This window comes from Ranitomeya variabilis, chromosome 2 (assembly GCF_051348905.1).
Source record: "Ranitomeya variabilis isolate aRanVar5 chromosome 2, aRanVar5.hap1, whole genome shotgun sequence".
Lineage (NCBI taxonomy): Eukaryota > Metazoa > Chordata > Amphibia > Anura > Dendrobatidae > Ranitomeya > Ranitomeya variabilis.
The window spans coordinates 1,064,781,128-1,064,853,216 of NC_135233.1; positions in this window are offsets into that span (position 1 = coordinate 1,064,781,128).

Genomic DNA, 72,089 nt, shown 5'->3' on the forward strand with positions numbered 1-72,089 from the left:
CTCTGCATGGTGGACGCTGGGCTGCGAATGCACCTTGTTTTCTTCCTATACTCTGCGTTCCGCTAGTCCATACAAATATACATATATATTCACCACCAAAAAAAAAAATAACCGTAATACAGACTTAGCTCAGGCTGAGTCCTGGTGTTTGCCTGCAAAGCTACGATTTTTCAAACCCATACTGATCACCTATAATTTAGCTCCAAGTAAATACATTTGTGTTGAGCTTTTGAAAAAGCGCAGTCATCTATTTTAAATAGTCAAGGGACTGGGACATGGACATGATGCTAATGGTGCATGCAGAGGACGAGACCGTGGCCAAGAAGAAAGTGGGCTACAGCAAAGACCCACATCTTGTAGCTCAACCATCCTGTCCCAGTTTCTAGGGGACCACAGCACACCACTATTGAAGCCAGAACAGTGAGAAACGGTTGTTGGTTGGATTGCAGATATTGCTTCAAATCATTTAGCCACCACCACCCCCACCACACCTTCCACATTGTCAAGTCTGAGTAGCTGAGAGTGTGGTCAGGATATTCCTCACCCTGATCCTCCTTCCTCCCACCATGCCGAGTGAAGAGCTGTTCAGTTTTCCAAGTGTGAGATTAGTTGTCTCAGGGCAGAGTGTCCATTTCAAGATTCTGGACTCTCAGCCATTCAACTTTAAGTGGGGACAGATGAGATCGCATTTTGAGATGCCCAAAGCTTTGACAATCCCCGGTTACATTTAGATGATGGTGGGAAAGTGTCACAAGAGGTGACAATTGTCAGAAAGTCAGGAGGAGGAGCAGGCTGCAACTGTGAAAGACGAGGTGGTGGATAACAGTGACAACTAACCTGGCAGGAGGACATGCAGAGCAATGACAGCAGCACATGTGGGGAAGGAGGCATATCCCCCCCAATAGGCAGGAAGAAGCAGTGTGGTGGACACAGACAGAAGGCGTGCATCCATTCCCCGTAACACCAACATGAGAGAAGTTGCCATTCCAACTGTTAGATCTTCCAGAGTCTGGTTATTTTTTTAAATACTTTGCCGATAACTCCAAATAGGCCATTTGCAGCACCTGCCATGCCTGCATCAGCAGGGGTAGCAAAACAACCAGCCTGACCACCACCAGCATGATCAGGCACATGGCAGCAAAGCAACCGACTGTGGGCCAAACCCCAGGCTCCAGGACCATTGCCTGCAGGTCACACCACTGCTTCTTCCACTGTTATGTGGAAAAGGCAAAGCCAATCCCCAGTCAACCGTGCATGTGAAGATGCCTGTCCCTGCACCTGTTGCCCAGTCAAGCAGCACCATCATCAAGCCCAACCACTTTCTTGTCCCAGCACAGCCTTCAGTTGTCTATACCCCAGTCTTTGGAACGCAAGTGGAAATACCCACGCCCCAGAGGCCACAGTCCTAAATTCTAACATTTCACTTCTGCTTGAGCTAGAAATGTTGCTTTTTAGGCTCATTGAGACAGACGCTTTCCGCAACCTGATGGCTGCGGCCATCCCAAGGTACTCGGTCCCCAGTTGCCACTATTTCTCCCAGTGTGCTGTACTGGCATTACACCAGCATGTGTCCTACAACATTACCCGTGACCTCAACAATGCTGTTACAGGGAAAGTCCACCTAACCACGGACACATGGACAAGTGCTTGTGGGCAGGGACGGTACACTGGGTTAACATAGTGGAAGCCGGGACCCAGGACCCAGTCGGATCTTGGGATGGAACACATCCTCCCCACACTGAGGATTGCGGGCCCTACGTCAATCAGGGTTGCCTCCACAGTCTACAACTCCTGCATCACCACCACCTCCTCCTCTTCACCCTCCATCTCTGAAATCAACACATCAGTCAGAAGCTGGAAGCACTGCCTCAGCCAAGCGGCAACAGGCTGTGCTGAAGCTAATCTGCTTAGGTGACAAACCACACAATGCAGAAGCGTTGTGGACAGCACTGAAAGCAGTCAGATATTTGGATTACACACGCTGAACCTACAGCCAGGCATGGTCTGTGTGACAATGGCCATAACCTGGTGGTGGCTCTGAGGCAAGGGGAGTGCTCACACATCTTGCTTGGCCCATGTGCTTAACCTCATGGTTCAATGTTTTCTGAAAAGCTACCCGGAGCTGCTTGTTAAAGTACGCCATCTGTCAGCCCATTTTAGAAAGTCAGCTACAACTTCAGCTGCCCTTGCCATGCTACAGCAGCATTTGCAGCTTCCAGCTTGCAGACTGATGTGTGATGTCCCCACAGGCTGGAGCTCTACGCTGCATCTGTTGGAAAGGATTTGTGAGCAGAAGAGGGCCGTTGTTGACTACCATCATCAAGGCCTTCAATATTCATTTCAGACTCCACACAAGACCTCAGGAGTGAACATGGATGTCAGACATATGCAACATCCTCCAAAACTTTGAGGACTGCACCAAGCTGGTGAGCGGCAATGATGCCATAATTAGCATCACCATCCCACTTCTCAGCATTCTCAAACCTCTCTGCTCACAATGAAAGGATGCATTGTAGGCAGATCACGAGGACATGGAGCAAGGAACCATACAGGGGGATTACACTCAGCCCAACCTCATATCTCCTTAACGTTGATTGGTAGGCAGTGAGGAGGAGGAAGAACAGGAGCTACTTTTATGCACTATAGATGGTACTACAAGCATAGCTGTCCTACCATCTGTTCAAAGGGGATGGCCTGAGGACAGGAAGGAGGAGGATGATTATGAGGAGGATGACCGCATGGTCAATCGTCCTTTTGGTGAGAACACGGAAGTCTTGCCTGTTAAAGTCAGCCATGCATGCCAGACTGCTATGTTGCGCTGCGTTTCACGTGACCCTCGCATTATAAAAATTTTGGGTGACACTCATTACTGGTTGGTGACACTTCTAGACCCACACTACAAGGTGAACTTTCAATCTCTTCTGCCAGCTGCAGAGAGGTGTACTAAAATGTTGCAGTGTCAGAGGGCCCTTGTAGCAGAATTACTTAGTAAATTCCCATGTGAGAACGCTGGCAGAAGACGTCAGTTTGTTGTACAACCAAGGAGTTCAAGCGAGAGAGACAGAAGTACAATCCAGCTCAGCCAGGGGAACAATGGCAAAGTTCTGGGACAGTTTTCTCAGACCCTCCCATCGTGCTGGCATAGAGGCAAGGGGTGCTGTCACAAGAAGTGCAATATTTGTATTATCTGCAAGGTTCTCCCTTAGCATCTTCCCAAATGTCCTCCAGGATTCCTCTGTGCCTTTTTATTATTGGGTATCCATGCTGGACACATGGCATGAACTGGCTCTCAAAACCTTGGAGGTCCTGGCATGCCCTGCTGCTAGCTTTCTGTCAGCGGGCTTTTATAGTGCCACTGGTGGAATTATAACAGATAAGCGTATCCTCCTGCCAACCGAAAATGCTGACAGGCTGACTCAAAAATGAACAAGGGCTGGATTGGGCAAGACTTCTTAACACCACTGAATGAACATCAAAAACCTCAAATACATTCCCTTTTGGGGAGGTATATTCTCATGCACCTCTTCACAACCACACATGGCTATACGCTTCCTGATTTGGTCTGTTTGGTGTTATCCTTCTTATCCTCCTCATCCACAACCACTAGAACACCAGGGTGAACGTATTCTGTGACGCAAAAGTCACTCAATTTTTGTGCAAGGGTGTTTTTATGATGCCCATTACCAATTTGAAACCAAAACAAATGTTATTCCACCAGGGGAAAATGTCAAAATGCGATGTAAGAATAAATGGGAACAATATACGTACATTTTCCATTTCCACCCCCCCCCCCCCATCTCTGGACCATCCTATTTTGAAATAGTGTATACCTCTCCAGTCTAAAAATAGTGAAATACCATTATATTATATTTTTATTTATATCCCCATCTCTGAGCTGTTGCTAGGGACCAACATCTTGTTGGACTCATTCTGATAGATAGATGTCTAGATTGATATATAGATAGATATATAGATAGAGATAGAGATAGATGGGAACCTGTGTTCGCCCCTCTTATTTTCTTTCATAGGTGGATTCACATCCTTTATTCATTTGTTTGATTTCAGTATGATTTATCATTCTAATGTCTCCTCATTCTCCGCCACTAGATCACCAGGGTTAACATGTTCTGTGCTGCTACAGCCAGTCCAATTTGTGGCAAGGGTGTCTATGCCCCTAAAATTTTTAAAAATGTACCCCCCATGGCGAAAGGTTTGTCAGCCCATGCACTTCTTGTATGGGCATTACAAGTCTAGCAGTAAAAACTGAGCAGTAAGGGTTAATGCTCTGAGATCAAGTATCTGGTAGGTTGTTGCAGCCACCTGAAATGAAGCCTGCAAAGTTATTATACTGCTCAGTTTTTCCACGGGTGGTTAGCGCTATATGTTACTATTCTCATAGCATCGTTAATCAAATTTTCTTGGCTTTTTGGGCATATTACAATCGAATCATTCAGGATACTGTTGTCTCCATAGTGTATATTTTATATATTTTACTACCCTCTTATGCATACTATACAACTCTTCAATATATATCCCGAGTAAACATATTTCTTCTATTTAGATTTCATTTAGTGTATTTTTTCGTTATTTAGGGATTTTACACTGTTTATCTGGTTTCCTGTGCGTAAATCTAATAATTTTAGAATTTCTTATTTTTCTGACAACATGTTGGTTATTGTCTAGATTTGCAGCAATAGGACACCTTATATACTAGCGCCGCTGAAAATATACATTTTAAAGAAATTTTGATTCTTGTTACCACTCCCCCAGCAGGCAGCAGTATATTAATTATATTTATCCCACCCAAACTTTTTCATGTTTACCAATGGGAGACTTGTGGCTTGATCGCAAGAATAGAATTGATAATATTCATAAATTCTTTCACCAATCTCACAAACAAGCCCCTATGGAAAATAATAAACACAACCTTACCATTAAAGACTCCCTAACCAAATTGGAACAACTATTAATCAAAGATGAGAGATCTGTGGGAAGTAGCCACATTGGAACAGTACCCAGCATACAACTGTATTCCCAAGGGCCTAACGGTCTATAAAGCCCTATTGGGTGACATAGGGGATCCCACAACATTAACCGAGTGGGAATTAATGTTCAAAGAAACTTCCAAACAGGCTGTAGGATTTATCATTGAAAAAAAAGACGTAAACAACTAATGGAGAGTAAAAGCAAAATAGCAGCATTATTTGACTAAATTAAACCATATAAAAGTCACCCAGATATTCTTAAATTGTCAACTAATATAAGTATAAGAATCAATAACAAAGAACAAGAGATTATAGGCAGAAAAAGGAAAAATTTGGCCGAGATGCTATCTCAGAATGTGCTTTTAGAAACCCATCGCAAAGTGAACAGATCTTTAACATTTTGGATGAGACTGGTAGCAACTTATCCACCTCTTTGGTATCGGATGACAAATTTTGTATTCATCCTACTTCACCCTCTAATACGCCACAGAATTATGATCTTCCCATGGACATCAACAGGTGATCAAGCTGTGTAATTGACCCAAGTACATCTGAACAAGCCCCCACGGTAATACTACCATCTACCCCTATCACCATTAAAAATAGATTTGGAACCTTAGATTCTAACCAAGAAAATGGAGAGAATGACAGATACAAATGAGCCATCTAGTTCAAACTGAAGTAAAAAACTCAAAAATAATCACCAACCACAGATTCGAAAATAGCAATCTATTAAACCTTTTTTTCAATTGGGACAAAAAAGAAATGTAAGAGGGGCTGTAGGGGGGAAACTCGCCCAAAAGTAAAAGAGACGAGGGCAGCCAACCAACACTGACCTAAATATCCTCAATCTGAGTAAACATACTTTGGACAAAAATGAGATAACCCTTCTAAATAAAGGTCTTAAATACTCCCCAGCAAGCAAATTGGATAAGTGTCAAGCCTTTATAGGGGTCAAATTTTTTATGAGCAAGATAGCCATAAAAAAACTTTTTGAAGCCCTCTGTCGCAACGATGGCAACAGAAACTTCTTCAGATCCTTATACCCATACCTCATTAAAGAAAAAAAAAAAATCATTTTTTCACCCCCGACATAAGTATTACGAACCTATGGAAACTTTCCAAAAGAACGTCATTGACGATATAAAAAATCTCAGTGATAATAGATGCTGTAAATTTAAACAATGTAATAACAAAGTCAAGCCATAATATCCCTTCAGAAGAATAATGATATAATTATACATCCAGGAGATAAGGGAGGAGCAATAGTGATCCTTGATCGGGAAGATTACCATATGGAAGCCACACGCCTCTTAAATGACACGCACCTATAGAATATTAGACACTGACCCAACTAACAACTACATTTGTGAAATTTAAAATCTAATTTCCGTTGGACTGAATAACAGGATCTTGAGTAAAAATGAATTTGATTATATAGATATTAGGGTTGAGCGAAACGGATCAGACAAATTCAAAAATCGCCGACTTTCGGCAAAGTCGGGTTTCATGAAACCGGACCCGATCCTAGTGTGGGATCGGCCATGAGGTCGGCGATCTGCATGCAAAAGTCGCGTTTCATATAACGCTTTCAGCGCCATTTTTCAGCCAATGGAGGAGGACGCAGAGTGTGGGCAGCGTGATGACATAGGTCTCGGTCCCCACCATCTTAGAGAAGGGCATGACAGTGATTGGCTTGCTTTCTGCGGCATCACAGGGGCGTGCATGTCGACCGCCATCTTACTTCTGCCGATCTTAGCATAGGGAGAGGTTGCTGAAGCTTCATCAGAAGAAGGGATATAGTTAGGGAGGGAAGATTAACCCCCAAACCACTTGTGCAATAGCTATTTCCACTGTCCACCACCACCTTTTTTTTTTGCAGGGACAGTGGAGGCTATATTTTTGTGCATCAGCTCTGTAGCTTATTAGGCTGCCTTATAAGGCTCCCTGATAGCTGCATTGCTGTTTGCACGCTGCTGTGCAAACCAACTGCTTTTTTAAAAGCAAAAATCCTGTTGCTCCTTTCTGCACAGTTCTTGTTTATTTGTTCACACTTGTGTGCAGCAGTCCTTTTTATTGCTGCTATACTTGTCCTGAGATCATTGTAGGGAGATTGAAATTGTACTACAGTCCTTGTATTTTTTTCATATATCTTCCAGCCACTTTCTGCCACTTACATTGTGTTTTATACACTGGGCCTGAGTTTTGGTTCAATCGTGAAATATAGCGTGGCACAGCTGTCAAAGACTTTTATACCTCAATCCCACACCAGCAAGGGATCTATAGCGTCAAACACCTACTTACTGGTTCACAGCTTAATCCTGAGGTCATTAGTCTTTGTATCGATCTTCTCACCATAGTGCTGACCAGAAATTTTTTTATGTTTGAGGATAAATTTTTCCTCCAAACAAAGGGCACCGCCATGGGGTCCAATGTAGCCCCGCTATACGCTAACAGCTACATGGCACTATTTGAAGAGGAAGTCGTATACCCAGATCCTCTCTTTCAGGCCTACTGCCCCTTCTGGAAGCGTTACATAGACGAAGTTTTTTGTCTATGGACCGGCACACCACAAACTCTTGACCTTTTCTTTAATACTTTAAATACCGCCTGGCCGGGACTTACATTTACCATAACCAGTAACACACAAAAGGTAAGCTTTTTTGACACCATGGTCATCAGAGATGAACTAGGAAAACTTAAGACTGACCTCTATACAAAACCTACAGACAGGAACAGTCTCACACTTCCAAAGTTCACATCCGTTTGCAACTAAGAAATCTATCCCCAGATCACAGTTTAAGAGGATACAGAGGATAGTCACTGAACCCAGCCTCCTCCAAACTAGGACTGACGAGATGTACTCTAAATTTAGAGAAAGGGGTTACCCCCCCAATCTATTAACAGAAGCCATCAACCCCCCTACACCTACACGCCCTTTATCCAACAAAAGGGTTCCATTCGTCCATGTGTATCATCCGTATGTACACATTTTACATCACACTATCAGACGACATTGGAATATACTATGTACTGCTCATCCGTCCATCCCTGAGTTTAAGGAGCATTTTCTTCCATGTTTCAAACGTCCCTCAAACATCCGGGATTCCTTAGTCAAAGCGGACTTTGGGGTGAATAAGGACAAAACACAACGTTTTCTCAGCCAACCAAAAAATGGCACATTCCCGTGCCTGAATTGTAATCAATGTAACAATGTCATCCGGGGTGACTATTTCCATCATCCCCACTCGGGTAAAAGGTATAAAATAAAAGGCTATTCGACATGTGACTCCTCATTTGTAATCTATGCTATAAAATGCCCGTGTGGCCTATTATACATTGGAGAAACAACTCAACCAATTAAATCCCGTATCTCTAAGCACAAATCCACCATTCGATGTCAGAACTTACTACTACCACTCCCGAGCCATTTTATTGCCAAAGGTCACACAATATCACAATTAAGGTTCCAAGTCCTAGAACATGTTCCAGCACCTAGACGGGGGGGCGATAGAATCCACCTCCTCAAAAAGAGGGAGGCCTATTGGATCCATGAGTTACAAACCCTTACTCCAAAGGGCCTAAATAGGGAGTATGACCCCCTAGCCTTCACTTAGGAGTGTATCCCATTGTAACGTTATTATCATATTATTACTGTTTATTTTAAGTTTTGTGGCCATTTGTACTAATTGACTTATCTTTCTCTGCAGAGTCGCCTCTATTGATTATCGACACGCAAGTCACTTCTTGATCCCTCCCCACCCTCGGACCCTCCTACCCTCATGTCCCCTACCCGACTGCATCTTATCCTTTTTGTTCTTGTTATAATCATGTCACTTCATTTACCTATATATTATATTCATGTCTTTATAATACTGTTTTATGGCCCTTTATAACGCCACATATAGACATCATGTGACCGCACTTTGGTTACCATGATCACAGCTCCAGCGTCTCCTAAACAGGAAGTAAGTGTCTCACAGGATGACTCACTTCCGGTCTGCACGCTTTACTAAACTACATCTCCCATAAGCCCTCATGAGAGACACAAACAACCGCACCAGCGGTTAGATCCCCAAGCTGTAGGCGGTCCCACAGAGACTTACACAATTAGCCCCAATGAGTGACGCTCTTCCGGTTAGGCGGTAACATTGTCCCGCCCTACCACTATTTCAGCATAGGTTTTTGGCACATGCACACTCAACTAGCGGCGGACACCGCGTTGATGTGCTCCCTGCATCTGCCTCATCCAGGTTGGTTACCCTTTTTATGTGAGTCTCTTTTCCACAATTCGTATAGACTATAATCTTATACTTCATTGTAACATAGGAGCCACGGATATAGGCTACCCTATTCCAGGATATTTTCCATATGAGCTCCACACTAATGGGTGAGTCATTTTTCTCACCTTACTACTGGGCACAGCAGGTAACCTATGCGCATAACGCCAGACTACTTTATCCTCAGGCCAGAAACACTGACCACTGATTGTCTATTTATGAGATCCTGTCTCCTTCCACTGTGGTATATCCTGTGCCATATTTTTATATATCCAGCACGTCCCAGTTCCTGATAGAACGGACACATATATTCCAGCATCATTGTGCTAGGTAAGAATTCTCGGATTCTTCTGGTGATATTTATACACTCTAGGACACTAATTTCTATAGGATATTCGTATATTGTCTTACAGTTCCCATCCTTACCAAATTCTACTCCACCGGACACTTGGCATGCTAGGTATACTTACCTAGCTCATTTGGTTAGTATATTCCCACTAGAACACTTGTTCACCATTCATTTCATCACTACCATAGGGAAACTATTTCCATTTTTTCCTTTTCCCCGGAAGGTTCTCCACAATCATCACACATGATTCTGTCTATGTCCAGTGATACTCCATTTCATATAAGCAGTCGGGTACGTCAAAATTATTGCCTTGTCCTATTCCTATCTTCCCTCCCTTCCACTTTGTCACATGTCACACTAACATTGTGAGATTTATCTTGTTGTATATTTATTCTCTGTTATTTTGTATACCCATTATTGTTTTGTTATATGTTTGTAATGCAGTTTACTGAGGAAGGTCTTATGATTATGACCGAAACGTTTTCTACTGGACTGCCATTCAAGTAATAAATATTTATCTTTCTTTCATTATCACCACATATAAGTTGAGTGCCAAGTTATTTATCATATATGAGTTTTGGTTCAGTCTCCCAAAAAAAAAAAAAAAAAAAAAAAAAGGAGATTTAAATTCTCAACAAGTTTATATACACCTTCTACCTTGTTTTTACAGTACCATATAACGGTTGTTATTTTGGTTAGATTTTCCAAAAAATGAGGAAGACTGGTGGAAGAGCCCGTGGGCTTTTCTTGCCAGCTGGGACTGATGGTGGTGGTGGTGCATCTGGTGGTAGTGGCAAAAGCACAATAGCACCTAATGCAGGAGGTTTTGAGCCAGCATCATAGTCTGTCTACACAAGGCCTCGAAGGCTCCCTTATCTGGGAGTAGGAAAACCGCTTTTAAAGCCGGAGCAGTAGGAAAAAGTTTTGGCTTTCCTTGCTGACTCAGCCTCTAGCTCTTTCGCCTCCTCTTCAGAAAGTTCCAAATATAAAAGCAGTGAGTCGTCAGTGGATGCTACCGGTCAGGAACTTCCTTGTGTCCTTCACCCAAACCAAAAGTGAAGGATGCGTCAGGCGACACTACAGGTTACTCCATGGAGATCTTTACACATACCGTGCCAGGGTTAGAAAGGGAAATTGCTAACTGCCCATTACAAGATGAATCGGACATGGAGTGCACTGATGCACAGCCACAGCTAGATTATTATGCTGTTCCATTGACTCAGATCACTACATTGCCCTCACAGTGTACTGAGCCAGAATCTGACCCTGATCTGACCCTGACGAGACACTGGTGCCCCATCCCGAACGCTGTAGCACCTTACACGGTGACACAGAGGAAGGTGCACATGACATTGAAGAGGAGGTGATAGATGACCCAGTTGTTGACCCTGATTGGCAGCCATTGAGGGAAGTGGGTGCCGCTGCCAGTAGCTCAGAAGCGAAGGAGGATGATCTGCAACAGCCATCTACATCACACTAGCTGTCATCTAGCAGGCCCGTATCAGGCCAAAAACGTTTGTGAAAAACAAAAACAGTTTTAGGGCAGCGTGGCCATCCGGTGAAAGTAGCACAGCGTGCAATGCCCGAAAAGGTATTCCATAGTAGGAAGAGTGTAGTGTGGCAATTTTTTTTAACCAAGATCCAAATGATCAGTGCAAAGTTATCTGTAAGAAATGCTCAAAGATCTTTAGCAGAGGGAAGAATCTTCAAAATTTAAATACAACGCGCATGCTTAGTCCAGGCTTGCAAGTGCATGCTAGTTAAATGTCTAACTAACAAACGTCCCGTACATTGGTGCACCTGCTCAGAATGAAGGTAGTCAGCAACGCTACAATGCTTCCCTCACTGTAAGCCCACCGGTTAGGACACCACCAGCAGCAAATGTGGAGGTATCGTTGCAAGGCCAAAGCAGTCAGGGAATCACAAGGTTATTGATAGGAAACACTGTATGTAGACCAACATCAAGAATACCATCACCAACCCTCTCTCAATCCGCCATGTCCATCACCACCCCTGCTAGTTCCACCATATGCAGCTCTCCAGTCCAGCTCACCCTACAAGAGACTCGTTAGGAAAAGAAAGTACTCATCCGCGTACACAAGGTTTTAACGGCCTCATTGCTATACTAATCTCGTTAGAGATGATGCCCTACTGGTGGGTTGAAAGCGAAGCTTTCAAAGACCTGATGGCCTACGCAGTACCACGCTATGACCTACCCAGTCGGCACTTTTGTGAGAAAAGCCATCCCAGCCCTCCACCAGCATGTCAAAGACCGCATTGTCCATGCACTGAGGAAATCAGTCAGTGGAAAGGTGCACCTCACAACAGATGCATGGACCAGTAGTCATGGCCAGGACGTTACGTGTCCATCACGGCGCACTGGGTTAATGTGGTGGATGCAGGGTCCACAGGGGACAGCCATAGTGGGACAGTTATGCCTAGCCCACGGTCTAGGAAACAGTTGGCTGTAGGCGTTGGCCACCCCTCCTCCTCCTCCAGAATCAAAAGCTCATCCACAAAGTGCAGTCGCACGACCACTCCATCCGCAGCTGCCAGTGTTGCACACGAGGTGTCCCATTATCGAACAGCTAGTGGTAAGAGTCAGCAGGCTGTGTTACAAATGAAGTGTTTGGGCGACAGACACACCACGGAAGTACTGGCCGAGTACTTGCAGCAACAAACGCAGTCATAGCTGGGCACTGTACATCTTGAGGCAGGCAAGGTAGTCAGTGATAACTGAAGGAATTTTATGGCTGCCAAAGCCCTTTCAGAACTGAAACACATACCTTGCCTGGCTCACACCTTGAACTTGGTGGTGCAGCGCTTCCTCAAAAATTATCTGGAGTTACCAGCCCTGCTCCTGAAGGTGCAAAGACTTTCATTCCGCCGGTCGCCCGTACACTCCAGCCATATGCTGAATCAGCAATTGCTGCTTCTTCCCCAGCACCGCCTAATAGACGTTGAAACAAGGTGGAACTCCACACTGCACATGGTTCAGAGGCTGTGCTAACAGAGGCGTGCTGTAATTAATTTGTGGGAGGATACACATACACGGGCAGGCAGTTGGATGGCAGACATGAAGTTGTCTGGTGTGCAGTGGTCGAAGCTACAAGACCTCTGTTAAGTCCTTCAGTGTTTTGAGGAATGCACACGGCTGGTAAGTGCAGACGGCGCCATCATAAGCATCCCACTAATGCGTCTGCTGATGCAAAGTTTGGTGCATATTAAGGAGCAGGTGTCAGCAGCCGAGGAGGAGGGAAGCCTTGATGACAGTCAGCCATTGTCTGCTCAGGGAACTCTCCTGGACGAGGTGGCGGACTGTTGTGAATTCTGCTCTTGGGCTCCCTCCGGTGGTTGTTAGTGGTAGTGCAGTGGTTTCTGGATTATAGCCAGGGCAGGCGTTTCTGCTTATTGCAGCTCTATTAGGTATTTAGGTTTGTAGGATCCATCAATCCCTGCCAGTTGTCCATTGTATCTTGGAGGGATTGCATCTCTGTCTGGCTCCACTTTCCCTGCTGTCATTTCAGCTAAAGATAAGTGTCTGGTTTTGGTTCTTTGTAGTACGCATGCAGTGTGCTTTTATGTACAATGCAATCTATTGTGTTTTTGTCCAGCTTAGACTTGTTTGAATTTTTCTGTCTTGCTGGTTTCTCTGGAGATGCAGATATACATCCTGTGTCTTTAGTTAGATGTAGTAAATAGTATATTCTGCTGTGGATTTTTCTAGTGTTTTTTATACTGACCGCTTAGAACTCTGTCCTATCCTTTTCTATTTTAGCTAGAAGTGCCTCTTTTGCTAAACTGTTTTTTCTGCCTGTGTACGTATTTCCTCTTAAACTAACAGTCATTATTTGTGGGGGCTGCCTATCCTTTGGGGCTCTGCTCTGAGGCAGGATAGGATTTCCCATTTCCTTCTTTAGGGGTATTTAGTCCTCCGGCTGTGTCGAGGTGTCTAGGCCTGGTTAGTTACATCCCACGGCTACTTCTAGTTGCGGTGTCAGTATTAGGATTGCGGTCAGTACAGGTACCACCTACTCCAGAGATAGTCTCATGCGGCTCCAGGGTCACCGGATCATAACAGTACAACTGGCCAACAATGAATTAAATGCATCTCAGAAGAAGGGAAGAAAAGTGCTGAGCCATTTTTTTTTTCTGCAGTCTGTTTTGTCTTTCCTTCCCTCTTTTCCTCTGGGTGACTGAAGAGCTGTGTGCTAGCATGGATGTTCAGGGATTAGCTTCTCGTGTAGACCAACTAGCTGCTAGGGTACAGGGTATTTCTGATTATATTGTTCAGACTCCAGCTTTAGAGCCGAAGATTCCTACTCCTGATTTATTTTTTGGGGACAGGTCTAAATTTGAGTTTTAAAAATAACTGTAAACTGTTTTTTGCTCTGAAACCTCGTTTTTCTGGTGATCCCATTCAGCAGGTTAAAATTGTCATCTCCCTGCTGCGTGGCGATCCTCAGGATTGGGCATTTTCCCTGGAATCAGGGAATCCTGCCTTGCTTAATGTCGAAGCCTTTTTTTCATGTCGAATGTCGAAGCCTTATGATGAAACAAATTCTGTGGATCATGCTGAGAAGACCTTGTTGACCCTGTTGCAGGGTCAAGAAGCGGCAGAATTATATTGTCAGAAATTTAGAAAATGGTCTTCGCTGACTAAATGGAATGAGGATGCTTTGGCGGCAATTTTCAGAAAGGGTCTTTCTGAATCTGTTAAAGATGTTATGGTGGGGTTTCCCACGCCTGTTGGTCTGAGTGATTCTATGGCTCTGGCCATTCAGATTGATCGGCGCCTGCGTGAGCGCAGAGCTGTGCGCGCTGTGGCGTTGTCCTCAGAGCAGATACCTGAGCCTATTCAGTGCGATAGGATTCTGTCTGGAGCTGAACGACGGGGATTCAGACGTCAGAATGGGTTGGGTTTTTACTGTGGCGATGCTTCTCATGTCATTTTTGTCTGCCCTAAGCGTACTAAGAGAATCGCTAGTTCAGTTACCATTGGTACCGTACAACCTAAATTTCTGTTATCTGTGACATTGATCTGCTCATTGTCATCATTTTCTGTCATGGCGTTTGTAGATTCTGACGCCGCTTTGAATTTAATGGACTTTGAATTCGCTAGACATTGTGGTTTCCCCTTGCAGTCTTTGGAGAACCCTATTACTTTAAGGGGCATTGATGCTACACCTTTGGCTAAAAATAAACCCTAGTTTTGGACACAGGTGACCATGTGCATGGCGCCAGCCCATCGGGAGGATTGTCGCTATTTGGTGTTGCATAATTTGCATGATGCTATTGTGCTGGGTTTTCCATGGTTGCAGGTACATAATCCGGTGTTGGATTGGAAATCTATGTCTGTAACTAGTTGGGGTTGTCAGGGAGTTCATGGTGAGGAGATTGACATCTAAGGAACGTCTTCTCCCCTTCTGAAATTCCAGAGTTCGTCTGATTTTCAGGATGTGTTCAATGAGCCCAAGTCCAGTTCCCTTCCACCGCATAGGGACTGTGATTGTGCTATTGACTTGATTCCAGGTTGTAAGTTTCCTAAGGGCCGACTTTTCAACCTGTCTGTGCCTGAACATACCGCCATGCGGAGTTATATTAAGGAGTCTTTGGAGAAAGGGCATATTCGGCCATCTTCTTCGCCATTGGGAGCAGGATTCTTTTTTGTTGCCAAGAAGGATGGCTCCTTGAGACCTTGTATTGATTATCGCCTCTTGAATAAGATCACGGTCAAATTTCAATACCCTTTGCTTTCTGATTTGTTTGCTAGGATTAAGGGGGCTAGTGGGTTTACCAAGATTGACCTTCGAGGGGCATATAATCTTATTCGTATTAAGCAGGGGGACGAACGGAAAACTGCGTTTAATTTGCCCGAGGGCCATTTTGAATACCTTGTGATACCCTTCGGGCTCTCTAATGCTCCATCTGTTTTTCAGTCCTTCATGCATGATATCTTCTGGAATTATCTTGATAAAGTCATGATTGTATATTTGGATGACATTTTGGTTTTTTCCGATGATTGGGAGTCTCATGGGAAACAGGTCCGGATGGTTTTTCAGATCCTTCGTGACAATGCTTTATTTTTGAAGGGGTCTAAGTGTCTTTTTGGAGTGCAGGTGGTTTCTTTTTTGGGCTTTATTTTTTCTCCCTCATCTATAGAGATGGATCCGGTTAAGGTTCAGGCCATTCATGATTGGATTCAGCCCACGTCCGTGAAGAGCCTTCAGAAATTTTTGGGCTTTGCTAATTTTTATCGCCGTTTCATTGCTAACTTCTCCAGTGTGGTTAAACCCCTGACCGATTTGATGAAAAAGGGCGCTGATGTGACGAATTGGTCCTCTGCGGCTGTCTCTGCCTTTCAGGAGCTTAAACGCCGATTTAGGCTACGTTCACATTTGCGCTGTGCGCCGCTGCGTCGGCGACGCAACGCACAACGCAAACAAAAACGCAACAAAACGCACGCTAAAACGCTGCATTTTGCGATGCATGCGTCCTTTTTCGCCAAAAGTTGGACACAAAAAAAATGCAACTTTCTGCGTTCTCTGCGCCCAACGCTTGCGGCCAAAAAAATGCATGCGTCGCAAAACGCAGCACAACGCATGTCCATGCGCCCCCATGTTAAATATAGGGGCGCATGACGCATGCGGCGACGCTGCGGCGCCCGACGCTGCAGCGCCAAACGCTAATGTGAACATAGACTTCTGTCCCGGTGTTGCGTCAGCCAGATGTTTCTCTTCCATTTCAGGTTGAGGTTGACGATTCTGAGATTGGAGCAGGGGCCGTTTTGTCTCAGGAATTCTGATGGTTCCTTGATGAAACCATGTGCCTTCTTTTCCCGAAAGTTTTCACCTGCTGAACGTAATTATGATGTCGGCAATCGGGAATTGTTGGCTATGAAGTGGGCGTTCGAGGAATGGCGACATTGGCTTGAGGGAGCCAAGCATCGTATTGTGGTCTTGACCGATCATAAAAATCTGATTTACTTCGAGTCTGCCAAGCGGTTGAATCCTAGACAGGCTCGATGGTCCTTGTTTTTCTCCCGTTTTGATTTTGTGGTCTCGTATCTTCCGGGTTCTAAGAATATTAAGGCTGATGCCCTTTCTTGGAGCTTTTTGCACGATTCTCCGGAGATCCTTGAACCGGTCGGCATTCTAAAGGAAGGGGTGGTCCTTTCTGCCATCTCCCCTGATCTGCGACGGGTTCTTCAGGAATTTCAGGCTGACAAACCTGACCGCTGTCCAGTGGGGAAACTGTTCATTCCTGATAAATGGACTAATAGGGAGATTTGAAAGGTTGATTGTTCTGTGTTGGCTGGTCATCCTGGTATTTTTGGTACCAGAGATTTGGTTGGTAGGTCTTTTTGGTGGCCTTCTTTGTCGCGGGATGTGCGTTCTTTTGTGCAGTCCTGTGGGACTTGTGCGCGGGCCAAGCCTTGTTGTTCCCGTGCTAGTGGGTTGCTTTTGCCTTTGCCGGTCCCTGAGAGGCCCTGGACGCATATTTCTATGGATTTTATTTCTGATCTTCCGGTTTCCCAGAGGATGTCGGTTATCTGGGTTGTTTGTGACCGGTTCTCTAAGATGGTTCATTTGGTGCCTTTGCCTAAATTGCCTTTCTCTTCAGATTTAGTTTCGTGTTTTTTCAGCATGTGGTTCGTTTGCATGGTATTCCGGAGAATATTGTGTCCGACACAGGTTCCCAGATTGTTTCTAGGTTTTGGCGGGCCTTTTGTGCTAGGCTGGGCATTGATTTGTCTTTTTCTTCCGCATTCCATCCTCAGACAAATGGCCAGACCGAGCGAACTAATCAGACTTTAGAAACTTATTTGAGATGCTTTGTGTCTGCTGATCAGGATGATTGGGTGGCTTTCTTGCCATTGGCCGAGTTCGCCCTTAATAATCGGGCTAGTTCGGCTACCTTGGTTTCACCCTTCTTTTGTAATTTTGGTTTTTATCCTCATTTTTCTTCGGGGCAGGTTGAGCCTTCTGACTGTCCCAGTGTGGATTCTGTGGTGGACAGGTTGCAGCAGATTTGGGCTCATGTGGTGGACAATTTGGTGATGTCTCAGGAGGAGGCTCAACGTTTTGCTAACCGTCGTCGGTGTGTTGGTTCCCGGCTTCGGGTTGGGGATCTGGTCTGGCTGTCTTCCCCTCATGTTCCTATGAAGGTTTCTTCCCCTAAGTTTAAGCCTCGGTTTATTGGTCCTTATAGGATTTCTGAGATTATCAATCCGGTGTCTTTTCGATTGGCCCTTCCGGCCTCGTTTGCTATCCATAATGTCTTCCATAGATCTTTATTGCAGAAATATGTGGTGCCCGTTGTTCCCTCTGTTGATCCTCCGGCCCCTGTGTTGGTTGATGGGGAGTTGGAGTATGTGGTTGAGAAGATTTTGGATTCTCGCTTTTCGAGGAGGAGGCTTCAGTACCTTGTCAAATGGAAGGGTTATGGCCAGGAGGATAATTCTTGGGTTTTTGCCTCTGATGTCCATGCTGCTGATTTGGTCCATGCCTTTCATCTGGCTCGGCCTGATCGACCTGGGGGCTCTGGTGAGGGTTCGGTGCCCCCTCCTCAAGGGGGGGTACTGTTGTGAATTCTGCTCTTGGGTTCCTTCCGGTGGTTGTTGGTGGTAATGCAGTTGTCCCTGGGTTGCAATCCTGGGCAGGTGTCCCTGATGATTGCAGCTCTGACTGGGCTATTTAGGTGTGCAGGATTCATTAGTCATTGCCAGTTGTCCATTGTTCTTGGAGGTTTTGCATCTCTGTCTGGTTCCTCCTGCCCTGCTGCCAAAATCAGCAAAGATAAGTGTCTGGTTTTGTTTCTGTAGAACACATGCAGTGTGCTTCACAATTCAGTGCTATTCATTGTTTTTCTTAGTCCAGCTTTGACTGTTTGGATTTTTTCAGTCAAGTTGGATTCTCAGGAGCTGCAGATATACATTCTATGTCTTTAGTTAGATGGTGGAATTTTTGTATTATCTGCTGTGGATATTTTTAGGGTTTTAATACTGACCGCTTAGTATTCTGTCCTATCCTTTTCTATTTAGCTAGAGTGGCCTCTTTTGCCAAATCCTGTTTTCTGCCTGTGTGTCTTTCCTCTTATACCTCACAGTCAATATTTGTGGGGGGCTGCCTATCCTTTGGGGTTCTGCTCTGAGGCAAGATAGAATTCCCATTTCCATCTATAGGGGTATTTAGTCCTCCGGCTGTGTCGACGTGTCTAGGATGTGTTAGGTACACCCCACGGCTACTTCTAGTTGCGGTGTCAGTTTAGGGATTGCGGTCAGTACAGGTTCCACCTACTCCAGAGAAAGTCCATGCGGCTCCAAGGTCACCAGATCATAACAGGTATCTCCGTGACACGCCTCATGTATCTTTGGTCTACAAAGAGTGCTTTTCAGGCTTCAATTCACCTTTTTTGCCGTGTGTTACTCTAGCTCTAAACAGTAAATACTATTTTAGGCTGAATTTTTTTTAAAAAAAGTTAACCCCCGTGAATGGGCATTTCAAGTCTAGGAGACCTACTCTTAAATTGGGCCTAGTTTTTAATGAGGCCTTCATCCACATCTTATCATCCACTGCCACTAGATCACCAGGGTTAACGTGTTCCATTCTGCTACAGTAAATTTTTTTGGCAAGGGTGTCAATGATCCCTATAAAAAAAAAAAATTGTTTAAAAAATTTTTTTTACCCCCCATAGGGTAATGTTTGTCAGCCCATACACTTTGTATGGGCATTGCAAGTCTAGGAGACCCGCTCCTTTGTAATGGGACATTTTTTTTTTTAATGAGGCCCTCCATGTTTCTTCCAAAGGGGGATTGGGGTGCGTGCAAATTTTGGTGAACGCAGCCCTTGCATTCAAAGCATAAGGAAACTGTATGGCAGGACCAACTGAAGACTGAAGAGAGTTTTCGTGTGGCCATCCAGTACCTTGGTTCCAAGAATTTTTGGGGTGCATATAACTTGATAGCAAGGCAGGCCTTGCATTCAATTCAACATTTTTTCCAGGAAGCCCTCCTGTACCTCTCGTGAAAGGGGTATTGTGGTGTGTTGCAATTCTTGGCAGCCCAGCCACTCACTGCATAGGCAATAACAGCATAGAAGACCCACTGTTTAATAATGGCTCTTTATGAAAATGAATGCCACCTGATGCCCCTCTAAAAATAGACTGACTTTAAGAATTCCTCCTTCAGAAATGAAACAAGATGGGTCCTTTTATGTGTCACACTCCACATGGCCAGCTAGGATTGTTAAATGTTACAATGACATTTCCCAGGGAATGCATTTGTTTTGGTTGAAAGCAATGTAAAAGTTGAAAGACGCATCAAAAACACTGCGTGTGAACATAGCCCAAGTGGTGGAGAAACATTTTGGTCTAGGGTTAATAATTTTGCCTTGCAAACAAGTCATTACCCTGGAAAGGATGTACTTTAACATATTTCCCAGCAAAATTCATTTTGGTTTTGTATGTTTTTGGTGCACCTGTAAAAATGGCGTGAAACTAACATTGCTTACAGCTGTGACACAGGAGTCAGAAATCCTTCCAGAGGCGATTCCCATGATGTTCCTGTGTCATTTTCAGACAATTTTAGACCTTAAAAAGGATCCCGGGGAAAGGGGGGGGAATCACGGTAAAAATACTCTGGTTTCCCATAGACTTACATTGGTCTTGTTACTCGGGTCGAGTACCCAAGTATTCTTATTTGCTCACCCCGAGCACACAAGCATTTTAGTGCTCGCTCATCACTAGTAGTAATCTATGAACACTTAGCAAATCAAGCTGAGTGACTTTGGTTTGACTCAACCTGTACGATACTATGTGACGTCCATGTCACATATTGTCCAGTACATTTCTCCAGAGTTGTGTGATCTGAGGGATGGAGAATACTTACTCTTGAGCCCTGCTAATGATACCTGGGCTTTTGGTGTTCTTCTCTTCGTTGCCCTAACTGGATATTTCTCCTGATTTGAAGTAATAGAAAATGACTCCATGTACCAAGTCTACATCGACTGGAGACAATGTGCAGACTGTGCTATCCCACCTGCTTGTTGGAAGCCATATGCATGTTTGATAATCTATCAATGTCCCTCTTCTCAGCAGTCCATTCTCTCTGTACTCAATTACTTTAATTTTCCCTGGAAAGTAAAGGTCTTCGAGTATGGCAGTTGAGGAAGAGGTGATTAGTTCTCCAAGACATTTGGGAAAACTTCCCTTCTGAGTTCCTTCAAAAACTGTGTGCAAGTACAAGTCATTAGAAGAGCTGATGAAGGCAAAGGGTGGTGGTCACCAAATATTGATGGGATTTAGATCTTTTTGTTCTTTCATTTTGTATTAGATTAATTGATTAAAAAAACACTGACACTTAAATCATTGGTATATTACAGTATTTCCACCTCTCTAACACTTTTGCACAGTACTGAATTTCTTTAATCTACAATGAGGTGCTCACCAGGAGTGTCCCCTTCCCCCATTATTTGCAATATTGCTGGAACTTTTAGCAACACCAATTATGCAGAATAATGATATCAAGGTTATAAATATGGAGGGGAAACTGTTAAGATCAACAGCTTATAATCCTGTCTTGTGTTACTTTTGGCAAATAGTGATACTATAGTGAGGGTCTGTAAGAGAAAAAGACTATAGGACTCCACATATGGCTAAATTAGCTTGTATCCCCAATACATATATGTGATAGAGAAGTTGTGGCGTAGACAGGTTCTATTAAATATCCAGGGATAAAGGCTTCACCCTGCAATAAGCACTTATAATATATTGACCCTGGTTGAAAAGGTTAGAAGGAAAGTGTGAATTTGGAAAAAACTGATACGGTTCTACTCAATAAGGAAATCATGATCTAATGCATCAACCCTTATTCTATACTCTTCTCTAGTACGGCCCTAGAAAATGCTTTAATATGTTGCATGGATTATTTAGAGTTAGTATGAGGGGGTAGACAGCAGAGAATGAAGATTAGGTTACTACAGCATCCTCGTTGAGGGTCCAGGAGAATGGGTATATCTACACGGATATGTACAGGAAGGAGACCTGTCAATGCATTTTTGCACTCAACCTCATCCCATCCACCCTCCACGATAAGAGCCATCCCCATAGGACAGTTTCTTCGGGCTCGAAGGATCTGTGCCTCTGATTCACTTTTCGAGAGGCAGGCTGTGGACCTTGGGGAGCGTTTTAGACAGCGCGGCTATAGTGGTCGTGCTGTCAAGAAAGGGTATATGAGGGCCAAAAAAACACATAGGAGCGACCTACTGGTTGAGAGGAGAAAAACTTAACAAAAATCGTGGGATGACCAACCCAGGTTTGTGTCCACATTTAATCATAAGTGGGACGAAATGAGACATGTTCTGAGAAAACATTGGCCCGTTCTCACCACCGACCCATTGCTCGGGAGGTGCCTGTCCGACCAACCTCTTATGACCGCACGTAGGAGCAGCAATATGAGAGACACACTTGTGCACAGTCACTACGTAGCTAAAATACCAGACCCATTTAAAGCCGGGAGACAAAAGAATGTTTTTTTTTCCCCATGCGGTGACTGTCTCGCCTGTAAAAATCTTGTGAGATCCATACCATTTGTTTCATCGGATGGTAGGCGTGAATTTAAAATTAAACAATTACATGCAGTACAATGCATGTTGTTTATTACGCCATCTGTACATGTAATTTAGTGTATATTGGACTGACGTCTAGAGAATTACGCGTTCGCATACGTGAACACTTAAGAGACATTGAAGCAGCACGTGACGTGATAGATGAGAATGTTTTAAAACCTATTCCTAAACACTTTCGTCAACACCACAAATGCAATCCTAAAGATCTTAAGGCTTGGGGCATAGACAGGATTCGGCTGGGTATTAGAGGCGGTGATGCGAAAAAGAGGTTGGCACAGAGAGAATGCCGCTGGATTACGACCTTAAACACCATGACTCCTGCAGGCCTTAACGAGCAATTAAGCTTTAGTTCCTTTTTATAGTACCTATTCCGGAATGTTTTTATTATCCTTAGTGTGTTGCTGTATGTTCTTTTTCCTGTTTTTAACTATAATGTTTTATTCATTATTTGTGTTTAGTGTCCTCTATGCATCATTTTTGGAATTATTGATCTGGTCCCCACCTATCGGAGAAGGCAAGCATGATTCGTAACCGGACATATGAACTATTTGCCTCCCAAGCCTTAATCATCGCTTTATTCCCTGTATATCATGGAGTTTTAATATCTGCGGAGTATGGAACGCACGGACGCAACGTTATCTTCTTTCTTGTGATGTTATTATATATGTCACTTATCTTTAATATGGGCACTTTGTAGTCTGTATTTATATACAATTAATGAGGATTTTTTATACTATATGGTAGTCACTATTTTTATTTGGTTTCTGATATAAGTATTTTCTTCTCACTCTTTACATGCCCCTTTCCCATATTTTTATATATTTATACATTTTTATATACCTATGTATTATACATACTATTTTGTGGGAAGGTCTTTAATTGAGATAGTTACAAGAAAGAGTCCCCTTTCTGTGTACATTTTGCACCTATAGCACCAAGTAATCACTATTAGCACCGCTGGTGCCTTATTAGATTAGTTGTGTTTCTTTTTCCTGTTCTTTTTCGGTATATGTGGGATTACCGTTTTTCCCTATAGGACACCATACTTTATCTTCTATTTTGGGGTATTTAATACGTAGCGTACCTGCTCCACAGTGCGCATGTCCTCTGCCACTTGTGTCCCGGGGCATTATGGGCGGCGCCATGTGATGACGTGTGCGGTGCAGTGACGTCATCGCGACGGAGCTGTGGACCGCGCCGCCATCTTGGACGCCATTAGTGATGCATCACCCGGCTGGGTAGGTGGCGGACATGCGCCGCAACAGGTGGAAGGAATGGGCATTAGTGGATGTCCTATAAATGATGCCCCAAGTTATCCAGCAGCACCGCCCCCTGACGAAGCCGACGCGAAATGCGCGTTGGGGCAACGGTGTGGTCCTCTGTCTGACGCCAACATACGGGTAAGAACTTTGGGGGGGTCTTTTTGGTTACGCTTATGACACTCCTTGAGTCTGTGTACAGGGCTCATGTATGGTCCTCCACCTTTTTACTACTCCCCCGGTTATAATACCCCTATATACTTGCACTATGCACTTTATGGTGATATATGGCGTTTTTCGAGACCCACACTAGTTTTTGGTCTGTGCTATCCGGTTCCTCTCAATCTGAATGAGTGACAATTGTCTTGATTGAAATTGTACATATTTGTATTTTGTGATTTTGTGTCCTAATAAAATTGTATTTAAATATTTATGGACATGTACTCCAAGAAAGCTGAATATATACCAAGAAAAAACAATGGAGTGTCCCAAGTACCTTGCATAGGTATATTTCTCCCCTGGAAGTTCTCCCCATTTTGGTGTTGGGCATGGTGGAGAATAGTAGAATTGTACCCTCCTTTTTGGGCTTAATTCTTAGCATCCAGTGGCGGTCTGCATGATGGTGGCACCGGTTATGTTTGATTTGTAGTGCCTGGCTCATTGGGATGGGCAAATATAATATATCAGTCAGAACTGAATAATGTACCAAATATTGGAGATAAACCTTTTGGCAATAAAGTGAAAACTTATTGCCTTATCGTATGCCAGATCCAATCAATCTTAACCAAACTCCTGCCATATTCCCTAAATTTGGTGTTGCCCCAGATAGGAGAAAATTTAATCTTAAGGAACTAATTTTCCCAAAATGTAGAGTTAGAAAGTTTTAAGGGATACTCTACAGGGCAAAATGGTGTTAAAGATTATGGAATATTAAAAATAAAAGAATCCTCGCTTGTCCGGCAGACCATATTTTATCCTTTAAAAAAAAAACACATTAGTAATTTGTGGTATTCTGACAATACTACAATTCTTAAATAATTTAATAAAGGTCAATCCTCAAGAATGTATTAAAGCAATTTACAGCACTTGGGTAACGAGGAACATTGTTATTAAAGGATTACAGAATCTGTCCAGCACAGCTCCCATTATCATATAACAACCCCAAAAAAGGCGGAACTCATTACAAAATGTTTTAACTGCTTATCATTTACATTTCTTACCCAAAAAGCTAGACAAGGTTTACTTTAAAATACAAGTTGTCCCAAAAGGATTATTTATAAAGTGGATTAATGAACCCTCTATTAAAGCCAACTAAGATAAATATGTTCTCGCTGCATATTGCTGGAGGAAATACGCTCATCTATCGCCAATTATTTTTATTCATGATTTACAAGGAATGTTAAAGATATTATTGCAAATCTTTAAGAAGTTTTCTAAAGACATGAAGAACTAACAATCCAGCCAGTTACCTTCACATGACTCCTATGGAACCAGGTAACTGAGGTAAGTCCTAATGGCTACCTGATGCAAGACCCATCAGCTTCAATGATCAGGAAGTTTTATAAAGGCAGACTTACAACAGTAGAGAGGAGCTAGAAGAAAAGGAAATTCTTCTTTGTCCGCTACATAGAAATTCAGAGGGGGAGGCTTTTATGAACTGCATCGATACAAGATCGGGAAGGAATTATCAAAAACTGATAAAATGGAGGACAACCCATGGTTTCACATCAATGGGCAATGGTTGATGTGCTGCCATTATTATGTCCAGATAGAGGAGACATTGCATAGATATTGTCATTTCTGGACAGATCAATGACTTTCCTGTTGGGGACCTTCAGGAGTGGAGATCTACACATTAAGAAACAGATTCAAGACCAAGACACATCATACAGCTCTGAAGTCCAGCGCTGTACTTGTACATGTGTATCTTGTGCCAATAGGAAGCCAATGCCATAAAGATACACTGTGTAGACTTTACCCATGTCTTCACTAGGAGTTCTTCCCTCCATAAATCTGAGCCATCTCCCAGACCAGATGTAGCAAGTCTTTCATTGTTTTTTTATCTTGTGTATTCTATGCAATATTGCTATATCGATATGCAATAAAATAGAAAGTGGCGCAAGTATTGAGGCCCTTTCCTGCTGCAAATAAAAACCACACAGATTGTCACAAAATACAAGATAAAGCAAAAGAAATATATTTGCTCTGAAAAGTGGCAGACACAAATGGGTCTACCATGTGAAGTAAGTGCAGTTGGGTCGGAGGACCAGCATGACGCAGTGTATCAAGGTGATAAACCACATTCCAGTCACATGGGTTATCACGCGATACACTGCGACATGCAGGTCCTAAGAACGAGCTGCACTTACTGTTTTCGCACTACACGGCATCTGGATACCAGAACCCGGAAATCCCATTATCTACTAGAGGTTACAGACGGAGCTGCTGCCGCAGGCCAGGGCAGCTCTGTGGCATTAGTCTACATACCCTAAAGGATCCTCTGGCTTATCTCACCTGACCTAGGTCAATATGGACATTCCGGACAAGACTAATTATCTTTCTAATGGTAAGAAACACTCCACTGCAGCCTTTATTATAGATCATTGTTGCAAGTGTGCTTGTTGCACTGAATGCAGGCAATACCTGCAGGCCATATATGCTCGGCTGACCAGACCTTTATATGGTTTATGGTGACTATACTACACGAATCTGAATATTTTTTGTCAAACTACCCATTTGTGTTCCACTTTTCAGCACGAATATATTTCTTTTTATTTATCATGAATATTGCTATATCCCCTCAAATATTTTTTATGTATATGCAATTGGTGGCAGCTAGAGGTTCTTTGTTATTGTAGAGCTGGCAGCGAACATAATTGGCAATATAATCTATATTGCATGCATTGGAATCAGGTGGTATATCTACCATAAGTTCACCGTTTCCCAATAACCTGCCTAATTGTGAAAGCAGCCACAGTCTCATACATCACTCAGACAATTGTGTAATTGTCCAAGTGACTGGAGGCAGCAGAGTTGTGTTACTTTATCAGGGTCTCGACATACTAATAAATACTTTCCTTCTTGGAGTTGCAAACATTATGGATATCATTGGGTTTGGAAAGGACAATTGAAAGACTAAAATCTTGCCATTAGTGATGAGCGAACGTGCTATTGGAGCATGCTCCGGTGTTTTGAGTATCTTGGGCATGCTCGGAAAATAGGCTCATGTTTATGGCTGTTAGACAGCTGCAACACATGAGGGGATTCCTTATTAGCTGCAAAACAAGCAGCCTTAGGGAGTGGAACACGTGAGCACGCTCAAGATGCTTAGATAACAATGCTCTGATAACTAGTGATGAGAAAGTGCTCGGGTACCATGTTACTAGGTCTCACGTTGAAAGAAAGCTCGACTAACAAAAATCAAAGTAATTTTTTTTTTTTTTTTTAATAGAGCAACAAAATATAAGGCAGTCATAGGACACCTACGTGTGGGAGGTTTATCCTTTGGGGAGTCTTTTGGAAGCCCAAAAATGTTCCATGTATTTGGTCTATAAATTCTCACTATATTCAACTGCCCGTTTCTCTACTAGAAATGCAAGGTCAGAGTCTGAGACCGGCTCCCCATTATAAGCATAGCAGCGTTTCATTTCAGACACAATATAAACCATATGTCTGAGTGGGGTTTTTGCATTTTGAACAATGGATCATGCCATCATGTGGCAACTAGAAGTAGCAATCCAGAGAATTTTTAGTGGATGATTGAGAAGTCGTGACACACTATTACCCTGACCGGACACAGGAGCACCCCTTTCATAGATGACCCAGCACTGGTGTCACTGGACACTAACACTTCATCTCCCCTCTGGGGGCACTGTAGAATAGTGAAGCACTTACTACTAGACATCTCCATTCATTACAACTGTGATCAGATCACTGAAAATAAAACATAATTATTGCTTTTTACTATTCTTTAAATAACTGCTCTTTTAATTAAAAATATTTTCATTTGTATAAAATAGCGATTAGGTTCTGGCGGAACTTAGAATGTTTTGTTTAAGGAGAACCAGCGACTTTCAAATTAGTGAGGAAGGACAGAACTCAACTGTAAATCTTTCCAATGAAGTTGTGTTGTCACCCTCACATTAGCACACATGCTTCATTAGCATGATGGACCACTATGTATTGAGTCAGGAGTTGACACCTTGCATCATATTATACAAAGTGAGTTAATTAAGGCTAGCTCCTTATGTTCTCCTACAATACACCAATACTTTATTGTGGAATACCAAAGGCTGGAGATAGACATCAACTGTCTGGGGATGAATCTAGATATTCCCATAAAATGGGAGCTATTTAGCTAACTAATGTATATGGGGGATCTACGAAAAACATCAATCCTGGAAGAGGGTTTATTACAATGCACCATTTGATGCCACATATCAATCACAGCAGTAGTTTTATTCACGATCCCAACATCAGCAAAATGTTCAAAGGTAAGCATTTTTGCTTTATATAAGGCACTACACAAGAATCTAAATATCATGCTACTGATCTGTTTTCTTCAGATTCATCAGGATTACGGGTGTCCTTTAGTTCGTCAGAACTAGTCAATTAATGGTAGTTATAGACTCCGACTGGTAGATTTGGAAGGGACCTCCTGGGTCATCTGGTCCAACCCCCTGCTCAAAGCAGGATTCACTAAAATCATCCAAGACAGATGTTTGACCAGCCTCTGTTTGAAAACTACCATGGGATGTTAAATCTTCATTATGTATATCATTATAACCATCTATGGACAAATTAGACAACCGAAAAAACTAAATTTTCCAATTAAAAAAAAAAAAGCAAAAGGCGTGGTGTGGGGACCACAAATGCCCCAATATCTACAGGTATGGCTACTCACCATTGCAAGAAAATATAAAACCCAATAACTTTCTCAATGTGTTGAATCTTTCAAGTTGCACACCAACTAATGATCAAATGCAGGTTCTTTCTTTGAGACTCAACTTTGCACCAGACAGGTATTTTGATTTATTCCATATATTAATGGATGTCAGATTTGTAAGAAATTTAACCATCAAAAGACTTTTTCCTTCATGAGATGCAATATGGAAAGACAATGATTTGCATAGTTAATATCGTAATCCTTCAATTAAGGAACAGGTGGCTTTGAAAAATCTTTCTGATCTGGTAACAATTGACAGCTCTATTGAGAAAAAACTGTCAACCAGGCTGAGTGGTTACATACAAAAAAAAATCCTAATTTATTCACGATTTAATCAATAGTGGAATGTATGGATCGCTTTCAGACAATCATTGAACATGAATTGAAACATCTTGACAAAATAAAAAGTCAGAGCTGTAAGAATTCCAATTTAAATTTGGTTCTATATAAAGCGATTCAAGAAATTAAGGACATGTCTCAAATAACAGTCAAAATGGCTGATAAGGGTGGACTGGTTGTAATTATGGACACAATCACCTTGCAATCAAATAAATCTTTTATTGCAGGACAACAACTTATATGAAGCCAACTTGTGACCCTACACGCCAGTTTCAGGCAGAAACCTTCAAATTGACAGATTGATGAAAGCTTTGATGTTTGGTTAAAACCCCAAATGCAATCTGACTCTCAAAGTGGATCATCCTGTATTAGCCATTATGCATGCATTGCCCAAAGTACATAAAAAGGTTTCACCACCCCCTTTTCACCCCATCATATCTGGCATTGGTTCGGTTAATGAACATCTCAGCCAATGGTTGGACTTTTTATTAAAGCCACTCGTGTGTGTGCCAGGATTTTTGAGGTACACAAAAGATGTTCTAGAACAAATTTCCAACATTGAGTTGCAAGATGAGTTTTGCTTGGTCAGTTGTGATGTAAATCTATTATATACATCGATCCTCCAAGATTTATCTTATAGCTGTTGAATGTCATCTTAAAAGTACAGCAACTATACTCCTGATTTATGTCTATTATTCAAGTATTGCATTTTTTAATGAAGCATAACTTTGTTTTGATCAAAATGATCTCCAAATCAGGGGAGTATCAATGGGTGGTAAGCATTCACCATCTGTTGCTAATCTAGCTATGTCTTATTGGGAAAAAAAGTTTTTTTGAATTCTGCTGACTATTCTTCTATTTTTTGGTATGCAGATACAGCGATGATACCCTCCTCATTTGGACAGGCGATGTATCTGCCATGCATGATTTTGTAGTGCATTTGAATAATTTATGGTTCACTCATAATTTTGATCTTTCTAATATATCTTTTTTGGATTTGTCATTAAAAGGCATTGTAGGATCATCCATCATTACTTCAACCTATTGTAAACCCCTATCAGGCAATAGTATATTGCATGCGACCAGTTACCACCCTCGCCATACCATTAGGTCGATTCCGGTAGGTGAATTGACAAGGATTAAGAGGAATTGTAATGATCCTGCTGTTCTTGATAATGAAATTGCAACTTGCTGTGACAAATTAAGAATGCGGGGCTATCCAAAATGGACTCTAGATGGAGCCAATAAAATTGTACAAAAGAAAAAAGGAGTGAATTGGTCACATCTAAAACACCTACCAGAAAGATGTCCATCGGGAAACCAGTTTTATCTACACTCACTGGCCACTTTATTAGGTACACCTGTCCAACTTCTTGTTAACACTTAATTTCTAATCAGCCAATCACATGGCGGCAACTCAGTGCATTTAGGCATGTAGACATGGTCAAGACAATCTCCTGCAGTTCAAACCGAGCATCAGTATGGGGAAGAAAGGTGATTTGAGTGCCTTTGAACGTGGCATGGTTGTTGGTGCCAGAAGGGCTGGTCTGAGTATTTCAGAAACTGCTGATCTACTGGGATTTTCACGCACAACCATCTCTAGGGTTTACAGAGAATGGTCCGAAAAAGAAAAAAAATCCAGTGAGCGGCAGTTCTGTGGGCGGAAATGCCTTGTTGATGCCAGAGGTCAGAGGAGAATGGGCAGACTGGTTCGAGCTGATAGAAAGGCAACAGTGACTCAAATCGCCACCCGTTACAACCAAGGTAGGCCTAAGAGCATCTCTGAACGCACAGTGCGTCGAACTTTGAGGCAGATGGGCTACAGCAGCAGAAGACCACACCGGGTACCACTCCTTTCAGCTAAGAACAGGAAACTGAGGCTACAATTTGTACAAGCTCATCGAAATTGGACAGTAGAAGATTGGAAAAACGTTGCTTGGTCTGATGAGTCTCGATTTCTGCTGCGACATTCGGATGGTAGGGTCAGAATTTGGCGTAAACAACATGAAAGCATGGATCCATCCTGCCTTGTATGGAGCATCTTTGGGATGTGCAGCCGACAAATCTGCGGCAACTGTGTGATGCCATCATGTCAATATGGACCAAAATCTCTGAGGAATGCTTCCAGCACCTTGATGAATCTATGCCACGAAGAATTGAGGCAGTTCTGAAGGCAAAAGGGGGTCCAACCCGTTACTAGCATGGTGTACCTAATAAAGTGGCCGGTGAGTGTATATTATATAGCCCCCATTTTGAAGCAATAAAATCATTCAGAAGTATATTCCGATTTTACATGAAGATGACACTTTGTCCTCTATATTATCTTCTGGCTGCCACAGTTGCCAAAAAAGCCCTTACTATGGGCAATATAGTTTCCCTTAGTTTTTTTAAATTCTACAAAAACATCGTACCTGGCTACATCATGCAGGTTCTCAACTGTGGTAGCTCCAAATGTAGAACCTCTGTACATTCAGCCAAAACACATACTTTTTGGATTGTGACAATTCTAAACAATACAAAATACGTCAATATATCAATTGTAACTCAATAAACGTATATCTCATTAGTTGCACTAGGTGTAATCCTAGTTATGTGGGATGTACCACACAATTTAAAAATAAGGATTTCGGAACATATCACAGATATTTTGTCTTTGATTAGTTCTAATCGCAATATATCCTTTGCCTCTAAACATTTTGTCATCAGAGAAGCACTACAACCTTGAATGTTACTGGCATTGAAAGACTCATGACATTACAGAGAGGCAGAGACATCAAGAGGTTACTGCTAACACGAGAGGCTTGCCGGATCCTCTGTCTTGGAACCTGCTTTCCTGCAGGACTTTAAGCTTTCAAACAAATTATGTATCATTAATAGTGTGTAACTATTGTTTTTTTACTTTTATTAGTCCTGTAATTATATGTTTAAAGAAAAGTGTGATTAATATTGTTTTTATTGCGTTTTGTCACGTTTTCTATTGTCAATTTTTATTGGTTGGCTTGTTATATAAATGATCCAATTTGCTTGTGATATGTAGCTTTGAGAAAGGACACATTCTTGTGTTCGAAATGCGTAGCTGCTACTTCTGTTCACATGAACTATTTCATCATGACTAAAATTAAAATAATTTAATACATTTTGGATCTTTTGGAAGCTGGAGCAATTTTTTTTTTCCTTTCTTTGATTGCACGTGAGACTACACGGATTCCGTGCTTCCACAGGCAACATCTGCTATAGAGGAGCTGGTTTTTCTCATATTGCTATGAATCATTACTGATAATAATCATATAGTACTTAAATGAAAACAAATAATAGATTTTCTTAAAAAACCACCAACCTGTGGTTACACCGAAGAAAAACACAACAAACACCGTGAAAAACTAGTGTGGGGAGCTATGTATACCCTGTACTGCATCTATGCTAAGAACTGCCTAGCTGCGGGGGTTGGCGCCCTATGGGATGCGTATTGGCACCCCCGCTCCACGTAGGCTGTCCCTGGGGTCCCTGGGATACCCTGATCTATCCGTTGGGCCCCTCTACCCACACAGTAATTAACTGAAGGTCCCCTAAGGGCTAGACATAGACCAATCCTATAGCTAGGAGTCCTATACCCCACACCGTGAATTTTAAAACAAAACAGAGAACATGAAAAAAGGCTGTCGACGGCAACTGCGAAATGGCTTAACCTACTTTCTCCATATTGGAGTGATATTCTAGTGGCTTTCTAATAAATAATTCCCAAACCGGTAACAATACTTTTATACCATTCAGCAACCGTGGGAAAACAGCCTGTATCCAATGTCTTACTCTCACATCCCATCAGGAATGTCATGCATTGATAAAGACAAGATTTATACTTCGCACAATGTAAAATGCCGTCCGCCCTATGCCTGTGTAGTCTCAATGCGTTTCGTCTCTCTGGCTCATCAGGAGGCTCGATTCAATGCCATGTGTCTCGATGCTTTATGATACCAAAATAACTGATGCTTTTACCTCAGTTTTATAATGGACCGTCTGACGTGTACGCCGCATGTGCTTCTTGTTGTCGGGCCAGAAATTGCATCACAGGACGCTCCCCCCTGCGACATCGGAAATAACTCCGTGCGCGTGCTCTAGGTGGAACGCTCTATTCATCTGAGTCTCACCATGAGCTTAATGCGCATGCTCCCCATACCCCGCAGTATGGTTTCAACGCAGCGGTCAGAGAGGAACTGCGCACATGCCGATTGGATCACACGGACTTTGGTGGCCCCACAGCCATATCATAGCTGCGCAGGCGCTGGGTGATTAGTTTTCCTCCACACCAAGTTCCGAATGCGCAGAATCTAAATAAAACAGCGGAGATGGTTGCTGTTAACCCATAATGACACGGTCATGGAAATACTGGGTTCATTACCCTATTGACATTAATATCAACGGGCATCCCTCTTTAACTCCCACCTCAGTATTGAGCGCGCATTTAAGAAAACTTGGCGTGCATATAAATAACGTTCTCCAAGTAAATTCCTATGGATGGCCAAGCAACATAAAATAATAATGTCCAACAGGAAAGCCATATCTTATGGATAAATAGGCATATATTACTGCACAGGCCAAAATACAAATCTGAGAAAAAAAAAAAAAACACATTGCCTGAAGGACTCAGCAGTACCAACAATTTTTCTAAGTATAAGTGCACTCCCAGCTCCAGCGAAAATATGTCGATTGCTAGAAGAGCACAATTATTGGAAAAGTAAGTTTTGGCTCAGTCAAGCATAAAAAGGTTGGAGTAGACATCTAAGTCTTCAAAAGGAATGCGGATACAAATATAGTTCCATGTACAGTGTTCAGCATCGAGGTACAAATAAAGCAAGTTTAACGGAAGCATCAAGTAACAGATTGTTACTCAGGATACAGGATGTCTATTTCCAGACCCAAATGATCTTTTGGAAAACACTTAATCTAACAAGAGCCTTGTTAGTTTCAGACACTGATGAAACATCACAGATTCCAATGAAGAGAGTATAGTTAGGAAAATCATATACAGTATTGCATTTGAATCATGTTTTCATGCCCTCTTTTGCAAAGTCCGCTGTTTCTGTAGCATTAGGGTATGTGCACACGTTATAATATCAAAGAACCCGAAGACATAAGCCAACCCGGGAACAAACACAAGTGTGATATGAAATAATTATAACCCGGGCGCTCAAATCATCGCTCCAACAGCATTATATTAAAAGGAGAAACAGGAGCCTAGAGTACAAATATAGCAAATACTTTTTAATCAAATAATTAAAATGTAGGACAAGGAACTGTGAAAAATGAGCGTACCACAACAATACCTGGAGGGGAACAAAAGAAAGGGCAGCCCTACCTATACACCCCCCAGCACTAGATAGAATGGACATAAATTGGCACCAATATGTAATGGAGAATAATGAAAGTCAATATAGTGCACAGTGCTGAAGAAATGGGAAGCATAAAAAACAGCATGATATGGAAAGCTGCCGCATAGCTGTGCAGCGCATGGTCTCAGGGCAAGTGCCCTGTATAGTTATATACAAGAACCTGACGCACAACGGCAATAAACAGATATAATATGCTTACCCATGTAAGGGGAGACAGAGAGAAGAGGCCCCAACGCACGTTTCGCAGTGCACAAATGCTGCTTTTTCAAGGGGATGAAGGTCCTTCTCGCACAGCATCTTTGGAACCGGACCGCCGCGTGCAGCGCCGAGGAGATCAGGACGTTGGAGGGTGAGTATAACCATTTTTTAAATTATTTTTAACATTAGATCTTTGCAGCATCAACAGTAAAACAAGTGCAGGAGTAAACCCACAGTGGAAACCGCAAGACAAACCGCGATAAATCTGCAGGGATAACCGCAGCGGTTTTGCCCTGCAGATTTATCAAATCCGCTGCGGGAGAACCCGCAGAGGACCCTTCCTACGTGTGCACATAGCCTTAAACTGTTGAACGCTTGGAAAAAAAGGGAACACACGGAACAAATCTATCAGTACATGTCACATGTAGCAATGGACTTGATTTTGACTGGCATAGTCAGCCGATCTGGAACCATCTTCACTGGCAGAAAGAAAAAACAGAAGTGTGACAGTCCATGCAACAGAAACCTTTGTGTAATTGGGGATGGGTGATGTGAGTTCTGGTCACAATGCGAAATATTGTGTGCACATATTCATGGATTTAAAGTCACACAAAATTTTGGACTTTGAAACAGTTCTAGTGAACCAAAGTGGTTCTTCAGTTGCCACGGATAAAAATGGCCTTCCAAACTTGTCTAAATGGAGTTCTAGATCATTATGGTAATGTTCATGGAATTGCAACAGATCGGCAGGTAGGGATCAGAAAACTGATGCGAGAAGAGTATTTGGATATTTCACATGAGTTTGATGTGTGGCACTATGTGAAGTAGATTCTAAAACAATTGACTGCAGATAGTAAAAAAAAAGAAGTTGTGATGATATAGCTACATGAATATCTGCAATCAAATCACTTTTGGTACTGCTGAAGGAAATGTGGATCTTCTGTAGGAAAGATGGTTGTCAGTGTTACATCATGTTCAAAACAAGCATGTTTTTGAAGATGAATTACTTAGTGAATGTGATCACCGAACCATACATATGACAAGGGCAAACAAGTTTAGATGTCATCATCAGCTTTTCAAGAGATTGCCAAGATTGTTGCCGACCAAAAATTAAATAAAAAAGGATTTAAAGTTATTTGTCCCAGTACTGCCATACAGGAATTTAGAGCTTTTCCACAGACTTGTTTTTAAAACAGAACTAAAGGAATACACATCAGCTTTGATGGCATGGAGGCAAGAACAAAACTGGCTATTTTAGCACATAATCAAGAGCATTCCCAAGCTAAAGTTCTAAAAGTTAATCCAAAATCGGATACACATGGATCATACAGGCAGTTTGTTAAATTCCAAAACAAAATGTCAAGTTAAAATAGTCTACACATCAATGTGTCAAACATTTGTTTGTTCGTTGATGTACAAAAAAAAAATGCACCCCTTAAGGAAGCAGCTCACACAAAAAGTGCGTCGGGGCGTCTCAACTGCCAACAGGTCAGGTATGCATGCTGGTGTGATTTGTACTTAATTTAAGATTTGCTTGGACCATCACAGTTAGGCCGGGATCACATGCGATAAATATGTCCGGGTCTCGCATGGTAATACCCGGCATTGCCGCCGTCACTCAGGAGTGGAGAGTCAGCCACATAGCAATACATGCAGCCGCACGCTGCGCTCCTGAGTGACGGCGACAATGACAGGTATTATCATGCGAGACTGACGTATTTCTCGCATGTGTGATCCCGGCCTTATAAGCATTTCTTGCAGTTACGCTCTTGCAATTTGCAGGGTAGTCAATGCATTAGTTACCGATGGGCATGGGTTTCTATTTAATTTAATTTATTTTAGGCAATTTATCCACATCCATTAACTCTTGCTACTATACCACTTTAAATATCTTTTTATAAAGATTGCACTACTGGCACTTTTTTTCACCGTTATTTCTTTCTATATGGCATATTCTTTATATATGATCTTTATACACGATGCTTTTACCTCAATTTTATATTTCCCTTCATTTCTTTATGAAACTATTTTCACTTTTATTCATCGTTCTTCCTCCTTTTTTACTCCTTTTCCCCCATCCCACCCATACACTTTATGTGCTTAAACCCCCGTTTTTACATAATCCTTTTGAGGGTTTATAATATGCACTTTTTCTTTTTTGTATTACCCCTAGCAGTTTTTGGTGACCGCTGGAATCTTTAGAGATGATTGAGTATTTCCCAAACATATCATACTTAGAGTACTTTCCTCTTGTCCCTTGGTCCTTTCACTACCTTTTACTTATCCGTAGTGGCAGCTGATAACCCCGGGATATAGAAAGGGATGTTTATTTTCTCATCTATTTCCCACATTTGTTGCACCTTTCCTCCCCTTTCTTTCTTTATCCTTCGACCGTCGGGCCAACATAGGACGGTGTTTTAGTTGGGGGATGTGAAGAGGGCGCGTCCTCTGGGTCCGACTCCTGCATGATCATTGGCGCTTTCCTTTCCTCCCCACAGCTTTGGTGCGCATGCGTCGTTTGAGTTGCTCCATCTGACTTCTGATCAGCGCTTCTGTCATGGCGTGCGGTGCATTTCACCACGTGTCATGTAGCGCAGGACCGGAAGTCTCTTCTTCACCCCAGGCACCAAACCACCATCATGCGCCGCTACACAAAGCTTTATACGCTCCCAGCCATGTCATTCTTCCTTTCCGGACTCCGCCCCCCAACCCTGTGTCCCACCTCCAGGACATAAACCTAAACCTACACCTAGTCTCCAGCACGCCCCTTTTGTTTAAGCTGCACAGCGAAACGGCGCTCGTCGGGCGCAGGACGTGACACTTCCTACACGCTGCACTGTCACTGACCTCTAATCCAGGTAATAAAAGTCCATTGTTTTACAACTTAATTGACCGTATTATACCTTTATTTGGTCTGATTTATTCACAGCTAACTGTCTTCTACTTCACTATCACCTAGTGACTATTCTTTGAACAGCATCTGATTTCCTGCCATCATTAAGTACTATCTTTAAGTGCAGATGTAGCTTCTAAGAGGTTTTTCTAACAAAATCCTTAAAAATTTCCAACCCTTTTTTCCTGTGTCACATCCTGACTTTATTGTCCCAGTATTTCCACCTTCCTGTCTTTTTAATTTTTTTTTTTTTTTTTTTTAATTGTTTCAATAAAAAAATTATTTTATCTACTTTTTTATGCGTCACTTTGTACCTCATTAGGTAATTTATGTATATATCTATGATTGAAGTTCTAACTAAATGCCTATTTAACTTTGGATTATGGGATTAATAATACACTTTATAAACACGTTCATTATAATGGATAGGGAATTTGTATGACCAATAATCCGACCCAAATAGTCTAAGCTGTACTATAAATACACCAAGCACTTTTTAATGTATTTACAAACCTACATTTATCATGGATTGATTATCTGATGGACTCCTTTGCAAAATAATATCTGTAACATAACTATTTGTCTATATTATGCAGGTCTAGTGACCACTTATATGCAATGTTATTTATTTGGTATTTTATGCAGTAGGAGTCACTCACTGTTTAACTTGATCTGTTAAGTAGCAGTATTTTTGCATTTGTATCTCAGTCATTAACTTAATTTAAAAAAAGAATTTTCAATAAAGATGTATTACTTTTTAATAATATTTGGCGTATACTTCTAAGTTTTTGTAGGCGTGAGATTTTAGGAAGTGCCATAGTTTAGGCTTATTTTTTCAATATAAAAGTGTTAAAGATAGGGTCGGCGTCCGACCGCTGATGTCTATGCCCAGGGCTGCTGTATTTGCAGAGTAAGTTTTGTGCAGCAACTTGCACTCCTGCAAAGCAAAATGGCAGCCCAAGTGACTGCAAAAAAAAAAAAAATAAATAATAAAAAGGAACTAAATACTGTGCACTTGAAAATATGCTAAAAAAATAGTTAAATTCCTTATTTTTATTTAAAAATGAGGCACTGTCCCTTTAAATACAGGTTACCCATAACATCTGCTTCAGCATTGCATTGACAGACAAGCTGGAAGACACAGATTTCCTGGTAGTCTTCACTGATGTATTCTTTAAAAAAACGCAAGCTTTAACTGGATTAATAGATGCATAATATGCTCTGTACAGTAATATTTATTATATAGTAAGAAGATGAACCTTTGCAATGCAAAAATATTTATTCACTTAATTAGAATTTATACAAATATTTATCATATTTAATAGAAGCATTCGCTGTATAATATAGTATATAAGCCGGATCCACGTTCTAGATGTAGTTAATACTTATAACTTTATTTAAGATGGATGCACAAAATTCCTGTGATCAGTAGGATACCTTTCTTAAACCCACACAATTAGGTAGGAATTACACTGAATATAATCAGAAGGATCCAATACTCCATACATTAAATCATTGTTTTATATATTAATTATATAATGTTTAATTCTCTTTAAAAAAAATAAAAATAAATAAAAAATAAAAAAGTGTATGTACCCTGAATTTGGCAATATTTTTAACACTGAATTATGGAGCCTTTGAATTGGTAACTGCTGGATCATGAGAGGATATTAAGTCTGCCGACAACCCACAAACTTCTAATTTTCATAAGTCTATCACAGGTAAGAAACCTATATGTTTATCAGCCAATTTAAACTGGTGTCTCTAGACATGAAACTAATTAAATTTCTTATACCGCTACTAAGATGCTTCAAGCAGACTACATGTTGCAAAACAGGGATGCAACTGAACCAACTAAAAATCAGGATTTAGATAGCGAGATCGAAGAAGGTCTTTATAATCCGACAATCCCTTTGATTCCTGATGCCCCTAAAAGACCCAGAAATTCATTAAGCAGGAGACTCAAGTTTAGAAAAGTTAACGGATCTTTGAAAAACAAACAATTCTCAGTTTTGTGAAGAAAAGCATTTTTAGGATAAATAGTTATATTTTAGTTACAGCTGCTAAGCTACTGTTGTGGCCAGAAAAATTCAATTCGAAAAAGAGAATATTCCCATCGAGATCGAACAATGAGATGTCACTAATCCAGGAACTGTAGAAGTGCAATACCTAGCTCATATTTTTAAAGTATATATTTAGTCTGTTCTACACTCACTGGCCACTTTATTAGGTACACCTGTCCAACTTCTTGTTAACACTTAATTTCTAATCAGCCAATCACATGGCGGCAACTCAGTGCATTTAGGCATGTAGACATGGTCAAGACAATCTCCTGCAGTTCAAACCGAGCATCAGTATGGGGAAGAAAGGTGATTTGAGTGCCTTTGAACATGGCATGGTTGTTGGTGCCAGAAGGGCTGGTCTGAGTATTTCAGAAACTGCTGATCTACTGGGATTTTCACGCACAACCATCTCTAGGGTTTACAGAGAATGGTCCGAAAAAGAAAAAAAATCCAGTGAGCGGCAGTTCTGTGGGCGGAAATGCCTTGTTGATGCCAGAGGTCAGAGGAGAATGGGCAGACTGGTTCGAGCTGATAGAAAGGCAACAGTGACTCAAATCGCCACCCGTTACAACCAAGGTAGGCCCAAGAGCATCTCTGAACGCACAGTGCGTCGAACTTTGAGGCAGATGGGCTACAGCAGCAGAAGACCACACCGGGTACCACTCCTTTCAGCTAAGAACAGGAAACTGAGGCTACAATTTGTACAAGCTCATCGAAATTGGACAGTAGAAGATTGGAAAAACGTTGCTTGGTCTGATGAGTCTCGATTTCTGCTGCGACATTCGGATGGTAGGGTCAGAATTTGGCGTAAACAACATGAAAGCATGGATCCATCCTGCCTTGTATGGAGCATCTTTGGGATGTGCAGCCGACAAATCTGCGGCAACTGTGTGATGCCATCATGTCAATATGGACCAAAATTTCTGAGGAATGCTTCCAGCACCTTGTTGAATCTATGCCACGAAGAATTGAGGCAGTTCTGAAGGCAAAAGGGGGTCCAACCTGTTACTAGCATGGTGTACCTAATAAAGTGGCCAGTGAGTGTATATCTTTTTCTAATTTTGCTTTGGGGGGCATGGCTGGCTTCCTAAGGGGATTGACACAGTCTTGGGCGGTTGAGGCAAAAGAGGTCTTTTTGGACCGGAATTTTGTACAGCCTAAATTTACGCCAACATAATGCCTTTAAAGAATTGACCAAAGTCTAAAAAAATCGGATCAGCAGCTGGTGGGAGGTGCAAAGCCTAGACAATTATATTAAAGGCGGGCATAGTTCCCCGCCACTTAAGGATTACTTTACAACTGGGATTTAGATCTAGAAATTCCAGTCTAAAAGAACAGTGGGAAAAAGAGGCTACACTTAGTTCCCTAATGTTTATGAACCTTCTTTTGGAAGAAGAGAAAAAAAAAACTGACAAATCTGAATGAGAGTCTCAGAACAAATAGTTCTGCAGAACCGTTTCCTTAGAATAAACAAAAGTTTTCTGCGGAACCTGACTTTTCTTCTGTGTGGAAAGATATCAGTTCCATCTAAAAGAGAAAGCACCGTAATTTCATAAGGGACTTAAAGGAATTCAAAGATAACAAGGCTTACCAACTCCCACAAAATAAACAACCCAATAGGATATTTGAAACGGATATTTCATCTACAGATACTGATATTTCCGACTCTGATACACATCCGAGAAACACTAGAGGAAAACGGAGAGGAAAAGGGAATCAAAGTGGGCGCCCTAACGACAGGTCAAGAGGGGCACTTTTTTTTAGACCGAGAATATTTCTTAAGGAACAGGCCCAACCCCAACAGGAACTAGCACCAACCGTGCCCCCCCCCCCCCAAGTGATCAACCTCTCACCAAGAAGTCTTAATGATCTAGAGATTGGGATTCTGAATAAGGGTCTCACCATTAATACTCTCAAAAGATTGAAAATTAGAGGTGGGTATAAAGACCTACACCTTTTCATGAGAAAACTTAAGTGGAGGAAGTTTTTTTATCAGAGGACAAACAGACGTGCAGAGATATGGATATACCAGATTCTTTGCTAGCAGATGTTAGATTTTTGTACGACTTGGCGGATTCTACCCTGGAAAACACGGGTAAGGGTCCCTTTACCAAATTTAAAAACAAGAGCAAAAAAATGCCCCCTATACAAAGTGATCGATCTGCAATAGACATCTTCGAGGAGCTGGTCACCAGAGATTTGGAGAAATTGGAAAATAAACCAATGGAAGGAAAGTACAATCTGTCCAAATTAGAGATGGAGACTTTAAAGGGCCTAGAGAAGGACCCCAAGATCGTAATTAAGCCCTCAGATAAGGGGGGGGGGAATACAGTGATCATGAGCCATGAGGATTATGTTGACATGTGTGAAAAGATCCTCAAAGACCCAGAAAACTATGAAAAAAATCTCTTCTAACCCTACCTCACTTTATAAAAGACAACTAAAAAAGTGATTCTGGATAGAGGTCTAACTGATTGCTTGATCGATAAAAATGAGTTTGATTACCTGTTTCCACAGCACCCAGTGGTGGCAAAATTTCTATTGCCTTCCAAAGGTCCACAAAGGCCTGGTCCCCCTTAGGGGGAGACCTATAGTCTCAAGAGGAGACCTATAGTCTCAGGGGTCAATAGTCTGTCATCACAATGGAATCTACCTTGATGAAGTTCTAAAAAAGTTTGTAACATCGATGAACTCATACAAGGGATTCAATGGATTTACTGAGAAAAATAAATGGCCTAATTTTGGAACCAGGGGCCCTGCTCTGCAGTATTGATGTAGAGGCACTCTACTCATCCATAAGACACAATGACGGCCTGCGGGCAGTAGAGTACTTCATTAGAAGCAGGGGCCAACAATATGTGGGACATAAACTGATCTTGGACCTACTTGAGTTCTGTCTGACCAAGAATTTTTTTCTGTTTAACGGCTCCATCTTCCACCAGCTCAGGGGCACCGCTATGGGCAATTCTTGTGTGCCCGCATACGCAAACTTGCTGGTGGGAGGAAACCGTAATTTTTGGGGACTCATTTATGGAGGAACAGGTCAATATAGTTTTTTGGTCCCGCTATATTGATGATGTGCTACTAATTTGGAATGGGGATGCAATGGCTTTGTTATTCAATTTCAATACAAAATTGGTCAATCAGTTGGGCCTGTCTTTTACCTTTGAATACCACAAGGACCAATTACCATTTTTGGACCTATATATTCAAAAAAGGCCAAATGGACATCTAGATACCAAGACCTACAGGAAACCGACCTCAACGAATGCCCTCCTCAGATGGGATAGCCATCATCCGGTACCTCTGAGGAGGGGCATACCGAAAGGTCAGTATCTGCGAGTAAGGTGCAATTGCTCCTCGGATGAAGAGTATAAAAGACAAGCAGATGACTTACAGAAACGATTCCTGGCCAGGGGATACCCGGAGGGTATTCTAAGGAAAGCTTACAATGAGGTTAAAGGGGTAAATAGGAACAGCTTACTGGTGCCAGCCCTAAGAAGGGAAGAAATGCCTATTTTCAGATACATTACTACATATAATAATGGGGCTCAGAAAATACAGACAATATTGCAAAAGCATTGGCCCATTTTGAACATGGACGAGGATGTTGGAGAGAGGGTGGGGGATTTCCCAAAAATCACTTTCAAAAAAGGCAAATCGGTGGGGGACAGACTCTTACATAGCCACTACTCACCACCGGTAAATGATACATGGCTCCCAAATCCACCAAAGGGGTGCCATAAATGTAGTGGCTGTGTAGCTTGCCCGGTAATTGCAGTGGTATCCAAATTTTTGAGTGGAGTGACAGGGAGAGAATACCAAATATACCACTTCATAAATTGTAGATCAAAAGGAGTGATATATAGAGCTGTTTGCCCTTGTGGATTGGAGTATATAGGCAAAACGATATGCAAATTCAGAAGGCGCGTTGGTGAACACTTGAGAGATATTGCTCTGAAAAGGGACACACCCCTGGCTAGACATATAAACAACGAACATAATGGTGACAGTCGGGAGTTAAAATTTATGGGGATTGACAGGATTGGTGCACCCAAGAGGGGAGGTAATTGGGATCAGATGCTACTACAGTGTGAAGCTAAGTGGATTTTTCGCCTCAAGACACAAACACCAAGAGGCCTAAAGGAAATTCTGACATACAGTTGCTTCCTTGAAAATTAGGCTAAGCAACTGGAGAACATAACATTTCTCTTTCCTTCCTTCCCCCTTTCTCTTCCCTTCATTAGGGCCTAACAGGGCAGTTAATAGGGTTAGCCGCCGTGGAATGGGGGCGCCAATCTTGCGTTTTCTGTCCTAGGGTGCCAACCTCCATTGTTAGGTAGGTGACAAACATAAGGAGCTCATTTAGGGAAAGAAGGGGTTTACATATGAGACTATCCCTCTAACTATATTTTTTCATGCACCAATCTGTATTTTTAAAACCTTGTATTATCTTCCCCCTCCATCTCTCCAAAAATTTCCCTCATATTGGGGTCCTAATATGGACCACTTTTGCAGTCCTGTCCTTTTTTTTAATATCCTTTTTAAGGCTAGATGGCTTTGGCTATGACTGGATTTTTTTATATTATCGGCCCTCCGACTTGGTGTTTCTTTCCTTTTTACTGGGGTGCAGCCGGCATATGCCTACGGTAATGATCCTCCCTCCTATTAGGAGGTCTGGTAGGATCTATATGGTTTAGCTGAGAAGTGGCCCTGTAGTAATAGAAAGCATAACATGCTCTAATCAGAGCTATGATATAGATGTAGGGGTTAATATACTTCTCTCATTCTAGCGCGGCTCTTGATTGTTTGATACATATGTCCAAGGCGGCGTGGTACCTGGACTCCAGAAGTCACGTAGCAACCGGGACGCTGCAACCAGAGCATACGGTCTGGCGGCGCATTGCTATGGAAACATACTCACACGCGTCACCGGAAGTGACGCGTGCGGTTCAACTATGCGTTCCAGTCTGGGCGCGTAGGATATGACATCAGCTTGTGAGAACCGGGCGGGCTATTTAAGAGCAGCGGATACTGCTCTCCAATGATTGCCTTATTACCCCCGCGTGGAGTGTCCACAACGAAGTTGGAGGGACAGTTTACAATTTTCTCCTGGGCCTCTCCACCAGGATACATTACTCTCCTCCAGCTGCATATAGAAACCCTGCTAATATTATTAACATTCAGTGCATGCCTTCTACTGCTTTCCGCTGTTCTCTGGAACGCACGGTGTGTGTAACAAACTAACTTAAATTCATGATTTCCTCCTCTCCAATTCCCTTAAACTTCTGGCTATCCCAGAAACCTGAATCCAGCATTAAGACACTGGCGCTCTCTCGTTTGGTGGGCTGAAATTTTCACATACCGCCAGACCAGAGAACAGACATGGTGGAGGTGTTCGTTTGCTCCTTTCATCACAATGTGCTTTCCAGGTCATCTGTTGTGAATTCCGTTCTTGGGCTCCCTCCGGTGGTTGTAAATGGCACTTTTGTGAATTCTGCCCTTGGGCTCCCTCCGGTGGTTTTAAGTGGAACTGCTGCTCCTTGGGTTTAGCATTAGCAGCCGCTTCCACTGATAGTCTCTCCTGGCTCTGCTATTTAGCCTGGCTCTAGTCTTCAGCCAGTGCCAGCTGTCAATGTTTCTTGGTTGGATTCAGATCTCTCCTTGGATTTCTCTGATAGCCTGTCCATTTCAGCAAAGATAAGTCCTTGCTTGTTCTTTTGTTGTCTACTTGCTGTGGACTTAATTGTTCAGCTCGTGTTATGTTTTTTCTTGTCCAGCTTGTCAGTATGATATATTCAGCTTAGCTGGAAGCTCTGGGGAAGCAGATTTGCCCTCCACACCGTGAGTCGGGTGTGGAGATTTTTTGTAAACTCTGGATTTTTTTAGCTTTTAATACTGACCGCACAGTATTCTTTCCTGTTCTGTCTATCTACTTCGAATTGGCCTCCTTTGCTAAATCCTGTTTTCATTCTGTGCATGTCATTTCCCTCTCCACTCACAGTCAATATTTGTGGGGGGCCATCTTTCCTTTGGGGATTTTCTCTGAGGCAAGATAGATTTCTGTTTCCATCTTTAGGGGTAGTTAGTCCTCAGGCTGTGACGAGGTGTCTAGGGAGTGACAGGAACATCCCACGGCTACTTCTAGTGTTGGTGTTAGGATCAGGAACTGCGGTCAGTACAGATACCACCTCCTCAGAGCTCGTCTCATGGTGACCCCATTCAGCAGGTGAAGATTGTCATTTCTCTGCTGCGTGGAGACTTTCAGGATTGGGCATTCTCCTTTGAGTCAGGGGATCCTGCATTGCTTAATGTAGAAGCATTTTTTCAAGCGCTCGGATTGCTGTATGACGAACCTAATTCTGTGGATCAGGCAGAAAAAAACCTTGCTGGCTCTGTCAAGGTCATGAAGCGGCAGAAGTATACTGCCAGAAATTTAGAAAGTGGTCTGTGCTCACTAAATGGAATGAGTATGCCCTGGCCTTAAAGATGTTATGGTGGGGTTCCCCACGCCTGCTGGTTTGAGCGAATCAATGTCTCTAGCCATTCAGATTGATCGGCGCCTGCACGAGCGCAAGGTTGTGCACCATATGGCAGTGTCCTCTGAGCAGAGTCCTGAGCCTATGCAATGTGATAGGATTTTGACTAGAGCAGAACGGCAGGAATTCAGACATCAGAATGGGCTGTGTTTTTACTGTGGTGATTCTGCTCATGTTATTTCTGATTGCCCTAAGCGTACTAAGAGGGTCGCTAGGTCTGTCACCATTAGTACTGTACAGCCTAAATTTCTCTTGTCTGTTACCCTGATTTGCTCAGTCGTCCTTTTCTGTTATGGAATTTGTGGATTCAGGTGCTGCCCTGAACTTAATGGACCTAGAGTTCGCCAGATGCTGTGGTTTTTCCTTGCAGCCTTTGCAGAGCACTACTCCCTTAAGGGGGATTGATGCTACACCATTGTCCAAGAATAAACCTCAGGTGGGAGGAAACATAAGAAATCCACCAGGAATAATGACTCGCTACAAGAAGAAACACAAACATTAACTCCAAAGAAAAGCAATGTGGTTAATCTGTCATCTCAAGTATTGACACAAGACCAATTGGATGTACTGGCTTTAGGACTTAACTTTGTACCGGATGCGGATTTCAATTTGTTTATGACTATTTTGGATATAAATAAGTTCATTAGGAATCTGACTGTAAGAAAACATTTTCTTTCAGATGAACCTAATAATCCAAATTTTGAATCTGTCTTTGAAACTAAGGAGTTTGAAAGTTTGGATTTTAGTGAACAGGTTGCATTAAATTGTTTATTAAAATTATCTAAAGAAAATTGGCCAGAAATAAGTGAAGAGCCTGTTAACACATCAAAAAAATTTAACAAAAAATCCATATTTTTATCCTTTACAAACGAGAGCGCAATGTATGGACAGATTTCAGGATCTTATTGAGAAAGATCTGAGAGAATTACAGGATAGTCATGACAAAAAGGGAATGTGTAGAAACCTCATTTAAACAGAGAAAGGCACTGAAAGATCTAAAATCATTGAGGAATATCACCATTAGGAAAAGCGATAAAGGGGGTTTAATAGTCATTATGAATGATAAGGACTATAAAGACAAAATGTATGAGTTATTGTCTGACCAATCCACCTATAAAATGTTACATGTAAATCCAACTAAGGAATTTAATGATGAAATTGTGGGCATAATTAAAGAAGGGGTAGCTTTATCAGTTCTTAATAAAAAACAAGCTGATTACCTGCTGGTAGAGTCCCCCAGACTACCTATAATGTATGGCCTCCCAAAGGTGCACAAACATAGCGGTTTACCACCCATGCGCCCAATAGTTTCAGGCATTGGATCCATGTCTGAGCATTTATGCAAGTGGGTGGAATCTCTTTTGCAGCCGATAGTGATGAAAATGCCAGGTTATGTTAAAGATTCCAAAGAGATTCTAAAGATATTTAAGAATCGTAAATGGGAACAGAATGACATTTGGCTCAGTTGTGATGTTATATCCCTGTACACGAGTATACCTCATGAGGTGGCTATGAAAGCCTTACAATATCATCTGATTGATTATGGCCAGTATTCGCAAGATTTGATCGATTTTGTATTGAGGGTTACCTTCTTCCTGATTAAACAATATTTTCACATTTGATGAAAAAATTTACAAGCAACTATCTGGAGTTCCGATGGGGGCTAAGTACTCTCCGTCCTTGGCAAATCTCACAATGGCTTATTGGGAGTAGTTATTCATTTATTCTGTGGAGAACCCGTTTAGGGGGGACATTTCCTGGTATGGCAGATACATCGATGACACCCTCATTATATGGGGGGCGATGTGTCTGCCATACCAGGATTTGTTGATTACATTAATTCAAATGAATTTGGCATTAAATTTACTTGTGTATGACCAACGCAGTATATTATTTTTGGATTTCGATTTGTGTGGTGTTGCTGGGGAAATTATTACCAGTCGAACCCACATTAAACCTTTGAGTGGAAATATGATCCTGCATGCGGATAGCAGTCACCTAGCCCACACAATTAAATCGATACCTGTGGGGGAAATGACTAGGCTGAAGCGCAACTGTAGTAAGGAGGAGGATAAGCTTAAAGAATTTCAAAAATTAAGAAATAAATTGAAGGTCCAAAATTATCCTAACTGGACTTTAGATAGAGCGGTTAATATAGTGGATAAAAAGAGTAGAGAGGAATTATTAGTTTCTGATTTTGGGAGAAATCTTAAAAAGAAAAAGATTACTAACAATGAATTTATCTTTACAATTTTCTCCTCAATTCAATCAAATAAAGAAAATAATTAATGACAGGTTACCAATTTTATATGAGGATGAATCACTTAGGGGTATTTTGAAGGATGGCGTCAATGTGGTAGCAAGAAGGGCACAAACAATCGGTAATATTATTTCCCCAAATAAAGTCTTACCTAAATCCAGTTCAAAAACATGGTTAGAATGCAGGGGCTTCCACAAATGCAGTACCGCAGGCTGCAGTACATGTGCACATGCGCAAGTAGGCAATGTATTTAGTAATTCAGATAAAACTATTTATATTATAATTTTTGGTTTTATCAATTGCCACACAAAAAATGTTATATATAAGATAGACTGTACACTATGTCAGGTCTCTTATATAGGTTGCACATCGCGGAAGCTCAAAAAACGCATAACAGAACATCTTCGGGATATTAAGAATTGTAATAACATTAATAGAAATGTGTCTATGGCAGCGAGACATTTCTGTCTACAACATAGTGGAGACACTGCAGCCTTCAGGGTTCATGGCATTGAGAGAATGCATATTTCTGGTCGAGGTGGGGATATTAGGAGACGCCTACTTACAAGAGAGGCTTTCTGGATTTTTAACCTCAACACTCGCTCCCCAGTAGGCTTAAATAAAAGGAACGATATGATGTATCATTATTGCTAATATGTGGCATTGTTTTTAAGATTTATTTTATATGTTCATATTGTGTATACTCACAGGACCTTTCCATGAATCATGTGACCGGGTAGGGGAGTGGTCTGGGTCCGTGAACGCTATATGTATGGCTTTCATTTTTATATTGTATTGGGCATGAGTAAGACCTGCAGAGGTCAAAACGCGTTGCCGTAATATCTGTACATCCACTTATGTAGTCCACCTGCTGTAAGAATTACTTTTAATATTTTGGACAAATAAAGACTTTACTGGTTTTACTGGAGCTGGAGTAACTACTTTTACTTGGATTGCCAATAAACCTCAGTACTGGACACAGTTGATCAAGGACATGGCTCCAGCACATCAGGAAGATTGTAGTTTTCTGGTGTAGCATAATTTGCATGATGTTGTTGTGCTGGGTTTTCCATTGTTACAGGTACATAATCCGGTGCTGGATTGGAAATCTATGTCTGACTAGTTGGGGTTGTCAAGGGATACATAGTGATGTTCCTTTAATGTCAATTTCCTCTTCCCCCTCTTCTGAAGTTCCTGAAATTTTGTCGGATTTCCAGGATGTATTTGATGAGCTCAAGTCCAGTTCCCTTCCTCCTCATAGGGACTGCGATTGTGCTATTAACTTGATTCCTGGCTGTAAGTTCCCTAATCTGTCTGTGCCAGAGCATGCCGCCATGCGGAGTTATGTTAAGGAGTCTTTGGAGAAGGGGCATATTCGGCCGTCTTCGTCACCGTTGGGAGCAGGATTCTTTTTTGTTGCCAAGAAGGATGGCTCCTTGAGACCCTGCATAGATTATCGCCTTCTCAATAAGATCACGGTCAAATTCCAGTACCCTTTACCTTTGCCTTTTGATTTGTTTGCTCGGATTAAGGGGGCTAGTTGGTTTACTAAGATTGACCTTCGAGGGGCGTATAATCTTGTTCGTATTAAACAGGGTGACGAATGGAAAACAGCATTTAATATGCCCGAAGGCCATTTTGAATACCTTGTGATGCCATTCGGGCTCTCTAATGCTCCATCTGTGTTTCAGTCCTTTATGCATGACATCTTCCGGAATTATCTTGATAAATTCATGATTGTATATTTCGATGATATTTTGATTTTTTCCAATGATTGGGAGTCTCATGTGAAACAGGTCAGGATGGTATTTCAGATCCTTCGTGCTAATGCTTTGTTTGTGAATGGGGTCTAAGTGCCTTTTTGGAGTTCAGAAGGTTTCTTTTTTGGGTTTAATTTTTTCTCCCTCGGCTATAGAAATGGATCCTGTTAAGGTCCAGGCCATTCATGATTGGATTCAACCCACATCTGTGAAGAGCCTTCAGAAATTTTTGGGCTTTGCTAATTTTTATCGCCATTTCATTGCTAACTTTTCCAGTGTGGTTAAGCCCCTGACCGATTTGACGAAGAAAGGCGCTGATGTGATGAATTGGTCCTCTGCGGCTGTTGAGGCCTTTCAGGAGCTTAAATGTCAATTTACTTCTGCCCCTGTGTGTTGTGTCAGCCGGATGTTTCTCTTCCTTTTCAGGTTGAGGTTGACGCTTCTGAGATTGGGGCAGGGGCCGTTTTGTCTCAGAGAAGTTCTGATGGTTCTTTGATGAAACCGTGAGCCTTCTCCAGAAAGTTTTCGCCTGCGGAGCGTAATTATGATGTCGGCAATCAGGAGTTGTTGGCTATGAAGTGGGCATTTGAGGAGTGGCGACATTGGCTTGAGGGAGCCAAGCACCACGTTGTGGTCTTGACCGATCATAAGAATCTGATTTACCTCGAGTCTGCCAAGCGGTTGAATCCTAGACAAGCTCGATGGTCCCTGTTTTTCTCCCGTTTTGATTTTGTGGTCTCGTATCTTCCGGGATCTAAGAATGTGAAGGCTGATGCCCTCTCTAGGATATTTTTGCCTGATTCTCCGGGAGTCCTTGAGCCGGTTGGTATTCTCAAGGAGGGGGTGATTCTTTCTACCATCTCCCCTGATTTACGGCAGGTGCTTCAGGAATTTCAGGCTGATAAACCTGACCGCCCTCCAGTGGGGAAACGGTTTGTTCCTGATAGATGGACTAGTAAGGTAATTTCTGAGGTTAGGTTCATTGTTCGGTGTTGGCTGGTCATCCTGGGATTTTTGGTGCCAGAGATTTGGTTGCTAGGTCCTTTTGGTGGCCTTCCTTGTCGCGGGATGTGCGTTCTTTTGTGCAGTCCTGTGGGACTTGTGCCCGGGCCAAGCCTTGCTGTTCCCGCGCTAGTGGGTTGCTTTTGCCTTTGCCGGTCCCCGAGAGGCCCTGGACGCATATTTCCATGGATTTTATTTCGGATCTTCCTGTTTCCCAGAAGATGTCTGTTATCTGGGTGGTTTGTGACCGGTTTTCTAAGATGGTCCATTTGGTACTTTTGCCTAAGTTGCCTTCCTCCTCTGATTTGGTTCCATTGTTTTTTCAGCATGTGGTTCGTTTGCATGGCATTCTGGAGAATATTGTGTCTGACAGAGGTTGCCAGTTTGTTTCTAGGTTTTAGCGGTCCTTTTGTGCTAGAATGGGCATTGATTTGTCCTTCTTCAGCATTTCATCCTCAGACAAATGGCCAAACTGAGCGAACCAATCAGACCTTGGAAACCTATTTGAGATGCTTTGTGTCTGCTGATCAGGATGATTGGGTGACCTTCTTGCTGTTGGCCGAGTTTGCCCTTAATAATCAGGCTAGTTCGGCTACTTTGGTTTCGCCTTTTTTTTGTAACTTTGGTTTTCATCCTCGTTTTTCTTCAGGGCAGGTTGAGCATTCTGACTGTCCTGGTGTGGATTCTGACTGTCCTGGTGTGGATTCTGTGGTGGACAGGTTACAGCAGATTTGGACTCATGTGGCGGACAATTTGACGTTGTCTCAGGAAAAGGCTCAACGTTTTGCTAACCGTCGTCGGTGTGTTGGTCTCTGGCTTCATGTTGGGGATTTAGTCTGGTTATCTTCTCGTCATGTTCCTATGAAGGTTTCTTCCCCTAAGTTCAAGCCTCGCTTTATTGGTCCTTATAAGATTTCTGAGATTATCAATCCGGTATCTTTTCGTTTGGCCCTTCCAGCTTCTTTCTCCATCCATAATGTTTTCCGTAGATCTTTGTTGTGGAGATATGTGGTGCCCGTTGTTCCCTCTGTTGATCCTCCTGCTCCGGTGTTGGTTGAGGGGGAGTTGTAATATGTGGTGGAGAAGATTTTTGATTCTCGTTTTTTGAGGCGGAAGCTTCAGTATCTGGTCAAGTGGAAGGGTTATGGCCAGGAGGATAATTCTTGGGTTGTTGCCTCCGATGTCCATGCTGCCGATTTGGTTCGTGCTTTTCACTTGGCTTGTCCTGATCGGCCTGGGGGCTCTGGTGAGGGTTCGGTGACCCCTCCTCAAGGGGGGGTACTGTTGTGAATTCCGTTCTTGGGCTTCCTCCGGTGGTTGTAAATGGCACTTTTGTGAATTCTGCCCTTGGGCTCCCTCCGGTGGTTTTAAGTGGAACTGCTGCTCCTTGGGTTTAGCATTAGCAGCCGCTTCCACTGATCGTCTCTCCTGGCTTTGCTATTTAGCCTGGCTCTAGTCTTCAGCCAGTGCCAGCTGTCAATGTTTCTTGGTTGGATTCAGATCTCTCCTTGGATTTCTCTGATAGCCTGTCCATTTCAGCAAAGATAAGTCCTTGCTTGTTCTTTTGTTGTCTACTTGCTGTGGACTTAATTGTTCAGCTCGTGTTATGTTTTTTCTTGTCCAGCTTGTCAGTATGATATATTCAGCTTAGCTGGAAGCTCTGGGGAAGCAGATTTGCCCTCCACACCGTGAGTCGGTGTGGAGATTTTTTGTAAACTCTGGATTTTAGCTTTTAATACTGACTGCACAGTATTCTTTCCTGTTCTGTCTATCTACTTCGAATTGGCCTCCTTTGCTAAATCCTGTTTTCATTCTGTGTATGTCATTTCCCTCTCCACTCACAGTCAATATTTGTGGGGGGCCATCTTTCCTTTGGGGATTTTCTCTGAGGCAAGATAGCTTTCTGTTTCCATCTTTAGGGGTAGTTAGTTCTCAGGCTGTGACGAGGTGTCTAGGGAGTGACAGGAACATCCCACGGCTACTTCTAGTGTTGGTGTTAGGATCAGGAACTGCGGTCAGTACAGATACCACCTCCTCAGAGCTCGTCTCATGTTGCTCCTTAACCACCAGGTCATAACAGTCATCCCCCCGGTTACCTCACATTTCCTTCCTTCGAAGTCCACACCGTCAGTCTCATTAAGCCCTTCTCCTTGTGAGTGGTGGTTGTTTATCGCCCTCCAGGTTCCTCCTGCCAGTTTCTAGATCATTTTGCCACCTGGCTTACTCACTTTCTATCCTGTTACATATCCTCCCTCATGGGAGACTTGAACATCCCCATCAATGATCCCCTCTCCCAATCTGCCTCATATTCTTTCTCCAACTTCTTCATTCAGCCTCTCAGTTTACTAAGTTTACTTATTCTCCTAAGCATGAGGACGGGAATACTCTGGACCTGGTTTTCTCCCGTGCCGGCTCTCTGCACGACTCAACTAACTCACCTCTCATGCTCTCGGACCACAACCTTCTTTCCTTCTCTGTCAAGAATTCTCCCCACCCGGGACACCCCCCCCTTACCACACTTATTGGAATACATGTACCATTAATACCCAGCAGCTTATGGACAATCTCCACACATCTTTAGCCCCCCATCTCCTCCCTCTTCTGTCCAGACTTAGCATTGTATTATTGAAGTGTGACCCTGAAGAATGTCCTAGATGAAGCAGCAACTTCTACACGCAGAAAGCCCCTACACAGACAACGGCAGCCCTGGCACACTATGCAAACACGCTTTCTTCAACGTTGCTCAAGATGTGCAGAGCGCAAGTGGAGAAAATCTTAGCAGAAGACTTCATCCACTATAAGTGCATGCTAAAAACCTATAACTCCGCCCTTCATATGGCCAAACAATCCTACTTCACCACCCTCATCACCTCACTATCCAACAACCCAAAACGACTTTGAAACCTTAAACTCCCTCCTGAAACCTAAAGTACAGGCCCCCCCATCACCAATCTCAGCGGTGAGGATCTGGCCACTTATTTCCTAGAAAAAAAAAAAAAATCAACCACATCCATCAGGATATCTCAGCCCAATCTCCTCAGTGCCTGCATCCCCTTCCCTGCCACACCTTAAGCTCAGTAGACATCTTTGAGCCTGTTTCAGAAGAAGTTTCCAAGCTCCTCGCTTCTGCTCAGCCTACAACCTGCAACAGTGACCCCATTCCTTCACATCTCTTGCAGTCTCTCTCACCAGTGGTCACCACTCACCTGACTAAAATATGTAACCGCTTCAGGTATTTTTCCCTCCTCATTTAAACATGCAATCATAACCCCTTTATTTAAAAAAGCAATCCCTGGACCAGAACTGCACTGCTAACTAAAGACCTGTCTATAACCTTTCCTTCATCTCTAAACTCCTGGAACGCCTGGACAACTCCCATCTAATCCGCTATCTCTTGGATAACTCTTCTCGACCCCTTTCAATCTGATTTCCGCTCTTTACTGAGGGCAGTTTTCAGTGGAGTGTAAAGTCTCTAATAATCTAATAACAGCTAAATCCAAAGGTCATTGCTCCCTGCTGATTCTCCTGGATCTCTGCAGGATTTGACACTGGATCACCAGCTCCTCCTCACTATGCTCCACTCTATAGGCCTCAAGGACACAGCCCTCTCCTGGTTCTCCTCCTACCTAATCGCCCCTTCACTATCTTTTGCCGGCTCCTCTTCCTCTCCTCGTCCCTTACTATCAGGGTTCCACAGGGCTCAGTCCTAGGCCCCTTCCTCTTCTCTACACACTGCCCCTATTGGACAATCAGCAGATTTGGATTCCAGTACCATCTCTATGCTGACAGCACCCAATTATACACTTCTTCCCCTGACATCACCCCTACCCCAATTCAAAATCACAAGGATTGTCTGTCTGCTGTCTCTAACATCATGTCCTCCCTCCATCAAATTAAATCTCTCCAAAATGGAACTTCTTGTGTTTCTCCCTTCTACTAACCTCACTCAACCAAACATTGAAATTACCCTGGAGGGTCAACCATAACTCCCAAGCAGCATGCCCACTGTCTTGGGGTCATACTTGACACCAAACTTTCCTTTACTCCCTATATCTGATCACTCACTCGCTCCCGTCACCTGCATCTTCAACACATCTCCAGAATCCGACCTTTTCTCACCTTTGAAACTGCCAAGACTCTTATTGTCACTCTTATTCATTGTCATCTGTACTACTGCAACTCTTCTGATCTGTCTCCCTCTTACCAAACTTTCTACTCTCCAATCCATCTTGAATGCGGCAACCAGGGTCATATTTCTGTCCAGCAGCTTCACCGATGGCTCCATCTTGAGCCAGTCATTACACTGGCTACCCATTCGATACAGGGTCCAGTATAATCTCTCACCCACAAAGTTCTCCACAGTTCTGCACCGCCTTATATCTCCTCTCTCATCTCTGTCTATCACCCTACACGTGCCCTCCATTCCTACAAATGACCTAGGACTAACATCCCCCGTAATCCGAACTTCGCACCTCCGTCTCCAAGACTCCTCTCGTGCTGCTCCAGCTCTCTGGAATGCACTTCCCCAGATGATCAGACTGATACCTAGCCCTGACCTATTCAAGTGTGCTTTAAAAACCCATCACTTGAAACAAGCCTACTACATCAACTACTCAGTAAACTAACTTTGCCCTGTTCCCTCCCTTCAAATATTATTCTGAATCTGCACCCTGCTATTTATCTGTCTCCACACCCTCCATGCACATAACTGCACTGGAAACTGCACTGGATACTTGACTATTGCACTTAAACACATGGGCTGATGACCAGATCATGCAGATTTATATGAAAATCCCTATTTATTATAATTGCCAGACCTGAAATAACAAGCACTTTTCACCTATTGTGTCCCCCATTGGCTTGTTGATTGTAAGCTTCCGAGCAGGGACTTCACTCCCTATGTCACTGTTTAAATGTAATATTTATATAGCTGAACATGTTGAGTCGTTTTATAATTTTTATTTATATAGCGCCAAGAACTAATGTTTGCAGTACTGGCAGAAAGGAGAAAGGGCTTTTCCTGTAATTCCAGCAGTGAAAGCCTTAATTAAAAGGTAATGGGAGAAAAAAAAAAAACAGCGGGGCTTCTAAAAGAAAGTATCAGTTTAGTGACGAGGAATTACTAAGCTGGTCAAAAGTTCCCAAACTACATGCAGCAGTTGCCTCCACTTCGAAAGTCGGCTCTACCAGTGGAACATGAGGGCATGCCATCAGATCCACTTGACCGCAAAGCAGATTCTTCACCAAAAAGTGAGTCAGAAATTTACAGTCTATCAGGACTCCTTTGGACAACAAAGGTTCCAGGAGGGAAGGGGATTTTACTCCCCTTTGTTTCTGGTCTCTAAACCAGATGGGTCGTTTAGAATGATCATTAATTTAAAGAAGTTAAACACATTTATCTGAAATCAAATTCAAATTGGAGTCGATTAAAGGGAACCTGTCACCTGAATTTGGCGGGCCCTTTTTTCGGTCCGAATAGTTGTGTTTTAGGGTGTTTTATTCACCCCTTTTTTTTCCGCTGGCCGCAATATTGTGTTGAAGTGGATTCGCTTTCGTCCGTAGAACATGTCTGCGCAAGGCAATCTTGCCTTGTGCAGTATGCTTTGCCCAACTGCGGGCAAAGCCGAATAGCATTAGTGCGCATGTGCCAGTGCACTATGTCCCGGAAATATTTTGCTGTGTTATGGGACCTAATGCGCTGGCGCATGCGCACTAATGCTATTCGGCTTTGCCCGCAGTTGGGCAAAGCATACTGCGTGTGTGCAAGGCAAGATTGCCTTGCGCAGGCGTGTTCTACGGCCGAAAGTGAATCAATTTTATCACAATATTGTGGCCAGCGGGAAAGGAAGGGGTGAATAAAACACTCAAAAACACCACCCATTGGACTGAAAAAAAGGGCCTGCCAAATTCAGGTGACAGGTTCCCTTTAAGTCCACAATAAAACTTCTATTTCCTAGATGCATGATGGCCTGCCTGGATCTGAGATATGCATATTACCATCTACCCATACATTGTGAATATAAAAAAATACCTCAGAGTGGTGGTATCTTTCGTGGGAGAGATTCACCATTTCCAGTTTACAGCAATGCCATTCGGTCTCTATGGCACCCTGAGTTTTCAAGAAGGTTATGTTAGAAGTTATGGCTTTCTTATGTCAGAAGGACAATACCATATCTTGATGACTTCTTCATAGTAGGAAATTCAACCACCCAATGTAAAAATAGTCTAGCTGACCATTTTGTTCTTGCAGGCATTAGAGTGGATCAACAATTTTGAGAAATCCAGGCTTGTACCTCAGACCCTCCAGTCCTTTTTATGTCTTCATCTAGACTCAGAGTCAAAAGTGCCTACTTCCAGAGGTAAAAATATTGCTTATAAAAGGAAAAAAATTAAAGCGGCAATGGACAGACCCCAAATGTCTCTAAGGGAGGCTATGTCCCTGGAAGGTTCCCTTTCCTCCTGTATCCCAGCGGTCCAATGGGCCCAGTATGATACCTTGAAGTTGCAACATCAGATCCTCCTTGAGGACAAATCGTTGCAGGGTCATCTTGGAGGAATAACTATCCACAGAAGTTTTATCCTCTCTAGACAGATAGGTGTTATTTAACCACCAAACCAGAGGTGTCCCATGGGTGGTGAAACCTTCCTGTATAATCACTACGGACGCTAGACCTACAGGATGGGGTGCCCATATGAAGAATAATGTCACACAGGGTCACTGGAATATAAAAAGGAATTACAAGATTCAAACTTAAAGGAGTTAAATGCATTTAGTTATGCACTGCACTATTTTTTTCCACAGCTTCAAGGGAAACACACAAGTCATGTCGGACAACACCACAATAGTCGCCTATGTGAACAGACAAGGCAGATCCAGATCAGAAAGCCTAGTGTCTTCCGCAAGAAAATTTTTGGTTTATCCGAAGATAATTTGCGATCCCTTTCTGCTCTTCATATCAAGGGCAAGGACAATTTAGAAGCAGATTTCCTAAGCCACCATACATTAAGGCAAGGAGAATGGTGTCTAAGCCACCAAATATTAAGGAAGATTGTGGACATTTGGGGGCTTCCTTAAATAGACCTTTTTGCCACAAGAAACAACAAGCAGGTACAGAGATTCACCTCCCTGAACATAACTGCCTCCTACTACAGATCCTCTCTTCCTTTGCTGTCAAAGACCTTGCCCTATCCTAGATCTCCTCATACCTTACCAACCCCACATTTAGTGTTTCCTACTCCCATACTACCTCTTCCATCTCGCCCCCTCTGTGTCCCTCAAGGCTCTGTCCTAGGACCCTTACTCTTAATCAATACACTAGGCCTGGGACAACTTAAAGCTCTATGGCTTCCAGTACCATCTATATGCTTATGACACTCAGAACTACCTCTGGGATTCTTGAGAGCAGAGAGGTGACATCTGGGCCAGAGTGTCCATCAGCCATATCCTCCTCCTCCTCTCGCTTCCTCAAGCTCAATGTGGACAAAACCAAACTAATTATCTTTCCTCCATCTCGCACATCTTCCCTACCTGAGCCATCTATTACAATAAATGAATTCACACTTTTCCTCATCCAGGTAATCTGCTGCCTTGGAGTAACCATTGACTCTGCCCTGTCCTTCAAACCGCACATCCAAGCTCTCACCACCTCCAGCTCAATAATATTTCCAGAATCTGTCCTTTCTTCAACCCTCACTCTACCAAAAAGCTTGTGCATGCCCAAATCATCTCCCGCCTTGACTACTGCAACATCCTCCTCTGTGGGCTACCTTCAAACACTCTCGCACCCCTCCAGTCCATCCTTTACTCTGTAGCCCGCCTAATCTCTCCTCGCTACACTCCTGCTTCCCCTCTTTGAAAATCCCTTCACTGGCTCCCAATTTCTCAGCGTATCCAGTTTAAACTACTAACACTGACCTACAAAGCCATTCACAACCTCTCTCCTTCATATATTTCTGAAATCTATCAATATCTTCCCTCACGTAATAAACTGTACCCCCAAGACCTCCTCTCCTCCACGCTTAGGCTGGTTTTACACTAGAATCGGCACGGGGCCATCGCTACGCGTCGGCCCAATGTGCCGACGCGCGTTGTGAAAGTGATGCCCGACGTGGGCAGCGGAAGCAGTCTTACAACGCTTCCGCTGCCCCATTGTAAGGTCTGGGGAGGAGGGGGGGAGTTTTGGACGCGCATACCCAGTCGAAAATGGCAGACAATGCGCAAAAAAGTTACATGTAACGTTTTTTGCGCCGACGGTCTGCCAAAACATGACGCAACCGTCGCACGACGGTTGCGACATGTGGGCATACATCGCAATGTGTCGCTAATGTAAATCTATGGGGAAAAAACGCATCCTGCGGACAACTTTGCAGGATGCGTTCTCTCTCCTAAACTATGCATTGCGACGTATGCAAAACAACGCTAGTGTGAAAGTAGCCTTATTTACTCCTCCCCCAATCGCCTCCAAGACTTCTCCCGAATAGCCCCCATCCTCTGGAATTCTGTGCCCCAACACGTCTGGTTATACACCACATTTGATCCTTCAAAAAGAAACCCCGAAAACCCACCTCTTCAAGAAAGCTTACAACCTGTAATGACTACACAGCCACCTCAACACCATCGGAGCTACTGCAACCTCTGACCTACTGTCTCCTTCCCCATAATACAGAAGAATTTAAGCCCAGAAGGGCAGGGATAATAAATAAAGATAAATACTGCACAATCTGCAAATTTTACTCTTGCAGGATTGTCTAGTGATTTTGGCCTTGTATTACCTCTAAAGAAACGATCAGTATCAGACCAGAGACTAAGTAAAAAGCAGAAAGTTGATGATCTATCATCTTACACAGCGAAACCTTGTGGGATGAGGAACACATCAAAATGTTTTTAGCCATGTCTGCTCAGTATGCCCATAAGGCCGGGGTCACACTAGACCGTAATACGGACGAGTGCTATGCGAAAAAAAAAAAAAAAAATAAATAAAAAAATCGCATAGCACTCGGCCCAATGTTAACCTATGGTGCAGCTCCCATCATCCGATATTTTCTCCACCGTATTCAGGATCCGAGTGAAATCGCAGCATGCTGCGATTGTCAGCGTATCTCGGCCGAGACTCGCCAATGAAAGTCTATGGGGGCGAGAATAAATCGGATTACACACGGACCAGCAGTGTGCACTGCGAGAAATACGCAGCGGTGTTCTATAGAAAAGCCGGTAATTCAATTGCCGGCTTTTCATTTCTCCTTCCCAAACCCGACATAATATGAGACATGGTTTTCATACAGTAACCCATCTCATATCCCCTTTTATTTTGCATATTCCACACTACTAATGTTAGTAGTGTGTATGTGCAAAATGTGGGCACTGTAGCTGCTAAAATAAAGGGTTAAATGGCAGAAAAAATTGGCGTGGGCTCCCATGCAATTTTCTCCGCCAGAGCGGTAAAGCCAGTGACTGAGGGCAGATATTAATAGCCAGGAGAGGGTCCATGGTTATTGCCCCCCCCGGCTACAAACATCTGCCCCCTGCCACCCCAGAAAACGCTCATCTGGAAGATGTGCCTATTCTGGCACTTGGCCACTCTCTTCCCACTCCCTGTAGCGGTGGGATATGGGGTAATGAAGGGTTAATGTCACCTTACAATAGCAAGGTGGCATTAAGCTAGATTAATAATGGAGAGACGTCAATTATGACACCTATCCATTATTAATCCAATTGTCTGAAAGGGTTAAAAAACACACACGATTAAAAAGTATTTTAATGAAATAAACACACATGATGGATTGAGAGAACAATAAAATACTAAAACAACCTAAGACCCTCGCTTGGCAAAATAAGAAACCCACAAGATACATACCCTCTTATGAACCGTCACGTCCAACGAGGTAATCCTTCTGAAGGGGTTAATTATTTTACAGCCAGGAGCTGTGCTAAAGCACTCGCTCCTGCCTGTAACCCCCCGGTGAGGCGCCCTCTAGTGGATGAACTCAAATGAACTCGAGCGTGGGAACTTTTCCAAGGCTCCAGTTCATGAGAACATCCACCAGAGGGCGCCTCACCGCAACTCAATGTAAGTACAGATCACTCAGATTTCCTTTCATTACCCGGGGGATTACAGACATGAGCGAGTGCTTTAGCGCAGCTCCTGGCTGTAAAATAATTAACCCCTTCAGATGGATTACCTCGTTGGACGTGACAGATCATCGGAAAGCATATATCTTGTGGGTTTCTTATTTTGCCAAGCGAGGGTCTTATGATGGATAGAGAGAACAATAAAATACTAAAACAACCTGTGTGTTTATTTCATTAAAATACTTTTTAATCATGTGTGTGTTTTTTAACCCTTTCAGACAATTGGATTAATAATGGATAGGTGTCATAATTGACGCCTCTCCATTATTAATCTGGCTTAATGTCACCTTAAGGTACCTTCACACTAAACGATATCGCTAGCGATCCGTGACGTTGCAGCGTCCTGGCTAGCGATATCGTTTAGTTTGACACGCAGCAGCGATCAGGATCCTGCTGTGATATCGCTGGTCATTGAATAAAGTTCAGAACTTTATTTGTTCATCAGACCGGCGTTTATCGTCAGGTTTGACACCAAAAGCAACGATACCAGCGATGTTTTACGCTGGTAACCAGGGTAAATATCAGGTTACTAAGCGCAGGGCCACGCTTAGTAACCCGATGTTTACCCTGGTTACCAGCGTAAAAGTAAAAAAAAACAAACACTACATACTCACCAGCGCATCCCCTGCCGTCCGCTTCCTGCTCTGACTGAGCGCCGGCCCTAACGTGAAAGTGAAAGCACAGCGGTGACGTCACCGCTCTGCTGTTAGGGCCGGCGCTCACACAGTACAGGAAGCGGATGCCGGGGGACGCGCAGGTGAGTATGTACTGTTTGTTTTTTTACTTTTACGATGGTAGCCAGGGTAAACATCGGGTTACTAAGCGCGGCCCTGCGCTTAGCAACCCGATGTTTACCCTGGTTACCCGGGGACCTCGGCATCGTTGGTCGCTGGAGAGTGGTCTGTGTGACAGCTCTCCAGCGACCAAACAGCGACGCTGCAGCGATCGGCATCATTGTCGCTATCGCTGCAGCGTCGCTTAATGTGAAGGTACCTTTACAATAGCAAGGTGGCATTAACCCTTCATTACCCCATATCCCACCGCTACAGGGAGTGGGAAGAGAGTGGCCAAGTGCCAGAATAGGCGCATCTTCCAGATGTGCCTTTTCTGGGGTGGCTGGGGGCAGATGTTTGTAGCCAGGGGGGGGCCAATAACCATGGACCCTCTCCTGGCAATTAATATTATTATTATTATTATTATTTATTGTTATAGCGCCATTTATTCCATGGCGCTTTACAAGTGAGGAGGGGTATACATAATAAAAACAAGTACAATAATCTTGAACAATACAAGTCATAACTGGTACAGGAGGAGTGAGGACCCTGCCCACGAAGGCTCACAATCTACAAGGGATGGGTGAGAATACAGTAGGTAAGTAGAGCTGGTCATGCAGCGGTTTGGTCCATCGGTGGTTACTGCAGGTTGTAGGCTTGTCGGAAGAGGTGGGTCTTCAGATTCTTTTTGAAGGTTTCGATGGTGGGCGAGAGTCTGATGTGTTGTGGTAGAGGGTTCCAGAGTAGGGGTGATACACGAGAGAAATCTTGTATACGATTGTGGGAAGAGGAGATAAGAGGGGAGTAGAGAAGGAGATCTTGTGAGGATCGGAGGTTGCGTGGAGGAAAGTACCGGGAGATGAGGTCACAGATGTAAGGAGGAGACAGGTTGTGGATGGCTTTGTACATCATGGTTAGGGTTTTGTACTGGAGTCTCTGGGCAATGGGGAGCCAGTGAAGGGATTGACAGAGGGGAGAGGCCGGAGAATAGCGGAGGGACAGGTGGATTAGTCGGGCAGCAGAGTTTAGAATAGATTGGAGGGGTGCAAGAGTGTTTGAGGGGAGGCCACAGAGCAGGAGGTTGCAGTTGTCAAGGCGAGAGATGATGAGGGCATGGACTAGGTGTCACGATATGGTATGAAATATCATAAGTTTAGTTCTCTTGTCAGCCCAGGATGTGGGCTAAGAAACCCCCCTTGTCTTTTACTTCAGAGTTGAGCTTGCCGTGCCAATGTATGTGAGAGGGGAGTTTTATTGAAGAAAGGAATTTACGACCGGTATTTCCTGCCGGGTAAGCTCTGGTCCAGCTATCACTGGAATGGAAACTTCTAGAACACATGGAAGTTCTTTGTTCCATTTTTGTAAGATATTAGGTGAACGATTTAAAATACGAACACCAAAATATATCGTCATAATCACACTCGGAGGATCTACGCATCACTCTAAATACGGGCGTCTAACTCCATCTTGTGAAGAAGTAGGGATTTCTCTGTAAATATGTATCCCAGACAGGGCATATTTGATCTTATTAGAAAGCCCACGTTACTCCGAGATGAATGCTGGTTATGTTAGGACTATGATAGGTTCAGCAGCGGAATTACAAGTCTTAGAAAGATTTAGCTTATACTTAGTCAGAATGCAGAGAGAGGAGGGACTGGGATAGCCAGCCTTTTTGGTGATGTCACCAGGTTAAGCTATAACCGATTTGGCCGGACTCCAGCAGTCAGTCTGTTGCTGGAAGAACATGTGGGTCTGACCTGAAGAGCTGTACCTCATGCATTGGGATTTTTGGGAGCCCCTCCCACTAGCATGGTGTTTGCCTGAACTGATATGAACTAAGAACATGTGAGTTATCTTTTCTTCCTTTAATCCTTTTATTTTCATAATTACCTTGTACATATTTGCAATTGTCTCAATTGTAACATCTTTGTAAAATATTTTATAAACACTGCCTAAAAATCATTTATGGGGTATAATATTTAATACTAGTTCGTTCTTCCTGCCCTAAACCGTACCCTGTCTCTGAAGGGAATTACGCTACTGTTTTGGGTTAGCTCCGGACCCGTTTAATCGGAGCTGGTGGCGGCACTACCGTGTGCAGGCCTTTGGGTGACATTGCAGCGACTGCGGCTTGATAATTATTGTTCCTGCCTGAGCGGGATTAGTTATCGCGTCGCTGCAGCGCGCCCAATAGCCAGTACATAGCAGGCAGCCTTTCTGGCGAATAATCACCCTAGGTGCAGTACCTAATCTGACCGGACAGTAAGGGGGGCGCCAGAGAGCTGCAAGGTTTAAGTGGAACTGTAAGCGGGATATACACAAATCCCTGCGGTTCATGGTATACTGAAGAGCAGTGGGATACCTAAAATAAGCCCCTGCTGTAAACAAGAGGTCAATAGCCTCGTGTGTGTTTTTTTTTCATCCCATTGTGGCAGTGGAGGGATAACTAGGATAAGCCCCCTGCACATGTGATAGCCGTCTGTTGGTCTAAAGTCACCCCAATCCGTGACATATTGTGGGCAGCGGCTAAGGGATCTTGACAGTCACGGTGTGAATCGTGACACTAGGGTTTTTGCAGATTCTTGGTTGAGGAATGAACGGATTCGTGCAATATTTTTGAGTTGAAGTCGGCAGGAAGTGGAAAGGGCTTGGATATGTGGTTTGAAGGAGAGATCAACGTCAAAGATAACCCCGAGGCAGCGAGCTTGTGGGACTGGGGAGAGTGGGCAGCCATTTACTGTAATGGATAGGTTCGTTGGGGGGGTCACGTGAGATGGGGAAAAGATGATGAATTCTGTTTTGTCCATGTTAAGTTTCAGAAATCTAGCAGAGAAGAAGGATGAAATAGTGGACAGACATTGAGACATTGAGACAATATCTGCCCTCAGTCACTGGCTTTACCGCTCTGGCAGAGAAAATTGCGCGGGAGCCCACGCCAAATGTTTTCCGCCATTTAACCCTTTATTTTAGCAGCTACAGCGCCCACATTTTGCACACACACTACTAACATTAGTAGTGTGGAATATGCAAAAAAAAAAAAAAAAGGGGATATGAGATGGTTTACTGGCAATTGAATTACCGGCTTTTCACATATCGCGCTGAAGTAAATATAAATACAGAATATGTATGTGTCTCATATACACACACATACATATACACATACACACACTGTATATATGTTTTACCGAACATTTGAGCACATAAATCCATTAGATGTCGGTTTTGCAAGCCTGCGAGAAAATCTCGCAGTACGGATGCCATACGGATTACATACGGAGGATGCCATGCGCAAAATACGCTGACACCCTGCCTACGGATGACATACAGACCACTATTTTGGGGACTTATCTGCGTATTACGGCTGTAAAATACGGACTTTTTTATACATTGTGTGTGTCCCCGGCCTAACAAACTCCATCAGATCAAACAAATTTCTGCAAAACGTATGAAAGACTGACAAATGCATGTCCAACACCTGACATTATCGCAGAACTATGATTTTAAACAAAATCATGCAAATGTACAGTCACCCTGTGAATTTAGTTCATATGACTAAGATTGGTTCGTTATGGGCTTGAAAGAAAACTAAAATAAGGCTTGTGGTATAGCGACCCCTGTGGCAGCTAGGGGGCATTGGGTGTGCTCCTTGAGATATGCATTGAGGCATATATATGGTGTGCAAGGACCTGTGGTGATGTCACGCTCACCTGACTAGCCATGTGACAGGTACCTGGGTGTGGTTACACCTATGTAAAGGAGGTGTGTGGAGCACGTGGTGGAATGTGAGTGTTAGTGAGTGTCTGTCAGAGTGTGTCCACTCTGACAGACACTCACTAACACTCACATTCCACCACGTGCTCCACACACCTCCTTTACATAGGTGTAACCACACCCAGGTACCTGTCACATGGCTAGTCAGGTGAGCGTGACACTAACACTTGTGTAGACTAGCGGTGGATTCCGAGTCTGGTGTTTGTGCTCCTCTCCATTTTTACGAGCTGGAACAGCCCGTGGGTGCTATATCTGTGATAGTGGTCATCGCCCCACCACATCAGCACTCTAAGCTTTAGTTTTCTCTACCATTTATGCCCCTTAGTGTGGCGGCGCTATTGCACACTCAGTGTATACTCCTTTTTCCCTTTACGAACTCTAACCTACTGGCTAGGATTGGCACGTGACTGATGAAAGTCCTTATGGACTGAAACGTTTCAAGTGCTACAAATAAATGTATCTAATATTGCGGAAGTTGAGTGCTAGCCTTTTTTTTACGTCGCCTCGTGTGTGACACTGCTTGATTTGGAAAAAATTTAGAGTCCCTAATTTCATCCCTATGAAAGTTAGTAAATTGCCACAGGCTAGGGGTTTTTCAGGTAAAAAAAAAAAATTGGGAAAATGTCCTTTTTTAAACACTGAAGAAAGTCCAAACTATATGGGTCCCCTACCAGCTGTAAAATATTAGGGGGTGGAGTTCATTTCACCTAGTGAGAAAGGGGAATTCATGGAGTGGTATGAGAACCAGGTAAACAACTTTTTACCAAGTCTGAAGTAAAAGCCTATTGCAAACAAGATGTTGAGATTCTGAGTCACTCATGTGAACTCTATAGAGAGCGTTATGGAAATGACGTGGAAAAAAAATTGAAGTGTCCAGATGTATTGATCCCTTTTCAGCTCGCTACCCTGGCATCTGTATGTAATATACAACCAATTGGAGGGCATCACCACAAATATATCTATCACAAAATCTGGGATCTACCAAAACATGAAAAACCACATTATAACGGAGATCACCAGAATAGTTCAATACAAAAAATAAATTTTATTAGAGTATGCAGAACAATCCAAACATTAAAACGCAAAAGGTTGCCCACAAAAACAGGGAAAAAACCACCCCACTGAACCAAAAGATGGTATTTTGGCACCTGATAGGAAATAATATTGTTTCTTCCTTTTCAATGAAAAGATTAAGCACAAAGCGTATTATAAATCGTGAAAAAATACACTTACTATAAAAAAAAAAACCTAAAAATTAGAGTGCCTGTATGTTGAATAAACCCTGGCTACTTGATAAATTATCTATAGAACAAATGAATAACCTGCAACCTAGAGACGGTGTATATTTCAAGAATGTCCATAAAGCGGCTACATCTGAGATGACCAATACTGTAATGGAGTGCAGTTGCCATCAATAATAATAGGGTCGTTGCATAATAACCAAAAGAGGACCCAACACCCCATAGACCGTACCCTTATCTTAGAAAGTCATTACATCAAACAGGAAAGAAAATTGAGTGAAAAGGGGGTACATGAAAAAGTACAGGATATAGTCTAAATAGACAACCATAGAGGTCAGGGTCTCTGCTCTAAGCATATAATCACAATAGAGCACCATACTTAAGCATAGCCAGGTGAGGAAATCAATCCAGGCATCAGGAAGTCCATAGACTTGGACACAACTTGAGTTTCTAAATCAGATATTACATATGACGAGAGATTAATGATCTGTGAATTACCTTGGGATATTGTGCATTCTCTCGGGGTGGTCACCGCTTCTTGTTGTATCTGGTCTCCCTCCTGAATGATGGCGCCCAGTGCCTCCTTGGTAGATCCCAAGGTAATTTACAGATCATTAATCTCTCGTCGTATGTATTATCCGATTTAGAAACTCAAGTTGTATCCAAGGGCCTCTCTTTTGCACCCATGAATACTCTAAATAAATTAATCATAATAAGGATTTACACTTATGTTGCCAAATAGCTTTCAAATTGCTTTTTCAACCAGCTTTTTTGGAATCATTCCCGGACCATGAAAAAGTCTTTTTTGATCTTCTTGAACTATTGCAAGAAAATGAATTGGCAAACACCAAAGGCCACTTTTCCAGACGACTTCCTTCCCAAGAGACGACATCCTTCTTTGACAAGGTATGCAAAGATATTTGCCATTTAAAATTGGACCCCAAACAGACAATTTTTGTAGGAAGGCGAGAAAGCCATTACAACAGCTGAAAAACAAGGAGTTTGTAATGCATGAAGCAGACAAATGGGGAAACATTGTTCTCTGGCCCCATGAACAGCATTTAAAAGACAGTATGCGTCAACTTCAAAATGGGGACTGTTATGTCGCTTTACCATCTGACCCTACTACCTTCTTTAAAGAAAAGCTCGATTGTCTCATTAATAGGGTATTACATGAAAATACACAGTGACAAAAAAGGAAGCGGATTCTTTACAACCTTCTTTCCCATAATTCCAACATTCTATGCATTGCCGAAGGTCCATAAATCCCTTGAGGAAACAACAGCCAGGTCAATTGTGTCGGGGATTGGCAGTGTGTTTGAGCGTCCTTGCATTTATGTGGACCATTTTCTCCAGCCTTTAGTCTTAACTTTAAATTCTTTCACCACAGACTCGACACATTTGATGCAACTTTTGGAAAATCAGGACCAACCAGAAGATACTTACCTTGTATGTTTGGATGTAGAAGCACTGTATACAAGCATCTCACACAATCTAAGTATGCGAGCTGTGAAATATTTTGATAAGACTAAAAGGTATGTGAAACATGATCAATTCCTTTTGGAGTTGCTACATTTCATCTTGGACAAGAATTACTTTGTCTTTGATAGAAAATACTACAGACAAACATCCGACAGCGATGGGTGCCCGCTGTGCACCCTCTTACGCCAATTTTTTTTTTAGGATGGTGGATGGCTGCTGAGGTGAAAAAAAACATTTTAATTTTCAGGTTAGCGAGTGTGAATGAGCAGAGTATGACCTGAGAATAAGTGCGAACAGCGGTGAATGTATTACTTGTGATACATTGACTTTGGATTCAAGGAGTTTCCAAGGGAGAAGTTACTCAACTGCTGTCTGTATTTTATTAATACTTTTGTATTTATTTTTTCTTAGACTTTTGTCTGGTGCAATTCCCCATTAGGAAATGTGCTCCACTATTGTTAATGCCATCCAGTGCACATCTTGCCACATGTATCCAGTCCTTGATCAGCTGGTTGAGGGTGCATACTGCTGTGCGAGATGTGAGCACATTGTGTATTTTGAAGCCCAGATACTGGATCTAAATGTGCAGCTGGCAACACTGAGATCCATAGACAATATGGAGAGGAGTCTTCTGCTCACAGAGCAGACGCTCAATGGGATAGATGAGGAGGGGGATGGTAGGATGGAGCTGTAGGACAGTGAAGTAGGTAGCTGGGTGACATTCAGAAAGCGGGGTAGAGGGAAGAGTGCCAGGGAGGCTAGTCCTGATCTGGCTCACCCCAATAAGTTTGCTAAGTTGGCAGATGAGGGGGTGCCAGTACAGGGGTAGCACTACGGCAGCCAGTCATGTCCTCTGAAACTCCTCCGGTTGACTGCTCCAGTAAGGAGGGAAATAGGAGAGCAGGGCAGGCCAGACAGGTGCTGGTAGTGGGGGACTCAATTATTAGGGGAACAGATAGGGCAATCTGTCACAGACAGGGATCATCGAACGGTGTGCTGCCTACCTGACGCTCGAGACCGACACATCGCTGATTGGGTGGACAGATTACTGGGAGGGGCTGGTGAGGACCCAGCAGTCATGGTGCACATTAGCACAAATTACAAAGTTAGAGGTAGGTGGAAGGTCCTTAAAGAGGATTTCAGGGAATTAGGCTGCAAGCAAGGACCTCCAACGTGGTATTTTCTGAAATACTGCCTGTACCATGCCAGAGGCAATGGGAGATTAGGGAGGTTAATAAGTGGCTGAAGAATTTGTGTAGGAAGGAGGGGTTTGGGTTCCTGAAGAACTGGGCCGACTTCTCAGTTGGCTACAGGCTCTACGCTAGGGATGGGCTGCACCTCAATGGGGAAGGGGCAGCTGTGCTGGGGGAGAAAATGGCTAGAAGGTGGGAGGAGTATTTAAACTAGGGATTGGGGGAGGGTATTCATTTTCTAGTAGGGGAAGATAGTGCAGATAGAGACCTGTGCAGATAGAGACCTGGGCACAAATAAGGAAGTTAGGGGAGGCAGTGGCATGAGGGTGGGGTTAGAACAATTAATTTAAGAGAGAATAGAGGTACAGAGATACATAAAGTGCATGTATACTAATGCCAGAAGCCTCGCCAACAAAATGGCCGAATTAGAATTAATGTTGTTGGAGCATAATTTTGACATGGTGAGGATGTTTGAGACATGGCTGGATGAGAGCCATGACTGGGCTGTTAAATTGCAGGGCTATAGTCTGTTCAGAAATGACCAAAATGATAAGCGAGGGGGAGGGGTGTGTGTATGTAAAATCATCCATAAAACCCATCCTGTGTCATAATATAGGTGAATAATGAAAATGTAGAATCCCTGTGGGTGGAGATAAGGGGAGGGGGAAAAAAATAATAAATTATTGATAGGGGTTTGTTATAAATCTCCAAAAATAATGGAAGCAACAGGATATCCTCAAATCAAATAGATGAAGCTGCGACTCAAGGAGAAGTCATTATTATGGGGGACTTCAACTACCCTGAAATAGATTGGGGAACAGAAACCTGCAGTTCCAGCAAAGGTAATCGGTTTTTGACAACTATGAGAGGCAATTACCTTTCACAACTGGTTCAGGACCCAACAAGAAGGGGGGCACTGCTAGACCTAATATTAACCAACAGGCCAGACCGCATAGCAAATATAAGGGTTGGGGGTCACTTGGGGAATAGTGATCACAAAATAATAAGTTTTCATGTCTCCTTTAATAAGATGTGTAGTAGAGGGGTGACAAAGACACTAAACTTCAGGAGGGCAAATTTCCAACAGATGAGAGAGGATCTTGGTGCAATTAACTGGGACGATATCCTGAGGCATAAAAGTACACAAAGAAAATGGGAGACGTTTATTAGCATCCTGGATAGGACCTGTGCACAGTATATACCGTATGGGAATAAACATACTAGAAATAGGAGGAAACCAATATGGCTAAATAGAGCTGTAAGGGGCGCAATAAGTGACAAAAAGAAAGCATTTAGAGAATTAAAGGAAGTAGGTGGTGATGAGGCATTAAATAAATACAGAAAATTAAATAAATTCTGTAAAAAGCAAATCAAGGCAGCAAAGATTGAGACAGAGACTCATTGCCAGAGAGTAAAAATAATCCCAAAATTTTCTTTAACTATGTAAATAGTAAGAAACTAAAAAATGACAGTGTTGGCCCCCTTAAAAATAGTCTGGGTGAAATGGTGGATGAGGATGAGGAAAAAGCCAATATGCTAAATGACTTTTTTTCATCAGTATTTACACAAGAAAATCCCATGGCAGACAAAATGATCAGTGATAACAAAAATTCCCCAGTAAATGTCACCTGCTTAACCCAGCAGGACGTACGGCGGCGTCTAAAAATCACTAAAATTGACAAATCTCCGGGCCCGGATGGGATACACCCCCGAGTACTGCAGGAACTAAGTACAGTCATTGATAGACCATTATTTTTAATCTTTAGACACTCCATAATAACAGGGTCTGTACCACAGGACTAGCGTATAGCAAATGTGGTGCCAATATTCAAAAAGGGGACAAAAACTGAACTCTAATTATAGGCCAGTAAGCTTAACCTCTACTGTGGGTAAAATCCTGGAGCGCATTCTAAGGGATGCTATGCTGGAGTATCTGAAGAGGAATAACCTCATGACCCAGTATCAGCACGGGTTTACTAGGGACCGATCATGTCAGACTAATTTGATCAGCTTCTATGAAGAGGTAAGTTCCGGACTGGACCAAGGGAACCCAGTAGATGTAGTGTATATGGACTTTTCAAAAGCTTTTGATACGGTGCCACACAAAAGGTTGATACATAAAATGAGAATAATGGGGATAGGGGAAAATATGTGCAAGTGGGTTAAGAGCAGGCTCAGGGATAGGAAACAAAGGGTGGTTATTAATGGAGCACACTCGGACTGGGTCGCGGTTAGCAGTGGGGTACCACAGGGGTCAGTATTGGGCCCTCTTTTTAACATTTATTAATGACCTTGTAGGGGGCATTCAGAGTAGAATTTCAATATTTGCAGATGACCCTTAACTCTGCAGGGTAATCAATACAGGGGAGGACAATTTCATATTACAGGAGGATTTATGTAAACTAGAAGCTGATAAATGGCAAATGAGCTTTAATGGGGATAAATGTAAGGTCATGCACTTGGGTAGAAGTAATAAGATGTATAACTATGTGCTTAATTCTAAAACTCTGGGCAAAACCCATCAATGAATAAGACCTGGGTGTATGGGTGGATGACAAACTCATTCAGTGGCCAGTGTCAGGCAGCTGCTACAAAAGCAAATAAAATAATGGGAT